This window comes from Acinonyx jubatus, chromosome D1, assembly GCF_027475565.1.
Source record: "Acinonyx jubatus isolate Ajub_Pintada_27869175 chromosome D1, VMU_Ajub_asm_v1.0, whole genome shotgun sequence".
NCBI classification, from domain to species: Eukaryota; Metazoa; Chordata; class Mammalia; order Carnivora; family Felidae; genus Acinonyx; species Acinonyx jubatus.
In genome coordinates, this window is record NC_069390.1 from 94,089,982 (window position 1) to 94,162,070 (window position 72,089).

Here is a 72,089-nt window from a genome sequence, read left to right on the forward strand (position 1 = left end):
ACCTAAGCTAGCTGGCTTTGGTGCCGGTGCCTTTGCACCGCATACTAGAGAGCCGCTCCCACGCCGGGTCTGGTGTCCTGGTGGCAGTATCGCAGGTGGATGGAGCGTGGTGTGACGCGTGGCACCAGTGAATTACTCTTGGGGCAGCAGTTGCTGGATGCGCCTTTTTTGTTGTTGTTGAGGTGATTGGATCCTTCCTACAGAAAACGAGGGCTGCAGAGGGTGAGAGAAAAGACATCAGGAAAACAGAAAACCCATAGGGAGACCAAAGACTAGCTGTCGCCCCTGCCTCATGACGAATGCCAAAGGGTAGATTTGAGTCTTTTTTTGTTCTTTTTTGTCTTTTCATTTCTCCCATCCTCTCTCTCTCTCTCTCTCTTTCCTCTCTCACTTTCTCTGTTTCATTCTCTTCTCTTTCTTTCTTGTTCTGTTTCTCTTTTTCTTTCGCTTTCTGCCTCCGTTTCTTTCTTTCTTTCTTTCTTTCTTTCTTTCTTTCTTTCTTTCTTTCTTTTCTTTCTTTCTTGTCTTTTCCTTTCTTTCTCTTTCTCTCTTACTCTTTTTCTCATCTTTCTCGTCTTTTTCTTTCTTGTCTTTTTCTTTCTTTCTCTTTCTCATCTCTTTTTCTTTTTTTCCTCATCTTTCCTTCTCGTCATTTTCTTTCTTTCCTTCCTTCTTTTCTTTCTTTCTTTCTCTTTGTCTCTTTCTCATCTTTTTCTCTTTCCTTTTTCTCACCTCTTTCTCATCTTTTTCTTTCTTTCTTTCTCTCTTTCCTTCCTTCTTTTCTCTTTCCTTCCTTCTTTTCTTTCTTTCTTTCTTTCTTTCTTTCTTTCTTTCTTTCTTTCTTTCTTTCTTTCTTTCTTTCCTTTTTAAAAAGTTCAGTTGAATTTTTCTGTCCCCTCAGGACAAAGGAGGTCTGCAGAGAGTCTGTACAAGACGTACATCTTTAAAAAAAAAAAAAAAAAGAAAAAGGAGGGTGGAGGGCAGGGAGTCTTTCTGTTGGTGTCGTTCTGCTGACATCACCATGGATTTGGTGTTCAAGTCCACAGGCAGGCAAAACTCAAATACATTTTCCCTTTTGCAAGCAGCTGCACAGTGAGTTTGCCTTCCATTAGTAAAGGAACAATGAAGGAAAAGCAAACCCAGCGTCTAAAACATGACCAATGAAAGAACGTGGGAAAGGAAGCCAAGAATCCTGCTGTGGTGGAAGAGGGGATAGACTCATGAATTCTCCACAATAAGATATTTTACTTCTTTTTAACAGCCCCATCAGCAGAGAGAAATAATGACTCCCGAAACAGTTCACAATCAAAAGTTAAAACGATGTTTCAGTGATGCTACATCATGCCAGGTAATGATCGCCCAACTTGATTGTACCTTGACCATTCTTAATTATTGATAGCCTGTCTCTTAATCATGTGTAGCAAACGAGCGGTTTGGTATAAAACATGGGAATTTGTGAGTATTTTAAGACCTCACATTCCTGTTTAATCTTTTTTTTCTGGTAGAATCGTTCTCAGGGTTTGTCGATAGCCAGGGAAATTCCAGGAAAAATGTGAAAGTGACTTATATGCAGAACCTTTGTGTCCTGTATAGTTCTGGAAATGAAGTAAAAATTAGGCTGCCCAGTGTTTTTCTCGGATTATTTTTATGTCAAGGTTTGGGTGCCCTTTTACTCTTATTCTGGTGTTCATTCTGATTTAGCTTTTAAACAAGATTTGGGTGGCAACAAGAAACGAACCAAAAAAACAAACAAAGAGCCTTGATCCAGTTAAAATAATTTTATTTTCCAGACACAGGGCTAATGGTTGGAAGATACTGGCCTAATAAGGTGGCAGCGAACTTAAAAAAATAGGATTTCTAAGGAGTTACTTTTTTCAGGTAATAGCGTTTTCCTAGAACTTTCCCAAACCTTCCATTTCCTCAAATACTGTCCATTTTTAGGGCATGCCCGAATGATTTAATTATGAAGCATAATTGCATTTTAGACTCGATTTTTAAAACTAGCAACCGTTTTTATAATATTCATGGCGAATGAGTAGAGCGGACATGGCATTCAACTGTATGGAATTCAGCGGAAAAAACGTAAAGTTATTACTTAACAGTGCTTACTTTCTTTTGACAATGATTTAGGCAGAACTCATTTGAAACCATCAGGCACTGTCCTTAAACTCCATGGCTATCTTGGGTAATTGAATATAAAAATGTAAATATTAGAAGATTGTCTCTAAAAAGCCTACCGTGCGCTCTGAATTCCTGGAAGATAGAGCTTCTGTAAATTGCATCATAACAATATTGACATTTCAACTTCAGTCCTAGATTGGTAATACTGTATGGCGTGTAATGGAACTCTCCCTGTACATGTCTAGTGGCTAAGATTTGAGCTCGGCTCTCATGATATAGGTAGTTTCCTTATAGTGTTATTGCAGGACTTTGTGCCACTTAAAAAGGTTTAATAACATAAATGATATATCGCTTAATAAATTACCTTACCCTGATTTGCCATTGTTCATAAGCATCAGCCTACATTTTCCAACTTAATTACGAGTATTAATATGTAAGAGAGCCCCACAAAACCTTGCTTAATAAAGCAAGCCAAAATTTCTTCTGAAAAGAACATTTCTTTTCCTCCTTAGCACAGAGAAGCTTCTTGAAGGAGGTATTCAATTCATATTTTGGAGAAGCTTTCTACCTCCAAACAAACCACACTGCTAGGAGGTCAGTATTTGACTTAATTCTTTTCCCCCTGCAATCTAGGCATCTTCTGATTTGTTTTTTGTTTTTGTTTTTTCTGAAATTAAAACTGTGGATTGTTTGGAAGCTAACAATACAAACCGTTTGGAAGGAATAGCTTCTCTCTGTCCTATATTTATCAAAGAGAGAGAGAGAGAGAGACAGAGAGAGAGAGATGCCCCCAGTGAAAACATAGCATTGTGCTCCTTTCTGTGGGCTTTGAAGGTGCAAGTTTATGGAGACGGCTCTAATTGAATGACTAAGTATAACACTTTGACAGATCGTCTTTCATTCATTGCTAACAAGTACTGCATTACATCTTTGTAATGAACATGAAAATGACAGTTAGCCCTCATCACTCGGGAAGCCTGGGCCGATTCCTTCCTATCTGAGCGAGAGCTCCTATGTCACCCGTGTTGCAGTAATCCTGAACAGTGTGCAGGGCACCCATCCTCAAATGCCTCTGGTCATTTGTGCCTTTGTCAGAGAGAGATCAAAGGAAGAGCAGAGGCTTAGAGTTTATTTTAAAATCTTTCATTTTAGAAAGGAAAGGAGCATTTTAAGATAATAAAATAAAGCAAAGACCCCTCGGAGGTGATTGGTTTGGATCCTACTTCTTTCCACTTGCTACCCTGTTGTTTCTTTGGATCTCAAAGTCAAGCCATGAAACTGCAACTAAATTCTCAGTCTGGGTAACCTTCACGGCACCAGTGGGCTGCAAGTGGTCATACCCACGGCTCAGTCCTGATGAAACCGACGATGAGGTATCTGTGAATGGTCGCATCTCAGTCCCTGTTGGCTCTGCCATTGGTTTTATGTTCTCTTGTTTTCACCTTGCAGGTCATGTACATAAGGGCCTGCTCTTTTCTCCAAATAGTCCCCAAATCCAACTCTGTCTTTTCCCAGATTCTTGAGAAAGGCCAGAATGCTCACATGTCGAGGCAAAGGAGAGAGTTTTTTTTTATGAGATCCAGAATCTATAGACACTGCTAACAAAAATTAAAAAGGCGTCGTTTTAGGTCATGCCAAGGACGGTGGCGTGTGTTTTTCCCAGTTATCTAGGGAGGGGGATTATTTTGCTTTCCATCATGTGTCCTAGAAGTGCTTATGATTAAGACCGTGTCTTCCGTAAAATTCACAAAAGAAGCCATTAATGAAGCTTCGTTGCCTTGGATTCCCATTCTTACATGTGGAACATTGGTTTGGGAGAAGGAATGTTATATTGACAAATGAAATCATTTCTATTTGTAAGAAGGCCTCAGAAACAGGTCCGTTGTCACATCCTTGAAAAGTTTTGCAGGGGTCGGGGGGGGGGTACAATTAGCGATTTCTTTTCCACTTCAAATTTTATAAAATAAGCCCAAACTTGCTCTGTGTTCATGTTTGTACCAATAGTGGGGGTGGGGTGGAAACAAAACCATAAACTTTTCCTAAAGATGAGTCTTTCAATTCAACGTAGCTAGAAATCTCTTCCAGAAGACTTTTCAGAAAATACTTAGAAGCCCGTTCGTGGTGCTTGCCAGTTTATTCTACCTGTTTTACAGAATGCAAATAGAAAAGAAAAAAACTCAGCATCCTTGTTCATGTAATTACAGGCATTTAAGAGGAAGAACTTCCATTGGGGATTTCATGTGTTTCTCTCTTTCTCTCCCTCTCTCTCCTGCTTATAATTTGGTACCACTTTGCCCAGATTTTGTGTTAAGGTCTGAATAAATGAGTCTTCCATAATATTAAACAGTAACCTAATGAAATTTACATAAAGCCTAGTGTATCTGTGGAATAAGTAAAAACAGAAGGACCTGCGTGAGGGATAACACTGAGGATGCCGCTTAGCCTTCGCAGCAAAGTTTCTTTCTTTCTTTCTTTCTTTCTTTCTTTCTTTCTTTCTTTCTTTCTTTCTTTCTTCCTTCCTTCCTTCCTTCCTTCCTTCCTTCCTTCCTTCCTAAGTTTATTTATTTTGAGAGAGAGAAAGCACATGTGTGATCAGGGGAGGGGCAGAGAGAGAGGGAGAGAGACAATCCCAAGCAGACTCTGTACTGTCAGTGTGGAGCCCAGTGTGGGGCTCAATCTCATGAACTGTGAGATCGTGACCTGAGCCAAAATCAAGAGCGAACGTTTAACCGACTGAGCCACCCAGGTGCCCCTAAACTTTGCCCTTCTTTTTTCTATTATTTAAAAAAAAAAAAAACATTTATTGATTTGGGGAGAGTGAAAGCAGGGGAGAGGCAGAGAGAGGAGGACAGAGGATCCGAAGGGGGCTCTGCGCTGACAGGCTGACAGCAGCGAGCCTGATGCGGGGCTTGAACCCATGGACCGTGAGATCATGACCTGAGCCGAAGTTGGACGCTCAACCAATTGAGCCACCCAGGCGCCCCTGACCTTTGCCCTTCTAAGAGCAGGATGAATTCTTCCAATTTGGGGCATCAAGTATTAGAATGGCAGAATCTCTGGTTGGATTAATGGCTTTAACATTTTATTTTCAGACATCTCAGACCCCCAAACGAGAGAAGATACTGAGGCCTGTTGCCACAAACCCGTAGATCCGAACTTGTGGTGATAGTCCACACAAGCTTGTGTCTATAGGTATGTGTCTGTTAGGCAACCTCACAGACCGCGCGTGGGCTTTGCCTGTATGCCACTCGATTCCCCTTCCGATCCCTTTAATCCCCCCTCTTCTCCTTAGGGTCCTTTAAGAGTGGTAGAAATGGAAAGAAGGGCTGATACGGAGGAAAGAGACCTTTTGTTCTGAGATGGATGGGACTCTTCACTGGTGAACTTATAAGCTTGCGCTCAATTCCCTTAGCTCTTGTAACTCTCCTCAGCTATCACATTAAGAGACCAGGCTTGCCGGTGAGACAGCAAGAATTTGGGTGACTCAGACAGCTTACCGTTGAGTGGTGAGTAAATAGACATATAAAGGAGGGTCTCTTATTTTCTGGAGGCCTAATTGTTTTGAAAGTCACTATTACCTTGTGGGGAAACTGACAGAAGCTCGTGTACAAGACCCATCGCACCCCGGTTGGACTTGTACCTTGTGGCAATTCTTTCTTCCCCATTGTTCTCGAATCAGTCCTTATCGTTAAAAATGAAATTAATGGGGGGGGGGGCACAATGGATTGCTTAAGTATTTATACTTCTGTAAATAGCCTGCACTGTAAGAAAAAGAACTTTTTATAAAAAAAGAAATCGCCTGTTTAGGTCTAACTTCATATTTGGCCAGAGTTGTATTGTAAGTCTTCACATGTTTTAAGAGGCTGGAATGAAAATAATTTTATCCCCTTGCCTCTTAAATGTCACCATTGTGCCAGGATTGGAAAGCCAAACTGACCACAGATCAAAGCAAAAGTGGCTATATTTGTCTCATTCCAACAATGTGAGCTGAAGAGTCTGTAAACAGAACCCAGGGTGAAAAGTTGATCAGATTTGGATGACTCTTAAACTTTTGCATTCCCTTTTTGTCAAACATGGTGCCGAGAATTCCCTTAAGACTTGTGTGTGTGTATGTGTGTGTGTGCAGACTCTTCTATCCAACGAGTCAATATAAAGCAGTTATTGATTTACCATCAACAAGAAGCTTGAAATTCAAATGGTAACATTTCATTTCAGTAAACACTCTTTCCACTTCAGATCCACACTCTTCCGGGGTAGTAGAACTCGTTCTTCTATTAAGTATATAAAAATGAAATTTTGTATGTTGGAATTGGGAAGATCTCGATATAGATCACATATGTTTAAAGGGGAGAATAAACAGTTTGCCAGTGCTGTACCCAGAGGATATGGCGGACATGCATTTCCTTTGTGTTTGCTTGGCATTGCATCGAGGAGGGTTGTAGACCTCAACTTTCAGCTTGCCAAGAAACCATTACTTTATTATGGAATGATAGACCATTATAGCCCGAAGAGAAAGATTGTCCCCATTGGTGTGTATCATGTCTAACTGTTTGCCCAAGGCCTTTATCCACTCATTAAGCAAACAATCTACTTGGTTGGTTTTACCTACTTCTTTGAAGTGGTTGACTTAGAACGGATAAGCTGCCAGCAAATTAAGCTTGTACCTTCCCTGGATAAATATGTATTTAATAAAGGCAAAATCACATCTCTACACATCATCCCTTTAACCTGCCATTAAAGTGTGTTACCAGGGGGCCAATGGAGTTCATGAACCCAAGGAGACATTAGCTGCCTATAGTCTCTCTAGAGAGACAACAGAAGGACCACAGGATGGCCGCTAGGTGACTGCCAGGTTGTTTGCTTTTTCTTTCTTTCTTTTTTTAATTTGTTTTTTTTTTTTTTTACTGCTTATTTATTTTTGAGAAAGGGAGAGAGACACAGAATCGGAAGCAGGCTCCTGGCTCTTGGAGCAGGCTCAGCACAGAGCCCGACACGAGGCCTAAACTCACAAACTGTGAGATCATGACCTGAGCTGAAGTTGGAGGCTTAACCAGCTGAGCCCTGTAGGTGCCCCCGCCCCGGGTTGTTTCTTTTAAGGAGGCTTTTAAAACCCATTACCCCAAGTAAAAAGAGTACACAGAGAAGTCAGTCTATTCAAAGTTTCTAAAAGACTGACGATATTATTATTTGATTCATCGGACTAGAAAATATTCTAGTGGAAAGCCCAAAGCCCCTGGACAGTGGCCACAAGAAACAGGATATTAAATATTTTACATGATGATGCAATTCAGTGTTTTTCCCTCCTTCCATGTTCATGAATGAATGGCCCTGTAGATATTAATTATTCCTTTGGGTCTCCCTCAGAGTGGACCAAATATTGTACAGGAAGCTGCAGAAAGTAAAATGATTTCAAGTTTTCCCCAGAAAGACTCTAAAAATATATTTCAGTAGTCATTATTGCGTGGAGATATAGAGACAATGAGTACAGAAGAAAGTAGATTTATTAAAATCTTCAAATCATCAGGATCCAGATATATTTCTTAAGCTATCTAACCCCAGGATATAGTTTAGTTTTTAAAGAAAAACACAGAAAATTATAATTCTTATTACAAGAATTGCTTTTGAGAAAGCAACTCAACCCTCACTACCAGAGACTGGGGAGAGAGGGGGGAGCTAATATTTAGTTTTAAAAGAGTTTCTTGTTTTTATTCCAAAGTTAATAAATGAATTTTTCTACATAGGAAGAAAATGGTATGTCTGGGATAGAATTAACTTTGAATTTTAAGTTAATATGATTTCTTATTTTTCAATGTGCTTACCAATAATTCCCTACTATTTCTTAGGTCCTGTGGATCTTTGTCTGCTGACTATGGTATTTAAATACCTCATCTGATGTCCCCTAGCCTCTCCAACGAAGATTTTTTTTAAGTTTTATTTACTTAAGTAATCTCTACACCTAATGTGGGGCTCGAACTCACGACCCTGAGATCAGGAGTCACATGCTCTTCTGACTGACCCAGCCAGGCACCCCTCTAATTTAGGTTTTTAAAGCTTCTCACGCCTGTCATAGTGCTGAAATTTTTACAGAGAAGTCAATACGAATGACTCTTAAAACATTCCAAAGATTTATTAACACCTAACATGGTGCTCAATAAAGCATAAGTTAGAATAAGGCACCTTGTTTATTTCGGTAGAGCCCAAAATTGGGAGATTCATTCACTCCTTCATTCAACAATCTTTTGTGCATGCTTACTATATTCAGTGTTCTGTGAAACGGTGAGGATGTGACTCTGACTTCACAAAAATGTTTATTTGGTCAGGAGCCCCTTTGTGGTACTGCATGTCAGTTATACTGATGCATATTTAATGAATCACATGGTTTAATCACGATAGCTGTCCAGCTTCCCAATACCTAATCGATGCAGAGTATGTTTACTAATGAGGGGCCCCTCCTTTTCCATCATCTCAGACACTTGTAACATTGTTCCAAGTTCATCCTCACTGTCATTTGAGGGGATTGCAGTGTTCAACAGACCGAGAGTCTGTTGGCGTGTATTCAGAATACCTTTGGAATATATTTTTTAAAGTTATAGAGTACTGTCGATTCTCTGTACCTAAAGATCTATAACTACTGTCCTTCTATAAATGCCACTTTATTTTATGTTTTACTTCCTCCTTTCAATGAGACTTTTATGACATCATTCCATATCATAATTGCATGTTGTTATTGCACGCCTACAAATATTTACACTAATTATGTAATGAGCCATAATTGCACTAATACATGATAATGGGCTAAAATCAGTGTAAATAAACAAGGAAATTCACACAACCAAAAGAGCAGGGTATTGAAAACCATTAGTATTCTAGCAGCAACATCTTTTTGTCTTTGACCTCTAGAAAAATATGAATTTTTCTATCTCCAGATATTTAAAAGCTCTATCAGCTATACATTTAGGCCAGTATACTAGCATTCTGGTACATTGAATCTTACCCTGTCTTTGTTCTATCACCTCTGGCTAACTGTTACTGGTTCCTCCATTGCCTTGCTTCCAACTCATGAGGTTATATCTTGACAGTGTTTACGGAATCAGGCAAACAGTCAGTGCAAGGAAAATGAAAGAAATTCAAATGTAAACAAAAGAAAATGACTTACATTTTTTTACAGTGTCCCAGTGAAGATGATATCATACACATAATTGAATATCTAGAGAGAGGACTCTCAGATACTCCTTGAATTTCCATATGAGATCCAGGACTTAAGGCAGACTGGCCAAATTGAATTCAGCCATTCTGTGATTTTATTTTATTTTTTAACCTTACTATGAAGTTACAATAGAAGTAGAAGGACAAGAGACATGACATAAAAATAAAAATCACCTGGCCGTTATCTTTAGGTTCATTCATACTCCCAACTTTACCCATTCACTCATATACTTCAGCTTATAAACATATTTTTAGGTCTCTACTAAGTGCCAGGTAATAGGTGTGCAGTTAGGATTAAATTTGCAGGGGTGAGTAGAACAGCCCGTCTTCAAATAGCTCAAGGTATCGTAAAGGAGACAGATAGGTAAATGATAATGCAATAGTGTCAGGGTTAAATTAGAAATGTGTATATGGAATTATGAATGACCCAACAAGAACGCTTTGAATTGAGGCTAAGGATGAGTGGGAGTTTGCTGGGTAAGACCAACTTCCCGGTCTTTCCTCCAAACCAGGTAGCACTGATCTAAGAGAGGCAGCCTCCTCCAAAAAGGCAGCCCCACTCCCTGATACCAGCATCAGGGAATGGGGCTGGAAAAATTGAGAAAACGGTCTCTCTCCAGGTCAGTGCAGCAGCATGATGAAACATGAACTGTACATCATTTGGATCTTTGTTTTTTTTTTTTTTTGAATCAGCACCCTAGAATTATTACTCTTTTATTCCCCATGTGCTTAGACACTCCTCCATCTCAAAATGCCTGGGCCCAGCTCCTGTGTGGAACAACCTTTACCAGGCAAACACCAGAGTCTAGCTAAGCTATAAGGAGAGGTGGCCATCTACAGACCAGAGAGCAGCCTTCATGGGGTTGTACAAACCTGATCAAAGGGGAGTTCACATGGAAATGGGAAGCCATCGAGCTTGTAAGAGTCTTTCTTGCTGCTCTTAGCATCAAACTGGCATAAAGGATATAGATAAAAGATAAAGGAAAGACCCAGTTTAAAAATTAAAAGCAAGCAGGGAAATTCACTGTGTTCCTTTATAAAGAAAAAAATTCAGTCTATACATTGCTAAGTAAACTGTTGGGGACAAAATTTCTTGAAAAAAAAAGTGCTGAGACAGTCAACTCTGGAAGGAGGGGGGCTTTCTCAGATATGCGAATTATGTAATATGATGAATACTGTTGAGTGAATATTCCCCGTAGCTTCTATATTATTTTCCCATCGCTGCTTTGCTCACAAACCTGTTTCCTGTAACTTTTCACCATGTTTTGGCTTAAGCTCTTTCCCCTTGTATACCTTTAGAGATCCCAGTTGTCCAGTTTCACAATAGAAACATTTGTTTTCCTAACTCTTTTTCCGGTCGTTCAAGTTTAAATATTGGTCTACTTTTATATTCTGTTAACAGATACTGGAGGACATTAGCTTGAGCAGAACAAATGCCGTTATGTAACATTGCCCTAATTTTCAGGCACAAATTACAACAAGAACACCAATCCTGAGTATTTCCTCCCTTCTTGTATGCACAGTAAATCTCAAGCCAAGATTCTTGTGTTATTTTCTCTAGCGTCAGACCCTTTGAGGTGTTGTCTCTTGTACATGGCCCAGAGGGATGACAACACGAAGAATAATTATAAGACTAACTTCTAACTTCATTGCTTAAGAGATGGTAGCTTTCCAGCCATTGTGACTGCATGTGCCCAGGTTGAGGTAGTAGGTTGTATAGTTTAGAATTACATCAAGGGAGATAACTGTACAGCCTCCTAGCTTTCCTTGGGTCTTGCACAAAACAACATGCCGAGAACGATCATGATTCCTCCGGGCCTTTTTTTTTTTTTCTAGGAGAGCCTATGAAAGGTAAGATTGGGTACAGTTATCTGATTGGCATTTTAGGATTGAGGTTTGGTTTAATTTGCGTACCCCTGCTGTATTTTCATGTTCTGTTTCTTTGGGTTGGATTTTGTTTTACCAAAAACGTGAGACTTTGAGGGATTCAGAAGATCAGTTCTCCATCGCCACAATCATGCTGCATAAATAAACAACACAAAACCTCAGGGACACACAACAATAAACATGTTTAGCTCGTGAGTCTGGGGGTCAGTGATTTAGAATGGGCAGTTTTTCTGGTCTTGGCTGATCTCATTCATTCTGCCAGCCGTAGGACGGGGTCTGTAGGATGACTGAGGTAGTTCAGTTCTGTTCCCTATGACCCGTCTTCCAACAGGTTATTCCTAGCATGTTCTCCTGGTAAAGGCAGAGGAGCAAGAACAAGAAGGAGCCAAAAGGCTTAGGTATTTTGTGAACTTCTGCTTGCTTTATGTTTGGTAATATCTCATTGGGCAAAGGAAGTCACATGACCAAGCCTGGAGCCAGAGGAGGAGGCACTACAAAATTTCTTGGCAAAGGGCAAGAACTCAGACACACACAGCGAATTGGGACCATTTTTGCAATCACATTGCACTTTCTTGGATTCAACCAAACTGAAAGTAATTGTGCACCCTGCATTCTTGGAAGCTCCAAAGATCGAGGGCCATGTTTGTGAATTTCCATTTTGGATTGGGGGCTAAGCTGGTCTTGGTCTGAATGTTATGTACATCTCTGTTAATGAGATGTGCTCCAACCAACTTCTGTGGGCAATTGCCAAGACACTGGAATTGTAATGATGTGGGGATCGACTAAGCTGGAAACAAGCTCGCAGTCATTTCATGGTGATAACCAGTGTCACGAAAGATGGACATTTTGCTTGACCTAGGGCGAACTCACACAATCTACACAGACTGCATGGGTGGCAAAGCAGCACTAGAATCCAAGTCTGTTGACCAGGATGGGGTTGCTCCAAGCCTAGACACTTTTAACACAACATGCAAAGATGTAGTCAGAAGTGCTTAATGGGTTATTTCATCCATGTTATTACTTTCTGGTGTTTTAATCTACAACATCTGTAAAAGAGAATGTTTTTTGCACATTTTAGCTCTCTCTCCCTACTTCTCAGCTACACTAAAAAAGAGGCGAGACCCCTGTGTCACCATTTTGATTCCATGCTCAGATATTTTCATGGTGATTTACGGTGATTGTTACGTTACTAAGAGGTTCAAGGATAAGTAGCTCCAATTTGATGATAAAGCGCAGCTAGCAACGTTCGTTTTAGGCCACCCTGAAAGTCTATACTAGAACTGGGAGCGATTCGAAGCCTCCAGTACAGTCTTCATTCCTTCGTTCACTCATTCATCCTTTAGAAAGTCCTTTAGAATGTCTAGAAGACATTGCCATGACTTTGTTACACTTATAATGAGTTTGACACGAAACACAGGTATTACCTGTATCTGTATTGGCTAAGAGTTTGCGTATTAAATATCTGCAGCCACTTGACATATGAAGACCTACTTAGTGCTGTTCATACGTTTATAAAGCTTTTTTTTTAAAAAATCAAGTTATCTTCCTGTATAAGGCAATAAGATCCTCTCTTTGAAGTGGTCGATAAACTTGAGTGGTTTCACACAGCCATGGTTACCCAAGGGCCACATAGTATTTGGGATCATGCTTTGAAAACAAGCTGACTTTCATATGATTGAATTTCTACTGACTTATTAATAAGGTGCTATCCACATGAATTTACATGATATCCTCTTTGCTTTCAGAATAGCTGTGGTGTCTAGGAGGGCATAGTGTTGCGTGTTTTCAGCCAGTAGCCCCATTGTAGGACAGGCTTTGGGAACTGCAAGGAAGATAAATTATGTTGGAAGACACTTTAGACACATGTCAGTGTCAGTTTCAGCGTTAAGAAATGGGTAAAATATTCTTCAAAATGAATCCTTTCTTATCTTCATTTTTGGTGAGTGTGTGTGTTCTCTTCCCCCAGGGGAACTCTTTACTGACTTTTATGTCTGATAATCATTCTTAGTCCCAGAAGCCCTAAATACACTGTGATAGAATACAAATAACCGTGGTATCTTCTGAGAATTAATTTTAGGATCCAAAAGGAAAAAGTAAAGAGGTGCAACATGCTACATTTTTAAATATCATCAACCACCTATAATATTTCTATGGGTGGTGTAAATGTTACTCTAATTTTTTCATAATCTGGTAATTGAAGCCAGCTGTTTTCCGGCACGCTGATAAACTTCAAAACATAAATGTGTTGCTGGCACCTTGACCTTCTTCGTCAATCAAGGAACATTTTGCTGACACAATTTAAGGAGACTCTGGCCAGTCAGAATAGTGAGTTTATAAACTTTTCTGAAGACAGGTCTTTTGTACTTCTTTATTTGCAGGCGTCAAATCCTTTTTGACTTGGTGGAGTAGTAGAGGCATTTAACTAGTATGAAACGATGGCATTGGTCCCCCTCCTTGTGCTGGGTAAGTGTATACTTCCAAAGATGTTTTTGGAAGGACAAGCCCTAGACTTCTCCAAGCTGGCTTTGGCTCAGTGTCTTTCCTGAGCTTTCTTGAGACCCAGGGAAAATGAATAAACCAATGTTTTCTTGTTCAACTAAATATGTATATTTTCTAGATGCTTCATACAAGTTTGGACTGCAATACCTACCTCATTGCCATTCTGGTCCCACTGGACAATTTTCCCTTCACCTCTTGCCCTCCAAATTCTAACCCCACTGTAATGCTTGTTTTTCCATTCTGAGTAGAACCAATCTCTGGTGGTCTTCATAGCCTATTTCTCTAACAGTTATACTTCCAAGTTCTATTGAAAACTTCCTTTAAATAGTATTTATCAAACTCTAATTAATGTGAATCCCCTGAGATCTTGTTAAAATACCAATTCTAATTCAGTAGGTCTGGACAAGGCCTGACATTCTGCATTTCTAACCAACTCTTATGTGAAGCTGATGCTTTTGGTGTATAGGACACACTCCTGGGTAGCAAAGTTCTACATAATCCAGTGCTTCCGAATCCCAGGATGTCCAGGCTTTTAAGCTAAGGGTAAGAGATTGGGAGACAGCTTTCCATCTTAGGTAAATACAGCAGTTTCTCCTTTAATTGTAGCCACACAGCTTTCTCTTAAAAATATCTTAGCTCCTTGGGGCACCTGGGTGGCTCAGTCAGTTAAGCGTCCGACTTCAGCTCAGGTCATGATCTCACGGTTCGTGGGTTCGAGCCCCGCATCGGGCTCTGTGTGCTGACAGCTCAGAGCCTGGGGCCCGTTTCAGATTCCGTGTCTCCATCTCTCTCTGTCCCTCCCCCACCCATGCTCTGTCTCCCTCTGTCTCAAAAATAAACATTAAAAAATATATATATCTTAGTCCCTTTCACCAACACAGAACCCAAGATGCAGCCCTATGACGGTTGCATCTTGGAAATAGGGACTCTACGACATTGAGCCATAGTCCTAAAGATTTTTGCATTGCAGTGATCATTCACTCAGCAGAAACATCTCTGAATAGCACGTGTAAAAAGAATTCAACCAGGGACATGAGTGCAGGTATCAAACCTGGTTCTGCCATACTCCCATCATTTAAACTTTCCAACTTTCAGTGTCCAAACACCTACGTCCATGGGGTAGAACCAGGTAATTTCTGAGATACCTCTGTGATCGAATAGACTGCAGTTCTGGGACTGTCATTCAGGGATCTTAGATGGCAGTGACTAGACTCTTCTTCGCCTCCATATCCTTCTGTTTTATAACGTGGCAGGAGATATTCCCAGTTCTGTCTCTGTGCTGTCAAAGGGACATGAGCACCATGGTAATGGCTGGAAAGTATGGTCACCACAACAAGCTGTCAACGCTGAAGGCCACATTAAAGCGATGGTGAAAGTAGCCTAAGAAAACAGTCACTATTAATCCTCTTGGTCCTTCCATGTTTGTAGATCACTGGGGTAAGAAAGAGAAGTAAATTAATTTCTGCCTAGTTAATGTCTACAAAGGGGGTATGTTAAACCACTGACTATCATTTTCCAGTAGAAGTGATCTCAGTGGTGAACAGAAGGGGGGATGGCGGACTATGCGAAATTCACGACCTCCTTCCCTGGTTCCTGTTTGTGCTCTTTCTAAACAAAAATTATGTGCTTCGTGCTCCACCACCAACTGCGGTATGGAGCACACGAGAGCTTCTGTGGCCCTTCTCAACCCTTTTACATCAGTCACAGAACTCCCACTGTTCTGTGCTAATGCAAAATGCAATAACGTTTAGCATCAGGACATCTCTGAGTCAAGAGGTTAACGGAAAACACATCTCCCATTGTGTTCCTGCGGCTCTGATACTGTTAATGGCGAAAACACCATGGAGACAAATAGATCTCTCTTCATTCAGGAAGCTTTGAGTGAAGAGAAAATATATATGACACCTTTACAACATGAGAGCCCTCTCTATATGGTGCATTAAGGAAGGGGGGGGGGAAGTCCACACAACATCATGTTTGATGTGGCTTGAGACTCCTCTAGATGGAAAATTCTGTCTCCTCCATTTTCTTTCTGTTGCTTTAGTAAATAGTTACTGTTCTGGGAGGGGGAAGTGAGATTTAACCTTTCAAGAAACAAATTCAGGGTAAGAGGCTTTATGGGGTACTTTCTAACATGTGACCAAAGAGACATGGCTGCCTCTTTCTTTCCTATCCTACTTTTGTGCATCTTGCCTTTATCTGTCGTATGCTTAGGATAGACTGTGGACCAATATGTGTATGGAAGGGATCAAAAGCAGTAACCAGCACATTGTAATTATGCTGAGATTTCACTTGAAAATTACCTGAAAGTAGATTGTTTTGGATGGCCATATAAAGATCATATGTAAACATATTTTTATGGTCTTGTTTTCCATTCACTTGAGAATGTCTCTCATGAAATCTTAGTCAAGGTCACTTCTTGTTCCTGTAGAACATTTTATCCCCAGTTTTATTGAGATATAATTAACATACACCACTGTGTACGTTGAAGGTGTTCAGCATAATGGTTTGGCTTACACATACATTTTTTAATTTTTTTTTTTTTTTGAGAAAGAGAGAAAGCATGAGTGGGTGGAGGGGCAGAGAGAGAGAGAGAATCCCAAGCAGGCTCCACGCTGTCAGCACAGAGCCCAACGTGGAGCTCAGTCTTGTGAACTGTGAGATCATGACCTGATCCGAAATCAAGAGTCAGACGCTTAACCAACTGAGCCACCCAGGAGCCATATAACATATGTTATAAAAGTGATTACATTGGTAAGTTTAATTGGCATTTATTGTCTCATACAGGTATAATAAAAAGAAAAGCAAAAAACAAAAAAAAAAAAAGAAAGAAAATTTCCTTGCAATGAGAATCCTATAGAACTTCAGAAAGAAATTTGTTCTGTAATTTATGAATTGTCATCGGATGCTAAAATTAGGATGTTCCATTTCTTGAGTATTTAAAGACTTCATTCCCTGGTAAAAATATTCTGGTTCAGGAATCCATTTAAGGGGTTATCCGCACAGTTTAGGTGCCCCAAATAATTATCAAATTTTCTGTGTTATGTGTAGTCTGAAACGTTTGGAGGGTATACGTTATTGATTACCACCCGATCCTGTCAGATGACTACACTGGCTTTGGTAGGGGGGTAGAAAGAGCGGCATGAGCTTTCAGCTTTTACACTGAACTGGAAATTTTTAGACCTGTTTCCCAACCAGGCTGATACATTGCAATACTAGTACTCTAATTGTTGATTCAGTCACATCAAGGGCAGCCAAACTTCATGTATAAAAGTTCACCAAGTCCAGGAAGGAGGGGAAGGCATTCCAGAATGACTCATTGTTTAATGAATAAGGCCCCAAGTGTTCTGTGGTTGCCATTTTTAAACTTGAATAAAATGTATAGAATTCAAATCATAGCTTGAATTCTGAATTGGGGCAGATTGGGGCTACAGTGTTATAGTGATATGCTGCTTCTAGTCAACTGCTAATAAGCAACTTCAAAACATAAATGGGCACTCGTGATCTGTGCTCTGAATCCTCTGAAGGTTTAAAAGTCTTTTAATCTATTTGTAGCTTTTTATTATTGAGTAATGAAGTGCTGCTAAAATACTGGAACCAATATGCAAAACACATATTAAATCAAGCATCATTCAAGGAGAACAGATCCCCAAAGACTGAACAGAAAGGTACAAAATGAATTTATGGGAAGTAAACTTTTGTGGGTGGGGGGAGAGAAAACTTTATTACCTTTCATGACCAAGAAGCAGAGTTTTCTGGTTCATCAACGGGGTTTTTAACCAAATTGTCATATATAAGGGACACGAATGACCAGTTTAAGAAAGTAAAGGTTATGTTCTGCTTAAAGCTAAAACGGTTTTAAATCCAATGTCATATTTCTTTTAAGATTTATGAGTTATTTCGTGTCTCAGCTCACATTCTACCTATGATTTATCTTTAATCTCAATTACTCTCATAGCTCATGCTTTGAAATTACCTTGTGCTTCAAGACCAGCACTGCAAAGCTAAATTTATGTTGTATCGTTAGGTGACAGAAGTGCCAATTATAGACCGGTTTGGCAGAATACTGGTTAAACTAGAGTTTACCATTTACATTCTGTGGCTTACGTTGGAAACTCAAGTTAATATCGACTGTGATCTCATCTAATGGAAAAGTGCCAAAAAAATCTGTTGCAAATTAAACCCTACTCTTTTTTTTTTTTACCATTGTATTTAATTTATTTTTTAAATTTATATCCAAGTTAGTTAGCATATAGCGCAACAATGATTTCAGGAGTAGATTCCTTAATGCCCCTGACCCATTTAGCCCATCCCCCCTCCCACAACCCCTCGAGCAACCCTCCGTTTGTTCTGCATATTTAAGAGTCTCTTATGTTTTGTCCCCCTCCCTGTTTTTATATTATTTTTGCTTCCCTTCTCTTATGTTCATCTGTTTTTTATCTTAAAGTCCTCATATGAGTGAATTCATATGATATTTGTCTTTCTCTGACTAATTTCGCTTAGCAAAATGCCCTCTAGTTCCATCCCCGTAGTTGCAAATGGCAAGATTTCATTCTTTGGGATTCCTGGGTAATACTCCATTATATATATACCACGTCTTCTTTATCCATTCATCCACCAATGAACATTTGGGCTGTTTCCATACTTTGGCTATTGTTGACAGTGCTGCTATAAACATTGGGGTGCATGTGTCCCTTCAAAACAGCACACCTGTATCCCTTGGATAAATACCTAGTAGTGCAATTGCGGGGTCGTGGGGTAGTTCTATTTTAAACTTTTTGAGGAACCTCCATACTGTTTTCCAGAGTGGCTGCACCAGTTTACGTTCCCACCAGCAGCGCAAAAGGGATCCTCTTTCTCCGCATCTTCGCCAACATCTGTGGTTGCCTGAGTTGTTCATGTTAGCCATTCTGACAGGTGTGAGGTGGTATCTCATTGTGGTTTTGATTTGTATTTCCCGGATGATGAGTGATGTTGAGCATTTTTTTCATGTGTCAGTCGGCCATCTGGATGTCTTCTTTGGAGGAGTGTCTATTCATGTCTTTTGCCCATTTCTTCACTGGATTATTTGTTTTTTGGGTGTTGAGTTTGGTAAGTTCTTTGTAGATTTTGGATGCCAAACCTTTATCTGACATGTCATTTGCAAATATCTTCTCCCATTCTGTCAATTGCCTTTTAGTTTTGCTGATTGTTTCCTTCGCTGGGCAGAAGGTTTTTGTTTTGATGAGGCTCCAATAGTTCATTTTTGCTTTGGCTTCCCTTGCTTCCGGAGACGTGTTGAGTAAGAAGTTTCTGCGGCCAAGGTCAAAGAGGTTTTGCCTGCTTTCTCCTCGAGGATTTTGATGGCTTCCTGTCTTACATTTAGGTCTTTCATCTATTTTGAGTTTCTTTTTGTGTGTTGTGTAAGAAAGTGGTTCAGGTTCATTTTTTTGCATGTCACTGTCCAGTTTTCCCAGCACCCCTTGCTGAAGAGACTGTCTTTATTCCATTGGGTATCCTTTACTGCTTTGTCAAAGATTAGTTGGCCATACGTTTCTGGGTCCACTTCTGGGTTCTGTATTCTGTTCCATTGATCTAAGTGTCTGTTCTTGTGCCAGTACCATACTGTCTTGATGATTATAGCTTTGTAATACAGCTTGAAGTCTGGGATTGTGATGCCTCCAGCTTTGGTTTACTTTTTCAAGATTGCTTTGACTATTCAAAGTCTTTTCTGGTTCCATACAAATTTTAAGATTGTTTGTTCTAGCTCTGTGAAGAATGCTGGTGTTATTTTAATAGGTGTTGCATTGAATATATAGATTGCTTTGGGTGGTATTGACATTTTAACAGTATTTGTTCTTCCAATCCAGAGCATGGAATATTTTTTCCATTTTTTTGTGTCTCCTTCAGTTTCTTTCATAAGTTTTCTATAGTTTTCAGTGTATAGATTTTTCGCCTCTTTGGTTAGATGCATTCCTAGATATTTTATGGGTTTTGGTGCACTTGTAAATGGGATAGATTCCTTGATTTCTCTTTCTGTTGCTTCATTGTTGGTGTATAGGAATGCAACTGATTTCTGTGCATTGATTTTACATCCTGCAATTTTGCTGAATTCATAAATCAATTCTAGCACTTTTTTGGTGGAATCTTTTGGGTTTTCCATATAAAGTATCATGTCATCTGTGAAGAGTGAAAGTTTGACCTCCTCCTGGAAATTAGACCCTACTCTTAACCAATCTCCCAAAATATTTAGTTCTGAATACAGCATGTACATTATCCTGTGAAATTGTGTGGTTCTAAATTTACCCACCTCTGATGGCTGTTTTCTGCCTTGTCAGATCTTCTCTCAACCTTTTTTTCATCCTGTTCTCTACACTCAGAGATCGATCTTCAGGGGCTGCCTCAACAGTCCCTTTGGCCCTCTGGCTTCTGGATGTGTTTGGCCAATAGGGAGGCACCAAACAGGAGACAGAAGGGAAAGTGGAGAGAGAGGTACTTAATCCCCCTGCCTTCCTGCAGGCCTTGGGGTTGACCTGGCTTCATTCCTTACCAAGAATGGGGGCCGCTCTGACTGACATCTCTAGTTCTCAGTCTTTCGCTCACTTGCTCTCCCTCTTCTGATAACCACTCCCCCTCCACGTCCCCTCGGGCTGAAGCTTGGTACTGACTTTCTCCTGCTGTTAGTACTTGGACACTTACACATCTTCAGTGTCTTTCTTAACTCTGCCCAATCTTTGCAAATAATCCTTTCACTAAACCTCCCCCAGTTTCCCCATCTGAGTGTGCTACTTTCTTGTGTGGACTCTGATTTTCTAGCTAAAGTTAACATAAGCTAGGTAACAGAAATTAGTCACTCCTGTGTGGGAGATGAGGGATGGGAGAGTAGATACTTATCTTTTCCATAATACTGTAAGCTCTGGAAGGGCAGGGACCATATCTAAGACCTCCTTTATAATTCTTTACAACACCTGCAAAGGGCTTAGCTCACAGTGCATGCTCAGAGCATGTGGAGAATCTTACTGAGTTCCACGGAAATCCTCAAATTTGTTATAGGCTTAAATGGAACGTAAGTCCTTGGCTTAGGATGTAGACTTCAAGAAGTCAAGGACCACACTATTTTTTTAAACGGCATTTATAATATAATATATTATGACACAAATATCAAACCCACTCTGGAAATTCTAACTCCATAAAAATAGAAGATGTACATCATGGGTTGTTGTATTGGTTTGTGTTTAGTAGATGAGAAATAACTCTAGTTAAAGCATTTGGATCTAATTTTCCCTTTACAGCACCAACTCACCCTTTACTCTTTGTTAGTTTTCCTATTTGTGCTATTTTTTATGTGTTTATTTATATGGCTTCCACCATGGTGTCGATACTACAGAGTAGCATTAGCAATATTCTGAATATGGTCTGGGTGGAGGGAACATTTGGATGTGTCTGAAATAGGATTTGAGAACTTCAGGATAAAGGGAATATTTACCAGAATAGGTATCTTCACTATTTCTTTGGGGTTCATTTTACCGATTTGCTCTTTGACTTTTACCATAATTCCAAATCTCTCCATACTTTAAATTTCAAAATGACTCCCAGTTTCATGAAATGTAGCCACTGGGAATGGAAAACACTTTGATCTTTAATGTAGTAAGTTTTTACTGGTATGGGAGTCTATTGTTTTTATTTTCTACTTTGAGCAAATCCATGCTTTAATATCTATCTACTTGCTCTGAAACTTGTGAAAATAGATTAGGAAAAAGTTAAGAAGAACTTGCCTTCGGACTTTCTTTACTGAAAGGAAACTCCCCAGCCAGTTCAAAGAGCAGATCCCTTACTGTTCATATTTTGCAAACAAGAGCATTTCTTCAACAAATGGAGGCAGTTGGAACATTGTCAGCTCAGATAAGTTAAGCTTTGTGCCTCCCTGGTAAGTGAAACTGTTTAATGATAATTTTACTAGTCCACTTGGGAAGTGACCGAAGCACTATTAGATAAGTTAAGATTTTTAAAAAGCCTGGAAAATACTTTTGCCAACTGTTTCTTCTTGGCCTCTTGGCAAAGATCAACAGTTACGTTCCCTATCTAGGGACTATCTCTTATGGGCCAGACCGGATGATCTAATAGGTCTTTATAATCTCTAAATACTGTGACTTTTATCCCCAAGTGAACTACACAGTTTATTTACATAGAAACACATTCACAGGCTTAAGGAAATGCAGTATGACTAATGCTAAGGAAAGTGAGCCAGAATGACTCAAGTGGCTTTTTTTTTCTAAATAGGATAAGTAAATTAAAATCGTAGACATCCTCTCTAGTTCCCTTCCAGCATCTCAATATGTAGATTTTAGATGTCAGAATTCCCCAGTAGTGAATTATTTTTCTGCCACCAGCAAATTATAAACATGTTGTCCTGTTAAATCAGTAAACCTTTGCCGTACTTCTCAAGAAAGCTCTTCAATGGAGATTTGGTTTAATTGTTGTTTTAATTTTACATTCTATCTCAGGCACATGGGAAATTAAAAATGTTGGGAAGGATAGAAAAATAAAAATTGCTAGAGAAATACAAGCATGATAAATAAAGCATAATCATTGTGCATTTCAACTTTATTAAGAATGTGTTTTTGTGCCTTGAGCTACATTTATCAAGACAAATGAAGCATTGGGAGGAATCTCAATTTTTTAATAAAAAAGTCATTTCCTCGGGATTGTGTTGGCAAAGACCATGCTTTTAAGGAGTCTCCCCCCCCCCCCCAACCCCACCTCTGGGGTTGGGTTGTACAAACTTTTTATGCCTTCTCCATCAGGTGATACTTTGAATTGTCTATCTGGGACTAAAAATCAAACAGTTTTATTGTTGTTGTTGATTTTTTTTTAAATCAAATCTCCATAGATGACACTGGACACCCTCAATAAATATAGGGACAGTCAAGAGGTCTTACTTCCAGAGGACTTCGAGCTTCTCAGCTGATTACTTGCCCAACTTACTCTGGCATACACAGGTGAAAAGAATGTGGACATGAGATACCGAATAAGAAGGCAGATGACGAGACCCTGGTATTACCCATGAATTGTGTTCCTAAGCCAACTGGGTAAGCTTCAGGCCATTCTTTACTTTCCGGGGAAGTGTCTGGATGTTGATCCTTTCTGATAAAAACAGGTAGTAGTGAGGAATTCTGTCCGGGGGCTGGATGATCAGTCCCTTCCATTGTGCTTTCTGCTTCCCCAGTCCTGATTTATCATTTGGAAGTCAGTTCTAGTTCAGCACTGAGGAGAAAGGCCATATAAACACAATGCATTACTCTCCGACAGCCTGTAACTGACTACACAATTGATTAGGTTGCTTATCCTTAAACGAAAGCATTTCTTAAGAGGTGATCATTTTTCTACGGGTTCTCTTATATAGTATATGCTACAAGTTCCAGTAAGTCACTCCCAGCCCCCCACTGCGTCAAGCGAAGATATCTCTTAGGTCACTCCCACAATAAATTCAACATGAAATGTGGTGTATATTCCTCATCCCTCAGTCTTATGGTTTAAGGGAGAGTATCACTCTCCTGAACATAGCTCATTTTACTAACTTATCTCTGTTTGGTGTCTCATCACATTCTACCATGATTTATCTTTCCTCTCCATTACTTTCATAGCGCATGCTTTGAAATTACCCTAAAACTTAGATCCCCGCTGAGGGCCGTGTTCATGGTCGAAGATGTGTTTGTTTGGACTGTTGGTGTCCTCCGAAGTCTAGCTCAAAGGTCACCTTCTCTCTTTCTGTTTCCCACTCACCTCCCTCAGGCAACCCTTCCTTTTATGCTCAACTAACACTTTGTTCAAACAGTTAGCATACCATTATATGAGTGTTACACACGTCTGTTTTACTGAGAGCTTTAGTGAATCCTTTGATGGGACAGACACCATTTCAATCACCCTTTTATTCCCAAGCAGACACATAATAGTTGCTTAATAAGTGTTGGCTCACTTGAACCAGATTTTCTTTTAGTAAACAATGTTGATAGGCCCGTGATTTAGGGAGTGGTAAACTCAGCTGACATTGGCACCCCACGTTTCCGTTCTGTTTTGCATTCTGGAGCATCTAGGGATTTTTTTTTCCTTTCATTCTGCTATTGTTTCAGTGCACAAGATTGACCCTGAAATACGTTTAATAGCCAAGTGAAAGTAGGATGCGGTTGAGGCTTGGCTTTTGAAAAGTTTCCTCAGAATATTGGGAGTTCTCAGAAATGTAAGTGTTCAGTAAACTGTGGCTGCATAGAATCAAGCCCAATGCGAAACATTAATGCTTATCAGAACGCGATTGACCAAATTTTATTACTTAATTTTTATTTCTGAGGAATCACATGCGATTTCCCTGCAATGGGATGAAACTTCCAGGGGAGGATATCTTCCTTGATGAAATCTACCCTTTTCTGCATTGTTTATTGAGTGCAAATAAAACCATCATGGTCATGAAGATGATGAATGGCTTTGCTTTGATGTTACTAACCTTCCACAGTTGTTGTAGCTTCCTACTGAGCCACATTTCTACTATAGTTTTTGAAGTTTTTTAAACTGAGGAATAGATTTTATGATGGTGGTGGTAGTGATAGTGGTGACGGTTATTTGTTTTGTTAGCATTCATTGTCCAAATGGAATAGACAGTAAATACTGAGTTACCTTTTTCACTTACAAAATTAAAAAGTCTTTCCAATCAAGTGACATACTATTACGATGCCAACTGCGTCTAGCAATGTCTATTCAATTTAAGAATTCAGTGAATACATTTTAATACATCTCTCTGTCTGAAAGGATTTCAGTACAGCCCTGCCCAGAGAGTTGTGACGATAGTTAACCACTCATTGGTTTTCCCAACCAATTTCATTTCACTTTATCAAATAATTGTTAATCTACTGATCTTCTGTTCTCTTTTCTTTTATGTCTGTTTCAAGTTTTAATTTATCAATAGTTAATCCGTAATTAGCACCAATAATAATGGGCCATTCACAATGTGTTGTATGTGCTCAATCTTCTCTGTTATACATAAATTATATATATGTATATATATGTGTGTGTGTGTGTGTGTATATATATATATCTCACATTCACTCATTCAGTTATTAAATAGTGCTTTATACTGAGCATTTATGCTAGGTGCTGTGGTAAATGCAAGGTAGATATGATATTTCCTGCCCTCAAAGATCTTGAAATGTAGTGAAGGGAATAATGTAATTACAAAATAATTACTTCACAAATATAAATGCATTACATACAATTCCAAAATGCTGCAGTGAGTCAGAGGAAGAGGATATTTCCAACTGTAGAATCAGTAGGAGGCTGCATGAAAGATACGTATTTTGTGCTGGGCTTGAAGAAGGCGTCAGATTTTGAGGAACAGAAATTAGGGACAAAATATTCCTGATGGAAAAAAATGTGAAGAAGGGGCTTAATTCGCAAGAAGTGGGACCTATTTGGGAATGGAAAGAGTCCATTTGGGCTTAGACGTAGTAGAAAGAAGAAAAGACTTTACAAGCAATCTGAAATCAGTTCATGGGAGGAGTTGAGTGCCATGTAAAGGTGTTTGGAATTTTGCCAGGTAGCTATAGGGAGCAGGTAGGTTGATTAACTGTCCACTTTAAGATGATTAATTAGCGTATAAAGTGGACAGGACAGGAAGTGGGGAGACTAGTTAAGAGGTTATTACCATAGACTCAGGTGATCCCTGTATCAGTCTGAACTAGAGTGTTGGCAACGTGTACAGAGAGGAGGGAATATTTGGCATATCCTGTCCATGCAATGGGGATTCAACAGTAGATGAGTAAGAATAAGGATGACAAATACTTGCCGAAGGTTGATTAAGTAAATTAATTTATTTTGGATTTAAACAGTATGGTGTTGTGCATTTTTACAGCAGTATTTGGCAGGCCGGGATAGACGCAGAGGAAACAAATGGCGATACTCAAGATCAGAGTTTGGAAAATGAAAAGGTATAAAAGATCAGAAGATTAAGATCCTGGGGTTCTAGTGAAAGCATCACTGAAATGTCTTCACAAATGTTACTGACTAAATAGAGATAGTTTAAGTACAGCTAGAAGACAGTGATTAACTGAGGGGATCAGAAGGAATTTTGAGGTTTCTTCTATCACAAATAGAAATTAAATACATCCAACACAAGTGAGGAGTGGATGTGCAGCAAGTAAGAGATTTCCTGAGGGTGGGGCCATTCCAGATGATGATGAAGTTCAGGTTATCGCCATGTGTACTGTTGACTGTAGTCATGGAAATGAAAGGGGATAAATATCGTTAGACTTACTGAGGCCAGGGTACTAGAAAGGCCCTCAGACAGCAAGGAGGAAAAGGTAGTAAGCTGAAATAGAACTGAATTATAGAATTAAAACACCCCCAGACAGAATGGAAGTTCAGAGAGAAATCTCACGAACTGTCTCCATCTCTAAGAAAATTGTGATGCTCAAACTGGGCAAGTCTTAGTGAAGAAGCCCCATTCTTTCTGCTGGGCTCTGATGATTGGAGAATCCTTAGTTGCTTTCTAATTTTTCAAGAATTCAATTTGTCATTTCAAATGCAACTGTTATACTCATTCTCTTATTCACTTAAGGCAGAGGTACGTAAGTTCACAATCACTCGATATGTTTTCGGGTACAGTCGATGCTCATTTATGAATTCCATATTTTCAAGTTTGCCAACTCACTAAAATGTAGTTATTTGTAAACCCAAATTAATACTAGCAATGCTTCTGTGGTCATTTGCAGGCACACACAGAGCATTGAAAATTTATGTCGCCCCATTCACATGTTCCAAGCTGAGGTCAAACAAGGTGACCTCCTTCTGCCTTCGTGTTTCGGCTCTCATAGTGTGTCCTTTTTGAGATCTATTTAGTGCCACGTTTTCCCCATTTGTGCACTTTTTGTTGATGATTTCAATGTTTAAAATGGCCCCCCGGCCGCTGTGTAGGTCCTAAGCACAGAAAAGCTGTCACGTGCCTTTTGGAGAAAATACACGTGTTAGATAAGCTTCATTCAGTCATGAGTTATAGCTGTTGGCTGGGAGTTCAATGTTAATGAATCAACAATATATATTAAATAAGGTGTCTTTAAACAGAAACACACATAAATCAAGGTTATGTATTGATCGGCTGATGAAACCATGACCAGAAGCTTGCAGGAAACGCTCCTCGTACTTCCACTGGGAGCAGTTCTTCAGTATTCGCTAATTCAGTGTTTGTGGCACCTCTACAGACATAACTACCGCAAATAGCGAGAATCAACTGTACCTTGTTTGTGTTAAAGGTAGCGGTTTTAATTGTTTGGATCCCCACTCAAATTCTTTACCACGAATGACCATTTCCTCTTCAAAGTGTATAAGCTTTTCATAGACGCTATTCTCTGGTTAATGGGTTGAAGAAAACCAAAATGTGATTTGCTTAAATGTTTTATTTTGAAGGAATTTTAGACTTACTAGACAACTTACAAAATAGTACAGCGTTTAACCTAAATTTCCCTAACGTTAACATTTTTTATAACCATCGTATAATTGTCAAAACTTGGAAATCAACATTGTTTTAATAGTACTAACTAATCCATAGACTTTATTCGAATTTCTCAACTTTGCCCTTTAATGCCCTTTTCCTGGTCCAGGGACTACACTGCATTTAGTGTCACATGTCCTCAGTGTCTTTCATGTTGTGAGGGGGGTTCAGTCTTTTCTTTGTCTTCTATGACCCGGATATTTTTAATGGTTACTACTGGTCAGGTATTTTGTAGACTGTCCCTCAGTTTGGATGTTTTCTGATGAGTAGATTGTGGTTACTTCTTTTTGGCAAGAAGTCCGCAGGAGAGATGATGACATCATATCAGAGCCAATGATGCCTTCCTAGTCTTTCTAGTGATGTTAATTTTGATCACTTGGTTAAGGGAGTGTCTGCCATGTTTCTCCACTATAAAGTTACTATTTTTCTCTTTGTTACTGTGTTTCTCTTTGTAATAAGACTTTTTTTCTTAATGTTAAAATTTTCTAGAGTACGTTTCACTCAACCAGCAAGCACATTATCACTCATCAGTTCAGTGCCGAGCACAGTGATGAGTGGGTGGCTTAATTTTTAAACGGTATCCTTTTGTTCACTGGGACTGACGTCTAGTTGGGGAGATAGGTATGGCGCTCATTAAACACACACAATACAAGGAAAGAAATGGAGAACTATATTCTGGCAAATAGTATGGCACAGAATAGAAAGCTGTAGGAGTAGGGGAGGTATCTTGTGGAAAGTGGGAACTCATGCCGGACTTTGAAGGGAGGATTTTCCTCGGTAGAAACTTACAATTGTTAATTCAGTGAAATATATTGAGTACCTTAGTTCCCTGGGAACTGTGCTAGAATCTGAACTATATAGAACTTCGAGGAGTTCCCAGTCTAGTGAGAAGGACAAGGCAGAGAGAGGTCTGAGCGGAAAGCGTATATGATCAGTGTTGTATAGAGGTGGTGAGCACAGTTCAATTTGTTACCGGGGCTAGGGGGGAGCAATACTGCACCTCAGGGGTAAAAATCGACAAACTTCAGGTTGTCTAGATTCTCCACACTCTAAGAATGTAAAAAAAAAAAAAAAAAAAAAAAGTTCCTGCCTTGATGTCACTGTCTACTACTTGAACACCTTTAGTCATAGAAGTTAACTTCCGAATACATCTTATTCCACCAGTGGGTCCAATTCGTCCCTCTGTTGCTGCAGGGAATAATTCAATTCCCTTTTTTAAAAATGTTTATTCCTTTTTGAGAGAGAGAGAGAGAGAGAGAGAGAGAGAGAGAGAGAGAGACCGAGCACCAGCAGGGGAGGGGCGGAAAGAGAGGGAGACACAGAATCTGAAGCAGGCTCCAGGCTCTGAGCTGTCAGCACAGAGCCCGACGCGGGGCTCAAACTCACAGACTTGAGAGATCATGACCTGAGCCGAAGTCGGACGCTTAACCGACTGAGCCACCCAGGTGCCCCCTATCCCCTGTTTTTTTAAGGATAGTCCTAAAAGAAAAGACATTACATCTTTTCTTAATGTCCTCTTTTCAAGAGAAACATGGATAAATCTACATACTCTATGCGATTTCTAGATCCTTCACAACTCAGTGTGTTGGCTGGGTTCGTATTTAAACCAAACCTTAAAAATAATCCATTCTCTTGTACCCTGTTCCTCACGTTCTCACCCTTATGCTGGTCTCCTCCCCTGGAAATATTTTAAAAGAATTGTTATGTGAGGTCTCCCCCACCCAGTTCAGTTGGAGTTTTGAATCTAGCATTCAGAACTTATTTATTTCTGTCACATTCGGTGCTCTTCATTTTGACCTCTTGCCGAAGTTCTCTTTGAACTTTGATCTTGTTGGCTGGCATAGCTTTTATTTCCCCTCACCTTTCATATCGGAAGATTTGATAAGAATATAATCTTTTTTTTCCTTCAAGGATTTAATAAAATAAACAAGACAGGGTCAAGAACAGAGCTCATGGGCAAACCATGTATGTCTGGTCATTTCACCATATAAAAAGCTCCCACCTTCACTGTCAGGAAGCTTCCAGGTCTCCCTCTGCAGGGAACACGTGATAAAGGTCATGCTTGTTGGCAGCGTGGAGCCTGACCCAACTAGAGCCCAAGGTAATGTGTTGGCCAGCAGTTTCAAATCAGGTTGCACTTAAGGAAGATGGGTTACATTATGTCATGTCCTAAAAGCCAGGAAGAGTCATTATTGCTAATGACAGTGATTCTCTCGTGCTATCCTGCTTGTGAGGTTTTCTTAGATGCATGGTCTTACAGATACGAGATGGCATAAGTTGCCAATGAAGACTTTGGGTTAGAGAATGACACAATGAAAGCAGAACTTAAATGGAGCTCCAGGTGGACTGGAGAGGGAAGAAACTGGAGAGAGGGAGGCCAGTAGGGAAACGGCTGGAGTTACCCAGGAGGTGAGGAGGCGAAGAACTTGGTCAAAGACAATAGTGCGAAGTGGAGAGGAAGGAACAAATAAAAGACCCGGGTTCACAGAAGAGCGACAGACTTTGTAACTTTTGTAAAAAGCGATTTGGGGAGGGGGGGTGGGAGGTGGGGCGGGGGCCAATCGAAGATAACTTTCACATTTTAAATCTGGAGAATGATGGCTGGAACCAATAAGGAGAATCCTGTTTAGGGGAAAGTTGGGTTTCCTGTTTTTGTGTGACTCAGTGGTGATGAGAGGCAAGAGTATCTCAGACGGGAGCCTAAGACTATAGAGTCATCATCCACTAGCATGGAGAGAAGGGTTTCTGTGGAATGCTTCCTTTGTGGTATGGCAGAATCATAGGACCACAGTAGCTGTCAACTCCCCTTGGTTTTCTGGCTCATCGGTGGATGGTTGCGAAAGCACCAAATACCGTTTCTGATTAAAACAAGGATCCCTTAATTTTGCAGATCCTCTTAATATGTTGCAAATGGTAAATGCGGTTATGAACATCTTGGAAATGGAAGTGTGCGATGATAGATTATGTCCACGTCATAGAATGAGTCCTGGGAATAAAATCTTGGAAATCCTATTCTTTAACCATCAGCAAATATTCTAACAAAGCAATCCACATACTTCCAAATCGAACATTCTGCTTTCTTCTTTCAATGAATGTTCAATTTGTCATCTCTCTACACCCACTGAAGTACGAGTGCCAAGAGAGAATGAAATCATATTAACTTGAAGCCCCATTAATCAGCCTTTAGAGAAGACCCTGTTATTAAGTTCTTGCTCATCATCGTCACCAGACATTCATTAAGCACCTGACTGTGCTTATGCACGGGGCCAAAGTCACATAGGCTTGCCCTCCCTGGAGACCCTACACGCAAGAGCAAGGGAGAAAAAAAGGTAAGCTGGCCCCATAAAAGGGCTAAATGAGCCCTTCGTCAATTATATCAGCAATTCCTCAGCTACCTGATTTTATCAAGGAACAAGGTCTGCCGCGGAAGTAAATTTTTATAAGACTAAAAGCTTACCTACCTGGGCATCACAACACTCTTGCCTGCTTAGCCTTTTAAAGCAGTTTTCTGCCCCTAACCCACTTGGTGGCTAAGGGTCACCCCTTAGCAGAATGGGCCATTGTTGAATTCCACACTCTCATCAGGTCTTTCTTCGCTTTTTGCTTTTTAGTCGTCTTAGTATTGACGGTTGGCAGTTGCCCCTCCTGCTCTCTTGTGCTTGCCTTTCAACTGCTTCCCCATGCCACCTGCAGCTCGTTTCTCTGAAACATAGTTGGGCCTGGCGAAACAGTTAACCAAAATGGCGGTACACTATATGTGAAATGAGTCACCACGCGGTTACAAGGGGGGCTCTAAAATCAAGGCGTAGTGTATTGTGGAGACATTCAGCTTGCCACGCTGAGTGTCCAAAAGTGGGTGATTGGCTCACTGCTGTCTCCCAGGGTGGGCGCCAGGAGGTCGAGGTTGACAACATACTGACCGACTCAGAACTGGTGGGCGGGGTGCGTTGCTCTAGGTACAGTATAGATTATTAGGTCACGAGTTAGTATGTGTTTTAGGGATGGAAAGCAAAGTCTCATGTCTGCAAAGTGAAGAAAGGATAAACTTTTCTGTAATCAAGCAGCGGCAAGAAAAATTTAGCTTACCGTGGGATTATAAAAATAAAAATAAATATTACGCTGCCGTATTGGGTGTCTTCTTCCACGTATACGCGTATACACACACCATTTTGTCAATTTCACTGGTGGCCATTTTATTAAACCAGTTAAGTGGTGTTCGTTCACTAATGGGAATGCCGTTGTTTTCAATGCTTCTGAAGAGTATTGTCCCCGGTAACCATGGAACAGCGCTCTGAGCGCCAAGCACTGAAGAGTACGCTAGACACACAGCCCTGGGGCAGAGACAGAAAAGGGAAACAATCACTTTGAAGATCACAACTATATTTTATTATTGAAAGGTTACGAAACAGCACGATTAGCTCAGAGCTTCAGGTTTTGTGTTAAGCTCTTGAGGATTATTTGTGCGTCTTCCTAAGTACCTAGGTGGGGGGCACCTGGGGGGCTCAGCTGGTTCAGCGTCTGACTCCAGCTCAAGTCATGATCTCACAGTCTGTGAGTTTGAGCCCTGCATCAGGCTTCGTGCCCGCAGCCTGGAGCCTGCTTCGGATTCTGTCTCGTTGCTTTCTGCCCCTCCCCCACGCGTGCTCTCTCTCTCTCTCTCTCTCTCTCTCTCTCTCTTTCTCAAAAATAAGTAAACATTAAGAAAAAAATTTAAGTACCAAGGTGGGCTTTGCATATGTCAGGTGATATGTAGCATTCTTTTCTTTCTTTACTATTTTTAGCTTTTTCTAAAAATGAACATGTGGCCATACTCTTCTCTCTTGTACTATTTTAGAGGAAAAGTATTTTAAGTTTCAAATTTATGATAATTTCTAGATTGGCTATTTAAAAAAAATTTTTTTAATGGTTATTTATTTTTTAGAGAGAGAGAGAGACAGAATGCGAGTGGGTTAGGGGCAGAGAGAGAGGGAGACACAGGATCAGAAGCAGGCTCCAGGCTCGGAGCTGTCAGCACAGAGCCCGACGCGGGGCTTGAACCCTCGATCCGTGAGATCATGACCTGAGCCGAAGTCGGACGTTCAACCGAATGAGCCACCGAGGCGCCCCAAGATTGGCTATTTTTTTAAGTTTATTTATTTTTGAGAGAGAAAGAGAACTCACAAGGCAGGGAGGAGCAAAAAGAGGAGGAGAGAGAGAATCTCAAGCAGGTTCTGCACCGTCAGTGCAGAGCCTGAAGCGGGGCTCAAACCCACACACTGTGAGATCATGACGTGAGCCAAAACCGAGAGTCAGACAGACCCTTAACTGACTGAGCCACCTGGGCACCCCTAGATTGGCCATTTTAAACTGATGCAGAAATAGTTTGATTACAACCGTCATTTAGATTGCCTTTAGTAATATCAATATTAAGATAATCTGGGGGTGCCTGGGTGGCTCAGTCAGTTAAGCATCCAACTCTTGATTTTGGGTCAGGTCATGATATGACAGTTCCTGAGATTGAGCCCCACGTCTCTCTAACCCTCCCCCGTTCATGCTCTGTCTCTCTCTGTCTCAAAAATAAATAAACGTTAAAAAAATTTTTTTGAAATAAAAAGAGAATCTGTTATGCTTGCAACTTAGTGTTCATATCTCCATTAGTGACCTTTCCACTTGTCTTTAGTAGATCTGTGCAGAGAACCTGAAAACATAGCATTCCCATTTTATACATGGTTGAACTGGAACCCAGAGAGGACTAAAGACCCAGGCTCACCCTGGGATATGGATAACATGAGACCAGTGCTGTCTGGAAGGAACCGGAGAAGAAGTTCAAAGAAGCAGGAAGGGTTTTCTGACAGCAGACTAAGGTTCAAGTACAGAGGAGTAATTCACAAAAGACGAACAAGTGGGAGCCAATAGAGTCTCAGGTTCTAAAGGTCAGGTGATAAACGAGGAGAAGTTAAGCAAAAATGAACATCAGTCTGAGGAATGGAAGGTGTCCTCTCTGTCCAGTTTTATGTTGTTTGCTGGCACAGGTGGTTCTAGGGCCTCAGAATTTAGTCATGGCCAGATAGAAGTCCGAGGATAAATCCTGCCCCTCAATGAGACAACAGAGAAACTCACATTGCCTCCTAGTTGGTTCTATGTAAGTGGCACCCTGAAACTGAACTTCTCTTTCTGAGTCCATTGCACAATTCCGTCCATAAACTTACGAGATGGGTGGCAATATTTGAAAAGCCTTTCTCTCATCTTAGCAAAATGGTTTCAGGCGAGAGGGGGGAATTCAGTTTTAAAGAGGATCCCACTAACACCGTGAGAAGACAAGACTTTCTAGAGATCCTTTTAGAACAGCTCCCCTATTCTTGATATAACATCGATGCAGATGGTCCAGTATCCAGATCTAACGTTGCATTAGAACAGGAGGCCATCAGACTTTATCTAGAAAGGGCCGGAGAGTAAATACTTTGGGTTTTGTCGGCCATAGGGTCTGTGTTGCAACTACTCAATCCCACCATGGCGGAATCCCGCCATTTTTCATTGTAGTGAAAAACAGCCATATCAAGAGTAACCAACGGGAGCAAGAAGATTCTAGTGCAACACGAAGCAGGATGGATTTGGCTCAAAGCCTCTAGTTTGCTCACCCCTAAACTAAAAGAACAAAATTTGTGGGGCACCTGGGTGGCTCAGTCGGCTTAGCGTCCAACTTTGGCTCAAGTCGTGATCTTGAGGTTCATGAGTTCGAGCCCCGTGTGGGGCTCTGTGCTGACAGCTCGGAGCCTGGAGCCTGCTTCGCATTCTGCGTCTCCCTGTCTCTCTGCCCCTCGCCCGCTCGCACTCTGGCTTGCTCTCAAAAATAAATAAACACATAAAGAAAATCTTTTTAAAGAATGAAATTTGCTTACCAACAAAAATGTATTAAAAAGCAACCCACACCTCCCTGTATGTCACGAAGAGTGTACAACAGAACGTGGAGAAATAAAGCTCATCGGAGGTTTTCAATCTCAGAATTTCTCAACGAGTATGACTGCTCTCATCTATAATTTGCCATTTCTATCAAACGGTCCTATGAATCAACCAGCCTTTGACAGTGTGATTATATTATCCATTTTATTTTGGGGACAAGGGATGCCTGTATGCTCCTTACTAAAAGAGTCTGGTTACTTCTTAAAGACAATCTCCTAACAGTTTACCTCTTCTAAGCAACTGGGTTAAGGAGCCTCCTTCTGCCTTAATTTTCTTTAATCATATGCCCTCACTGTATCTATTATTCTAGTTTCTCCTTGAAACCTTCACACTGGGACCACATTTACCCATGACTTGTTTATCTTTTGTGTGTTTGGTTTTTGTTTAGACAATAGTTTGCTCTCCATGGACTGCAGTACTCAAAGCAGTGGCATAGAAAATCTAGAAACAATGCATAATCCCCAGTCACCTCTATTGTGGAATGCTTTATGTGATTTTTTTTTTTTTTTAAGGAACACATTTACTTTGGTAATTGTATCCTGCCCAATCTAATATTAAAATCAACTCTAGGGGCGCCTGGGTGGCTCCGTCGGTTAAGCATCCGACTTAAGCTCAGGTCATGATCTCATGGTTCGTGAGTTCAAGCCCTGCATGGGGTGATCTTGAACCCTGCTCCATCCAGGTGAGCCCTGCTTCTCTCTCCCTCTCTCTTTCCCCCTTTCTCTCTGCCCCTCGTGGGATTCTCTCTCTCTTCTCTCTCTCTGCCCCTCGCTCGCTTGCACCCTCTCTCTCCCATAAATCAATAGATAGATAGAGAGGTAGAGAGAGAAAATCAAGTCTAATTTCTGGAGCACTTCATTGACCAAAGTGACGTAAAAGTACGTCTCTGACTGGGAGAATCGTTTGACATAGAAAACACGTATGCAGATAATAAGAGATTTGAGTATGTGAACAAGCAAATAACAGTCGGGATGTCAATCAACAAATATGTTTGGAAGCCCCACTGTTTCATGCATATGTAGCATGTACTGGAATATTCCTGGGGACTCTCGTAGGTATTATTTTAATCTTTACAACAACTGCATTGTGGGGATATTGTTACGTTCATTACGCAGGTTTGGCTTTGAGAGGTGAAATGACTTCCGCGGGTCTCAGCAGGATAAAGGACTGGGATTTCTACCTAGTCTTCTGGTAGTCGACCTGTAGCACTCTCAAAACAGCTGCCTGTGGGCATATACTGAATAATTCCATGCAACTCAGATGCATCGTTACCCTCCTTATTTCTGGACACCGAGAGGACCGTAGATAAAATACAAGACAGGGTTGCTGCCTGGAGGGAATGTGTAAACTATTTTCCGAGATAAGGCGTAGATGTCTTCTATGTGCCTTGTTCCTATGCTTCTCTCTGCATGCCCTGTCTTCCCCCCCTGTCCAGCTGCTATCTTTCTACTCCGTATGTGTAGCAAATTTATTGAGATATAATTTACACGCAGCAAATTGTATCCATTTAAAATATACAGTCAATGAGTTTTGACAGACTCACATCCACAACACAGTCATGACAATCAAAATCCAGAACATCTTCATCACTTCCAAAAGTTTCTGTGTGTCCCTTTGCGGTCTTTCTCTCACCCTGGCCCTAGGCAAACTCTGATCTGCTTTTTGTCTCTATAGATTAGTTGGCAATGTCTACAATTTTACAGAAATGGAATCAATATAGTATATACTCTTTTGTTTCTGGTTTCTTCCATTCAGTATAAAGGTTTTGAGACACACCCATACTGTTACATGTGTAAGTCATTTGTTCCTTCTTATCAGTGAATTAATTAATTTCCACACAGAGCCCGATGCAGGGCTCGAACTCACGAACCACAGAGCCCGATGCAGGGCTCGAACTCACGAACCACAGAGCCCGATGCAGGGCTCGAACTCACGAACCGTGAGATCGTGACCTGAGCCAAAGTCAGATGCTTAACCAACTGAGCCACCCGGGTGCCCCCTTTCTGGACTCTTGAAGGGAGAGTCTGTCCTATGCCTAGCTTCTGGAGTCTCCTAGGTGTTCCTCAGCCAATCTTCCTGCCTATGTCTTCACATGGCCTTCTCCTTCTAGGTCTCAGTGCTGTCTCCTTTTCCGTCTCTTATAAGGATTCTGTCATTGGACTTAGGGGACAGCCTGTTGCAGGATGACCTCATCTCAAGATCTTTACCGTAATTACATCTTTAAAGGCCCCTTTTCCAAACTAGGTCACATTCTGAGGTTCCAGGTTGACATCTCTTTTGGAAGTCACAATTGAACTCACTCTACGCATATTTTAGAAAATTTCCTCCTAAATACTGTGTTTTATGATGCTGTTATAAATGGTTTAAAATTCTTCGTTTCTAATGATTTGCTGCTAGTGCCTAAAAATATAATTGACTTGGATATGTTAATCTTGTATTTGCTAGATAATAATTTGCCAAATGCAATTATTCTGGCCATTGTTACAGAGATTATTTTAGGATTTTCTACTTAAACAAGCACACCAATTACAAAAAGTTACATCAGTTACAAGAAAAAAGAAAGCCATGTTGGTTTTTCTAGTTATGCCTTTTCTTTTTCTTGCTTTATTACAATTAGTAAGATAGATGTCCAGTGAAATGGTGACTAGAAGTAATTTGAGCAGGCCTTTTCCCAATATTATGGGGAGATGATTTTATAATTAAGCATTAGGGATTTTGTTTATAATAAGTTTTTGTAGGATGTGTGTTATCAGATTGAAAAAATTCCTTTTTTATTCCTAATATGAGAGGTTTTTTAATAAAAAAAAGAATAAGAATTTTTTTCAAATGATTTTTCTGCACCTATGGAAATAATGGTGCTTTTTCCCATATATCCTACTAATAGGATGAATTACTTTGATTATTAGATATAAATCCCTTATGTTTCTGGAATAAATCCTAATGGGAGACAATGCTGTTTAATATGTTGCAAGATTTGATTTGTTACAATTTTGTTAAGGATTTTTGCGTTTATGTTGATCAGGTATATTGGTCTGTGATTGCCTTATAATTTGTTTGCCCAATTTTGATTAAAAAAAAAAATCAGTGAGGGAAGTATTCCCTGTTCTTCTATTTTCTGGAAGAGTTTTGTAAGATTAGCGTTATTTCTTACTTGGATATTTGATAGGAATCACCAGTCATACCATGTGGACCCGGAATTTTCTCTGTGGGAAAGTTTAGATAATGAATTTAATTGCTCTTAGAGATACGAGGCCATTTAGATTTTCTGTTTCATCGGTGTCCATTTGAGTAAGTTGTATTTTTTAAGGCATTTGTCCATTTTATCGAAGTTCTGACCTCGTTATTTTTAATATGTCTACCGTAGATATCTTCTCCTCTTGAAACTTCCCCTGACCCTTCCAACAGAAGTGATTTCACATTCTTCATGCCATTACTTTACCTAGTAGCCCTTGTATTCCCCACTTTCCTATGCGGCTGTGTGCCCATATGTCTCTTCTTATGCTAAGTGAAGGGCCTTAAAGTTTCACGATTGCATCCTCTTTATCTCTGAGTCTCTGCCACCTTGTATGGTGCTTGGCACATGATAGATACCATCTACCGCCAATGTTTCGTCAACCTGTTCCACTTATCCTGGTCTGATTTGTAGCTACACGTGCATGTTTCTGACTTCCTCAGTAGATTAGGAGCATCTTTTGCAAAAATGGCAAGCACCAGTCCATGTTCATATTCCTTCCATGTGTTAGATTTAGAATAATTTAACCTCTAAAATAACACTAATCTTACAAAACCCTTCCAGAAAATAGAAGAACAAGGAACACTGCCCCACTCACTTAAAAAAAAAATGTTTATTTATTTTTGAAGGAGAGAGAGACAGAGCATGAACTGAGGAGGGGCAGAGAGAGAGGGAGACACAGAATCTGAAGCGGGCTCCAGGCTCTGAGCCGTCAACCCAGAGCCCGATGAAGGCCTTGAACTCATGAACCCCAAGATCATGACCTGAGCCAAAGTTGGACGCTTAACTGACTGAGCCACCCCAGGGTTTCTTCCCTCACTCATTTCTAATCAAAATTGGACTATTAAATCAATCAAACTGTATAGAAAGTCAGTGTTCTATAAATGCACAAAATAGGTTAAATGGAAATCAGGAAAGCATGCATCAAAAAAGAGAGAGAAATAAGGAAACTGACATTGTTGAGTGCTTACTATAAGCTGGACATTGTGATAAACAATTTATATTCCTTATCTCATTTAACCTCAAAATAAATAGGCATAGAAAATCCAATCATCCCCAATTTTGCACATCAGGAATCTGAGTTTCCAAAAAGTGAAGTACTTTGCCCAAGTCCACAGAGTTATTAAGTGGCAGATCTGGGCTTCAGATCCAAGCCTGAATGATTCCATTATCCATCTTATTGGTTTCAATTATGCTTTTGCCCGTTTGATTTTCTACAAGGCACTTGATGGATTTTTTTCCAGGTTACCTCTAAATTTTGCCAGAGTAGAATATTATGTGCCCCCCACTTCCAACTGAGTGTTGGAATTACTGTAAGTTTAGAAAAACACCCAAGTATTCCCTGAATACTTGTTCATATATATATATATATATATATATATATATATATATATAATTTGTTTAATGTGTATTTATTTTGAGAGAGAGAGACAGACAGCGTGCAAGCCGAGGAGGGGCAGAGAGAGAGAAGGAAACACAGAATCAGAAGCAGGCTCCAGGCTCTGAGCTGTCAGCACAGAGCCCGACGTGGGGCTCGAACTCACAAACCGTGAGATCGTGACCTGGGCCGAAGTCAGACGCTCAGGAGCCACCCCGGCGCCCCTCTTGTTCAATATATCTTGATAGTAGATATATGAAACACCAGATCCAATCGCATAACCTCTCTGCTATTGCTAACTAAGATGCTTCTACCTTAAGTCTCTTGGCTCTCAACACAATAGTACTCTACAAATCACCTAACCAGGGTTCTCATGATAATCAGGCTTTTCCCAATTAGAAATAATGACTAATGCACCATTTTCCCGATACACTTTAGCCAAAGAACTAGGAAGGGGAGGCAAGTTTTTCAACGATTCCAGCCTATCAGTTGAAGCAAGATGTTCTGAGGTCTTCCCAGTGTGGAAAACAACAACAGCATAATGGCATTTGTTTATTTACTATTTGTGTACAATACCATGGTCAGGAACTTGCCGTTTCAGCAGGGAAATTATTGCAATACATCTTTGAGGAGATGACTTACTTCACACTGATCATTCCCTGTAGTCTGCCATGGGGAGGTTGATACTTTCATGCATTATAAGCACCAGACAAGGTAGCTGGATAAATTTTCTCTCTTGAAATTCTAGTCTCGGTTGGAATGACTCCCTCAGGCATCCACAGCTCTAGGTTCTTGCTGACTAAGAAATGAAGCAAATACTCCCAGGGCTGTTCACATTTGGGAAAAAAAAATCTAAAAAAAAGTATCCCTGCTGTTTAGATGTCAGAGATCAACATGGGGAGATTTCTTACCTTTAGGTAGAAGACAGAGCTTCTTTGTAGTCTGAGCATCAAACTTGAGAGGACATCATCAAGACTTCGTATTAATTAGTAATGTTTATTCACACAAACCTAGATCAAATGATATTCTAGGTGGAGGCAGGTTAGAAGAGGTTGGAATGAATACGTGAACCCTTGGAAGCTATTATCGGCTGAGGATTTTTGATGAGTTGCCACTTGAAATCAAGGAAAATACCAAGGATAGTAGGAGTTGAGAAGAAGAGAAGGGCAGGATGTAATCTTTCTTCTTCCACTTAACATTGTGCATAAGGAGAGCCCAGTCTATATGAGCTGCCCTATAGAAACTTGCTGAATGAATGAATGAATGAATGAATGAGTGTTTGATTCTGAACTTTCTTACACTGTAACTTAAAATTATGGTGGATGCGTTGTGTTCCATTTGGGTGTTGCAGGAAGCCAGGAGGGACCTTTCTATTTGATCTTGGAAACTGAGAGTGACTTTGTACTGCCTGGTTAGAACAAGCTTCTGGCCATTATTCCATTTATCCAGAGGCAGAAGGGACCCTCTTGCCTGTCACTAGAACACAGTTGCCAGTTTCAACAAAAAGCCTATATTGTATTGCCTAAGGAAACAGTGTTTCCTCTTACAAGGTACAATCTTGGCTCCTCTGCCACGAGGGGGGGTGTTCTTGAAAATGTGCTCCAGAGACCTTCCTATTTAACCAGGATGCAAATTGCATTGCTACATAATTCCCCCTGCTGAGGCCCTATGAAAGGAGGAAGTTGGGACAGATACAGCAAGATATTAGGGCAGATTTTCCCCCATTCTTCCTGCTCTACTACACAGAAGTGAACTTGATTTCAACAAGATGACCCAATTCTTAGCATGCTTTTCTACCCACTTTTACCCATAACGCTTCCAAATCACTGTCTGATTCACATTGTGCAGAGAAACCAAATGGAAAAGAAAAGATAAACTGGCCACTAAAAAGTAAAATGGCATTTAATTAAAACTAAGCTTCCAAGTTAATGAGGGGGGGGGGAGTGGGAAATGGTATTTTGTTAAAAAACACACACCCACAAAACAAAACAAAAGCTCTGTGATTAAACCTCAGGACAGCATAGCACATCACTACCCTTTTGTGGTTTTGAGCGCCTTTTATTTGTGCACTGGAGGCAGATATTTGTCATGTTGTTAATAATTGCTCTACTAAATTGTACCCAACAGTGTACATCACTGTAACCTTGTTTATTCACAGACCTTTCATTTTCTTCCTGTACTTTCCTTAAGCTTGTTTCTGACGGGTGATGCGTTCACATGCGTTTTCAATTTTAAAGAACACAATCCGTTCATTTCACTAGGCATCTTTATTTGCTTAAAGTGGGGGAGGAATCAGATCGCAGTTATGTTGTAAATAAGTCCATCCGCTTCCTCCCCTTTGCAGGAAAAGCTGGGGGTGACAGCAAAGAGAGCCCAAAGAAATAGAAATTCTACTAGGTTTTTATGAACTCAGGCCTTAGAGCAAATAGAACTAAATCTGTGGAGTTGGTGGAGGGAGGTGACAAAAATGCAAATGGTGTTTTGTTAGAGCTTTTACTCTAAGGCATTCCAGTATTTCCCTTCTCTTCCTTCCACTACCCTGACCCCACTCCAGCCCCATGGTCAGAATCGAGGGCACGGGGCGCTTCCGAAGCCAGAAGGAGAACAAGAATGAGGCTCTGGGTTCATCTGTCCGGGTCATCGTGAGAGGTGCAAGCAGAAAGGTAGCCGAGAGGGCCTCGTTTTTTGACCTCTCTAAAGCTGCCATCAGAGAAACTCCTAAAGAAATTTCTGATTTTTAAGATACTGAATCCTCAAAAAAATTTTTTTAATTAAATAAGATACTTAATCTTGTTGCGAATCTTTTGAGGTAGGAAAATCTGATGAGAAATAAACGTTCGCTATATTCCTATGCACTGGGTAGGCTCCTGGAAACATTGGAGGGATTGTTCGCCAGAAAGCCTTGGCAGTTTTCAGAGCTGGCTGGCCAAGTCATGAGAGACGAGGAGAAGTGGTTTGTGTAGCATTGAGTCCAGCATTGTGTGCAAAACACAGGTTTCGATGTAAAGAAATCTGTTGCACAAAAACCTTGGAGAACCTAATCCTCCCTTGTCTTTACAAGTACTCTCTCCTTCTTCAAAAAAAATCTTTTTTAGAAAATCTGAAAAAAATATAAGAGAATCAACGTGGTCCTAAAGGAAGCGTATCTCTTTGTTTTAATTTTCTTTTCTTTTTGCTTTTACATTTAAGAGTTAAGACAACATTTCAGCAGAGAAATGTGGAGAAGGGTAAAGGGAAATCAATAAAGTTATTCTGTGACTTTTCCCAGGAGGCGGCTGTGTTAATCGAGAAAGGCCTGCTTGGCTATATATCAAGTCCGAGGGGAGAGCAGGAGTTGATTTTGAAACAGATTTTCCCAGCTAGACTGAAGGAGATACATATGTAATATACATATATGTACATACATACATGTGTGATGTTTACAAGAATGGTATGTATCTGCATTACACTATTCTATACATTCTAACATATATGAAAAGTAGATTTAAAATTTAATTTAAAAAGTAGATAAAAATAATTGCTTTAGGTAATGAGTGATACCGATACCAAAAATTCCTCTAACCGTCGTTTCTGCATGGTGATCTAGGATCGTTTTACACTTTATGAGTTTCTCTAGTAAGTTCTTCGACTCCCAAAGAAGGAACGTGATGTACAAAAGCCTAAGGTGACAGATGGAAGGGATGGAAACCGGATAGATTTCCTGACGCAAGGCCAGTGGAAGTGTCGTTGACCGTAGGGAAACTTCTAAAGAGTCTCTCTGGGTTATTCATGTGGTCACTTTCTCTAGTGATCGGTGCTATAGCAGGTGTGATTTCAGCAGAGCTTTTGAAAGCCAAGTTGGCCAGGACACTACCCAGTTACGCTGGATCACAGCACCACATTCTCGCGGTCACTGGAAGCAATGGTGGGTTCTTTCGGAACAGATTTGGGCAACATAATTGGGTGGGAGGCAGGATACCTGAGTGTCAGGCCTGACTTCATCTTCACAGTGATCTTGAGTGAATTACCTCTCCTTTCTGGATGTCAGTTTCCCTTTGTATGAAATGGGATGGATAATTCTTGCCTCTTCTGGACAACTTCCTTATTGCCTAAGAATCTTGTCAAAACTTCTTTGATCCAGGCAATGCTCAGGAGATTTGGGAGACCGTTAAATGGGGATCTCCTTTTCATGACCCGATCTGCTGTGATCAATTCCTCCATTCTGAGACTCTTCACGTTTTTCTTCTTTCATTTTGGATGTTCGGATTCTATATTGTTTTTAACATCAGCTGAGATGCTCTATTTATTTTCGAAAGACAAATCCCGTCTGTATCATAACTGTTAAGAAAATAGTTTTGTAAGAAAATGGAATCTAGACAGAGAGAGGGACTGTGCAGTTCTAGAATTTTCCTGGAGGGGACTTAAAAGTTCATCTAGTCTCATCCTCTCATTTTATATTCAAGGAGGAAGCTAATGATCCGAAAGGAAAAATGTCTTGTCCAAGGTTGCTATGACAACATTTTTTTTAACTTTTTAAAAAAATTAATTATTTTTTAATTTACATCTAAATTGGTTAGCATCTAGTGAAACAATGATTTCAGGGGTAGATTCCTTAGCGCCCCTTCCCCATTTAGCCCATCCCCCCACCCACAACCCCTCCCGTAACCCTCTGTTTGTTCTCCATATTTAAGAGTCTCTTATGTTTTGTCCCCCTCCCTGTTTTTATATTATTTTTGTTTCCCTTCCCTTATGTTCCTCTGTTTTCTCTCTTAAAGTCCTCATATGAGTGCAGTCATATGATATTTGTCTTTCTCTGACTGACTAATTTCACTTCGCATCATACCCTCCAGTTCCATCCACGTAGTTGCAAATGGCAAGATTTCATTCTTTTGGATTGCTGAGTAATACTCCATTGTATAAACATACCACATCTTTACCTGTTCATCCATGCTGTGACAGAATTAAGCGGAGAACCCACGTCTCTTTAACTTTCAGTTCTATATTGTTTCCATTGGTTCATGTGCCTTGAGACCACTATAATTAGAAACAGTACCTGAAGTTCAAATAAGCAGTCCGGACCAAGATTTGTCAACCTTTGGCTTTCCCCAGGGCCATATTCTAATTCTCTGTGCATAACCTGACCAACATGGCATTAGCATCCTCATGGAGGATGGATTCATGGTTGCCAGAGCCTCTTCTTTGTCCCCTCCTGTCCCATAAGACCCAGCCTAGACTCTGGATCTAATTGAACTCCTACTTTTCCAAGCTTACTGTGGACATGGTTGCATTTGCACTTTATCTGACCGCTCTTAAATTTTATCTTTAAGTTGACTTTACATATTTTTTTAAGTTTTTATGTTTATTTATTTTTGAGAGAGAGAAACAGAGCATGAGCGGGGGAGGGTCAGAGAGAGAGGGAGACACAGAATCTGAAGCAGGATCCAGGCTCTGAGCTCAACTGTCAGCACAGAGCCCCAGGCAGGGCTCAAACCCACAGACCGTGAGATCATGACCTGAGCCGGAGTCGAATGCTTAATCTACGGAGTCACTCTTGTGCCCCAACTTTACACATTTTTTATTTGACATTTACTGAGAGTTTACTGTGTGCCAGTCATGGGCAGTGGGCCGGAGATACAGAGCTGGATCCCACAGTCTCTTAAGTACAATCACGGTGTAATAGGTCCTGCATGAGATATGCTCATACGAGATGTGCTGTGTGGCGGCGGGAAGCGATGAAGAAGGAGAGCCTGGGGTCATCTGAAGAAGTCCAAGAAGATGTTAGATCTGGTGATAATTGCCTTTACTCTCTCCTCTCCTTCTTTATCAGAGCCAAGAAGTTAATTTTAGACAATAGTGTTTTCCAGAGCCATCTCTGCCTTGTGTTCAGCAAAAGAGAAGTAGCATGTAGGATTTTTCTTTTACTTCCTGTCTTAGATATTCTCACCTTCCTCCATAAATTCTCTGAACAAAGCAGGTTTCCTGATACTTCAGTCAATTCCTCCTGTGCTACAGAAAGCAAGTCCTCTGGGCCCAGGGATGCACACATATGTAGATTCGTTGGGGGAAGATGTTATTCACCAATCATTTCCTCTCCAACTTTAATTTTTAAATCAGTTTTCTTTATTTACTTTGTTTTTAAAAAGACCTTGACAGGTTGACACCTAGGTGCTTACTAGAAACACCCAACAGCTCTGTTAACGTTTTATAACAGAGCCCTAGCCAGATTTTGTTTGTTTTATTTTCAAAGTGCGTCTCCTCCTTCCTTACCTTAGAGCTGGTCTCATTTTCCCATCAATTTGAAGACGTGGATTTGGAGTAATTGAGCACATGGAAGGAGAGGAAAATCTTCAATTGAAGATTGCTTGCCTATGCGTAATCCGTTGATTGGTCTGTGTTCATAACACTGTGACCCTAGATTATATTAAATTCCCAGCAGAGGACAGAAAGAACAATAATTTGTAAAGCACCTATCATGCGGCAGGCACAGCGCTAACCATAGTAAAATCATAATCAGCACACTTCACGCAGGAGGTATTAAGTATCACGCAGAGCTAAGAGACCCACGGGCCCATGACCTGAACAATTTTCCAGACTTGCGGTAGGTCGTCATAATATCACGGTGAATCTTTGAAGACTTAACAATGCCAGAAAGTTCACTTAACCTCCCTTCATTTGGGGGTGCAGGTTGGTTGCAAACTCCAGTTGGTTTACTCTGTACCTGCCTGGATTGGAGAGTGTGCAGTCCAACATTCCTGAAGGGCAAAGCATCGGACCCCGGAAGGCTAGCGTGGCTCCCTGTGACGGAGTTCCCTGTGGTCTTCCTGTCATTGCTGTTTGCAGCATGGAGAGACTCTTTGATGAGGGTTGAGTGCGCCACATTTAAAATCTCTGAGTTAGCAGTTTCCACCTTGAGAATATTCCTGGGTTTCTCCCCAGAGTGCTCCCCATGCATCTATCTCCGTTTGAATCTTAGCAGGAAGTCCGGGGCTGCCTCGGCACCTCAGTCCCCAAAATGTGTCTCAAACAGTGTTTCTGTGTTCTTTGAAGTTTATTAATTCTACACACTCAGTGCTTTTGAAACTCCTCTATTTCACAAACACTCAAGTAAATGTAATCGTATCTTTTTGAAGCTCTTCCTTACTGTGCTGTCATTAGTAAATAATGGGGGAAACCAGGGGGCATAGGGTATGATTATTAGTAACAATACTTTGGATTTGCACAAACTCACTCTCAATGAACCCTAGGCGGTTCCTACACATTAGCTCATTTTTCCTCACCACAGCTGGGCCGGGAGACCTAGATTCTATTCTTGGTGCTTCAACAACCTTCTTGGGAAAAGTATTTAGCCACTAATTGCCTCAGTTCCCAACTATGAAAAGGGAATAATGATATTAGGATATTTGCCTCTCCCTGTCTTTATCCTAGACCTTTAGAACCTAACTAGTAAAAAAAAAAAAATGTTTTTAATCTGAAGAGCCTAAAAAGTCTAAAAGAGAAGGAGTGTGGCTTGATTTTATTTCCATTAATGAAAAGGTGAGATACAGTGTTAGGAGTTTGACTGGAAACCTTGAAATCTGAATTGTAATCCAGTATCTGCTTCATGATAGACCATTGCCTTGGATACCTCTCTCCTTTATATTGGAAAGCACTTAGCGATCCAGCAATGGTGAATACTATAAAAGGGGACTGATCTTCTAAGGAGCATTAATTTGGTCAGCAAAGATGTCTCTATGAACCATGGCATCAATAAGACTGAATTTAAGATGAGAACACTCTTGGCTTCCAAAGCCTTCCCCTCCCCCCACCTCTCTCCTTCTCCTCACAACCTCCTGGCTATGTAGCTGTTTCAAATATATAGACAAATAACTCCAGCCCAAGTCCCTGGCCTATATCTTTGGTCTCCTATCATCTCTAGACTCTTGGCCTGGCAATCTCCATCTTCAAAAGTTCCAGGGGCAGAAATAAGCCTTTTTGCTTGCCAGCCTAAACCTAATGACTGAATGGCAGGGAACCTAGACCAAAATAGAACTTGGCTCTTAGATGATATGCGTCAGCCAAGAATAATGCTTCTTTTTTAATGTCAGGCTCCATTCTATTAGTGCACAGGTAATAGGGATCTCATCCTTTAGGAGGGCCTTGATTTTCTCTATTTTTCACTCTCAGTTTACCCACTTATTGTATAGGAGTGAAAGCTTCTCTCTTTTACCTGCCTACATCCAAAAGGCTATTGAAATGTACTACTTACAAATTGGTCAAGTCAGACCCCAAGGCAGTGGGCCATAGAGTACCTTCCAGAGGGCTTCATAGACAACATGGGCTCGTCAGATAAGTGACAGTCCTTGTATGGAGTTAATCTAGAAGCCAAGAAAAGTCCTCTGAAGCTCACCCAATGAAGCATAAGGAGGCAACAGAATTAGTATACATATTCATATCAAAAAATATTATTAAATAATATGCTGAAGACTTCTCTCACCATTGATTTCCCCTACTATCCTAAAAGGCTAAGGAAAGCGAAATAATTTTTTTTTCTTTTTTACTAGGCAAAAATTCAAGTCTTTAGCCTGACATTACTTAACCTGACACTTGGAACTCTTACAGATTTGGGGTATAAAATCTGCCAGATGACTCCTTTGGAGACCACTGGAGCTTCAGACTGCTTGCACCAAACGCTGCTCCCTACTGGCTCAAAGTCTCGTTGCTTCAGGAAAATGGTTTTGCTGATCAATGCAGAAGGAAGCTTCGTCTTCCTCCCCTTCCTGGGAATATCTTTTTGTCAGTTAATGAGGGACTCTTGCTGAGGGAATTTAGGTCGTTCCCATCTAAAGTATGTTTAGAGTTTGGGGGCTGGAGTCAGGGGGACTGTGGTTATGCATCCAGCTGTCCCTTGAGAGTCACGGTCAGCCACCAAGGATGCATCTTTAGAAACTTGAGTGGTGTCAAAACTCTGAATGTGCATCAATGCCTGTCAAAGGACGGATTGAGCGCCATCATATTCTCCCTGCCCGCCCCTATTGCCCGGATGAGGTCTCGGATGGAAGCTAGCCTGCCAAGGATACCACTTGTACACGCTTCAGTACTCTTTCCTTAGGCAAATAAGGACTTGTGTAACCTTTTTTCAGAATACATATTATGAAACTCTGGAGCCTTTCGGTCATATGGTCACGAACGATTTCTAGCTTCTCAACCTCTTTTTTTCTGAAATGAGGGCATCTGAGCTCGGTTGCTTATCTCAGATCTGGACTTACCCACACACTTTAAAGTGCAAGAGATCTCCCTCCCTCCCTGCGTGTAGCCCAGAATAGGCCTTTACAGCCACGTCATCCTGGACACTTTATCACTTGATATTACCTCCTAATCCACAGATCAGTGAGATTTCAGACAGAATCTGTCTGGCTCTCAAACAGAAACAGCATGACTTCAGAACATTTAGAATGAATTAAGCAGACCAATTTGTTATTTTTCAGAAACACAAAGGTGGCTATAAGTGGGACCTCAGCCAGAGTATGGTCTTAGAAAATAAGGTTGCAGTTCATCCTTTATTAAATGTTATTTTATGTGGCATCGTACTAAGCGTTCTTCCAAGGGTTATTTAGACATGAGCTCTGATCACTCAAAAAGTTACAATCAAAGCCACATCAGCATAAAGGTTTATTAAAAACTTTTGCTATGGGGGTACCTGGGTGGCTCAGTCCATTCGTTAGGCATCCAACTTCGGCTCGGGTCATGATCTCATGGTTTGGTTTGTGGGGTCATGCCCCACGTAGGGCTCTGTGCTGATGGCTCAGAGCCTGGAACCTGCTTCGGATTCTGTGTCTTCTTCTCTCTCTGCCCCTCTCCCGCTCGCACTCTGTCTCTCTCTGCCTCTCAAAAATAAATAAATGTTAAAAAAAAAAACTTTTGCTATATACCAGGTGCTGAGCTATATACCAGAAACACAATAGCAATCATGTGACAACCACCCTCCGCGTTCATCTTGGAATTTGGAGCTAGAGACAACATAGTCTATGGATAGTGCCAACACCAGAACATCGAGTTCTTTCCTCTAGCTAACGGACTTATACTGCCGAGCACAGTGCCTGACATACAGTCAAGTACTCAATAAATATTCCTTGGCTAAAATGAGCTAATGAAAAGAATGAATACATGTTAAAGTGGAGTAAGTATAGACTGCTATGGAAACCACATCGGAGGAGAAACCAGGCTCGTGGGAGGGGATGAACTGTGTGGAAAGTGTCATTTACACAGAGACAAGAGTCAACACAATGATATAAAGGAAAGACCGGGCTCATGGAGTTCGACCTGGTTCGGATCCTAGCGCTGCGCTCAGAGCTGGGCAGTTCCAACTATCCCAAACCTTTGAAAACACTGATGATGGCTTTGGAAGACAAAATGAGATATTATTTGCCTTCGATATTATTCACATCGAAGAACTCAAGAGCAGCTAGTAAAGGAGTAACAGAGAACAGAACTGCAACGTTAAAGCAATAAAGACCTGAGGAGTAAGGTTAAGAGCACAAATACTTTGAGGGATGGATGGCAATGACGAGCTTAATTTAAAGTCACGGTGGCAGCAGGGAGAGGTGCTCCCGAAGTTCTTAGCTTCTAAGCCCAGACAAGGCTGGGGGGAGGGTAGGTGTCTTACGGGATTTATCTTCCTCTTCCAATCCGTCTGAAGGCTTTCAAATTCAGCTTTTAGCTGCAAAACCACGTGGGCCCTGCCCGTCACTGTTTACGGTATGGTAAATGCCCTTTTCAGATCATCAGATCCTCTTAAAATATTGTGACGTGTCGAAGCTCGAGACAGACCATATATGTGTATATGTTTATATACAGAGACATGGAAATACACACATAAAAATATAACCTTTTTCTCTAGAAGGCCTTGCAACAATTAGCTTCTGTTGCTTTTATCTTAAATACCCACAAATATACCAGACCCCTTTCTTCTGTGCTTCCTTCCCTCCATGTCCATCAGGCCCTTTCCCACTGCATTCATATAGTTAGATCAGCACGCGCGCGCATACACACACACACACACACACACACACACACACACCTGTTATCTACCAGCTTTAGCTTTTTTTAGGTGAGCCTTTGGGAAGTGCCCTGATCTGAACTGGATTGTCAAATATGTTAATATGGGGGCGGGGAGGGGGGAGGGGGAGGAGAAGATGCTGGCAGCGGACTTTGGGTTTGGGTTTTGGGTCCATAACAGGAGATAGAACTATAGTTTGACATGCCCCCCCCCCAAAAAAAATGTCAGACAAGAGAATGTGAGAGGCCAAAGAAAGGGAAAGGTGGGGGCCAAAAATGAAAAAAGCTGCTGGACAGGAGAACATTCTAGACATAAAAATTGGAGGAGGGGAGAACTAGAGGTGTTTCGAATGACAATGGGGGAGGGAAAGCAGTTGGTTGGGCCTTTGAAAAGGTGCCAGGAACCAAGAGCCAGGGGCAGTGGCAGAGGGGAAGGCCAGGTAGGACAATTAAAACGGAAATCTGGCTCCTCACAGCGCAGCTTGAAGCGGGGCTACAGAATTTGCTGCAGTGGGAGGTGGGGCCAGTCTGGCACAGTCTGTGGGTTTGAAAGGAGCTGGGCGGGTTGGGGAATGCCAGTCAGCCTTTGTAGTTCTGGGCTTGGGGAGGGGGTGCTGAATCCTGGGCTTCAGGTCAGAAGCCTGGCTAGGGTGGCTTTGGAGAAATTTTCCCTCTGCTCCCAAACTCTTAAAATGCGCTCATCACTTCACTGGCCTCCAATCACAGCATAAACACGTGTCCTGGAGGCTGTCCTCCAGGAGAGGTTCCAGCTCTGGTACCTGTTGGCTCACTGATGGGGTCCCTCTCCTTTCCGATTTCCCTAGATACCCTAAACGGGGCTGAATACAATATCTCTACATATGTCCCTTCATCCTGCCCAAATGCTTCACATCTCCCAGACTCCTAGGGTTAATCCCAGGGACAACCTTGCTTTGAAAGAAAAAAATGTGGTGAGCCTACTAGAAGATGTGGAACTCAGAGGCCTCTGTCTGTCCCTGCTTCAGCCAGACCCCAGACAGCCGGCTCAAGGAGATGGACATTTACAGAGAAAGAAGCAGTAAGTTTATGTTTGTTGCTGTTTGTTTTCAAGGCTTGGTCTCTCTCCCCAGAATTAAGATCCCTGAAAGCATGAAGCTTTCTTTTTTCTTTTCTTTTCTTTCCTTTCCTTTCCTTTCCTTTCCTTTCCTTTCCTTTCCTTTCCTCTTCTTTTCTTTTCTTTTTTCTTTTTTCACCCCTCTCCTTTCGTTTCTTTTTCTTTTCTTTCTTTCTCAGCAGAAGTAAATGATATCCCCTTCCCATCTTGGGGGATGATTCAGAAAAGCAATCGAATTAGAAAGGGTTTCTTCACTGGTGTTCCTGTCTTGGGTTAAAAATATCTGAAGCTGATTTGTGTGTGCTTATTCTCAACACTGTAATATTTTAATGTATATCTGCATTTGTTCAAGTAATTTGTAGTGATTGTTCTTCTCCAGAATAAATACTATATATCTGGCTGATTGGTTGTAATTAGGATGAATTTGTCCCGGCACTTGCACGGATGTCTTCTTTGAGGATTTTTGCGCATATTTGCTGCTCATCAAAGGGAAGGCTAGAAGGACTTTGGAGGGAGGGTGTGGTCGGGCTGATTCAGCTTCCTTCCAGGCCCATCCCTGACTTCTCTCTGCTCCTCCCTCTCCCCATCTCCTACCCGGGCTCCACGCATCCTTCCTGAGCCAGCTGTCAAGGAAATGGCATATACCTTTCTTTTCTATCACCGCCTGTGTTAGACGGCTAGGTAGGCGACCGGTCCCTGCAAACAAACTCACTGCATTTGTTATCTGAGCGTATTTTTCCAAAGCAAGACAGATACCGGGCTATTGAATCTACTCCCTAAGCTCCTCTCACCCTGGGATTCTTAGCCAACACAGTAATAACAATAATAATACTGTCTTTAGAAACTCTCCAGCACATTTCCTCTCTGAGAGTCTTACAGATGTTAACTAATTAATTTTCACAACGCTCCGTACGAGAGAGGTAAATATTATTAACCAGGATGGAATATACATATGTATATACGCGAAGGACAGCAAAACAGTTCACTTGCTTATCATGGTTCACTTGATATAGTAACTGGTATTTTTAAAACACCCATCACAGATACAATAATTAGAGATGTGCTTTTGTTAACAAAGCCACTACCCACTTCTAGCGTACCCTTGGGTACTAAATAATTACCCACTTTGTGTGGTTATCTAGCTCACTAATTACCCACAGAAATTGGGGTCAGGCGTTAACTGCTTGAAGTAAGGATCCTCCAAAGACATCGCTGAGTTGTGTAGAGAACACGATGTGTTCGTAGCAAAACTTTCGTAACTCATACATTTGTATATCTTTGTAAGCAGAGTGAATACAGACAGGGGCGGATTCGCTGGGCGTGTGACAAACCGCGCTGAACTGCGGCTGCACACAGAGAGAGGTTTAGGGGAGTCTCAGAATTCCATTCTCTGCTTACCTTTCCTTTCGGAAGATGGGGGCACTGACGTGATTCCCATAATCTGGCCTTCGTGTGCAAGCACACTGAGACAATTGACGACTCTGGTTAGGAATGATTCATCTTGGCGTTACAGGGAGGCACCCAGTGAGTCAAAGATTTTTTTCTTTGACAGCTCCACCCTTTATGATTATTCTAGCATGTCTTTTTTTCTCATCAGTCTAGTGCAAACACACTATTAGCCAAATCTGAAAAAGATTCTAACCCAGTCCCCAAGCCTGCCAACCATGTCTTTCTCCTTCCCAATAACGACACACACACACACACAAAGTATTAAAGGGAATCCAATGCTATGATTGTAAGTCTGTCTGGTTTTTTTTTTTTTTGGGTTTTTTTTTGCCTCTGTTCTCCCCCTGCCCCTCACCTCTCCCCTCCCCTCCCTTCCCCTCCTCTCCTCTCTTCTTCTTTCCCTTCTTCCTCTCTCTGGGTCTCCTCATGTGTGCTTTTTCTTCTCCTTTTCCTTGGCATCCAGCTGCGTTTCTGCAGGTCTCCCAGTGAGAGACAAAGCACAATGTCTGAGTTGAGCACAAAGAAGCCACCTTTAAAAAACATCGACTTAGAGGAAACCTGTGTCCTCAGATATCTCCCTCCCTTCCCTGCTATTTACGGAACCCAGCGTTATACTTAACACAGCACTGCCTGTTGTCTGCATGATTCCGGCCAGCAAACTCGGGTGGAGATGGCAATATACCCACTGTGTGTGTAGATAGGTAGAGACCCCGATTTTCAGGAGCTACCTGCTTTCCAGGATCGATGTGTAGCCGAGCTCCGAAAACGCGTGCCACCAGAAATGATGGGAGACACTCCCCTACTCAACTCAGGGTGTCTTTCATTTTTATCTTCTGCCACTTTTTTGTCATCTGAATTATTACTTATCATTACCAAGGGGCTGTAGGCTGATCAGTGGAGTGTGCGTGGATCTGATGGACATTGGAGGAGAAATACTTCAGAAAGAAGGAAAATGTCTGCAGTAGAAGTAAAGGGGTAGGAGAAGCCGCAGTGAGTGATGAGTCCATTGCAGAAGCCAAGTGGTAAATCAGTGCATATGGCAAAGATAGTCAAGGAGCAAAGCCTGCCGCTGGAAGGGAAGAGATTTTTAGCGTTGTCGTCATCTCATGCCTGAATAGAGTGCGTATTTTAAATAGGGCTTGGAATCTCTGCTCTTCGTGCCTCTAAATGCCGATTGCAAGGAAGTATTTGGGGGCTGTTGACTTTCTGTCCGTAAAGAAAACCCAGCAAGGCTCACAGAATTCTCCACCTGCACGCATACAGGCATAGGTGCCCTAAATGCCCGGTGGGATGCAGAACCATTAGGCAGAGGACTGTGCCCTGGTCTCCTCTTCTTCACTCCTTTCTCTCCCCCCCCCCCCACTCCTCCCCTTTCTTTTACCCCTTCTAGAAAACGTGATACCTGATCTCTGGGTCTAGCAGGCTGAGGGTTGTTTTGTTGTTGTTGTTGTTGTTGGGTTTTTTTTTTTTTTCTGTATTCGTATAATACAATGTCTGGCCTTCCCCCTGACCTGCTGGTGTATTTTTGGTCTCATTAGCAGTCAGGGAGATGCCTTAGTGCATCCGGGGCTGCGAGTCAGGGATGAGACACTACAACGGAGAGAGCGAGCGAGCGCGAGAGGATATTAGAAGGGAGGCTTGTCTCCAAGAAATGGAAGGAAGTGAGAAATGACAGGACCACAAGCTTTGTATGTAGGAGCCTGGCAGGGCGGGGGAGCGGCGGGGAAAGCCAAGTGGTTTCTCAGAAAAGGAGGGAAGCCGTAGATAGAGCTAACGGTGATTAGAGGGGGGATATTGATTCCTTATTCTGCCAGAGATTTAAGCAGGCATGCGAGGAATCTGCACCATGGTTGGCAAAAGGAGCCTCTGTAACCAGACACTCGGGCTTTCCAGGAGCCCAGGGAGAGAGCTGAGAAGAAAGGGGGCAGTGTGGTCTAGGAAAATTCAACTTGTCGCTGATTTGTGCCTGATGCTTGCTGTCCGTCAGCAGCCTCCCTTACAATCTTTTTTTCTCTCTCTCTCCCTTTTTTTCTTGCCTTCTCCTTCTTCACTGAAGCCTAGGGGAGCCAGCAAAGATTAAATGTGCTTTCTCAAAGGCGGCCACTTCACGCTGCTATGTCGAAAAGGCCATTATTATTATTATTTTTAATAGTAAAAGAAAAAGGGAGAGAGAGGTTGAGACAGGGAGAGAGAAGCAAGGTAGGTTGATGACGGACTAGCCTTTCTGAGAGGAAAAGGAAAGTGAGAGAGAAAGGAGAGACCCTGAACTGAACGGAGGATTGTGCCTGAGAAGAACCTACAGAGGTGAGAAAAAAAAAAAGTTGTCTTGGAGATGGGGGGGTGGGGGATGCTGAGTAGACCCTGTACAGAGGGGAAAGAGGCATCATTTAGCTGTCTTGCTGTTATGATTCTATTTTGGAAGAGTGGGGGAGAAGAGGGGAGAGCCTGGAGTTTTAACGGTTTCTAGTTGCATATGGAAACATCTACCGAATATTTAGCATTTTTACTAAATGCCCGGGGCCCCTCCAGTGTCTTCCTTGGAGGGGGCTGCTTTGTCATTCTCTTTGACTAGCCAGCCATCTACCTTGCTTAGGCTGGAATAAAGGAAAAAAAAAAAAGAGGAAGGAAGGAAGGAAGGGAGGGAGGGAGGAAGGGAGGAAGGAGAGAAAAAGAGAGAAAGAAAGAAAGAAAGAAAGAAAGAAAGAAAGAAAGAAAGAAAGAAAGAAAGAGAAACACAAGGAGGAAGAAGAATTTTAAGAGTCTTTCCACCCACTTCCCCTCCCTTTCCTTTCGGTTTTGGAGGCAGCACAAGAACCCCTGGCTTGGGGAAAACTCAGCTTCCAGGCAGATGGGAACAAGCGACTATCTCTCAGGTACAGAACCGGTAGCTTCTGCGACAAGAGAAGGCAATTATGCTTCTGATTCCTCTGAAATATTGGCAAGAGGCTCCAAAGGTTCGGCGGCGGCGGGAGTGGGGCGGGGGAGACGGATCTCCCCAGCCTGCACCCACCCCTTCCCCACCTCGCCTCCCAAATGACAGCCTGGTGCTGGCTCTGGGTGATTTGGCCTTGGCCTCAGCCAAGCAGCTGATGAAGACGAGGCCCCCGTTTGCAGGACTGGCAAAGTGCACGCTAAAGAAAGAAGCAAGGAATTTTTTAAAAGCAGCTCTTGGGAGGTTTCTCATTCTTAAAAAAAAAAAAAGAGAGAGAGAGAGAGAGAGGGAATTAAAAACGTTTTTTTTCACTGAATATTTTCAAAATTTGATCAGTCCCAGTCCCTCCCTCCACTTGCACCAAATTGCCTTTTTTTTCTCCCTCGTCAAAGCATGAGCTACAGAGTTACAGTCTCGAGATTTGGTGTATCGCTTCCTGCCCCCGCCTCCCTCCCCGCCCCGATGTCGGTCCTCTGTTGAAACACCTCGCCCAGGCTAGCGCACTGCGAGCTCCCATTTCCCCCCCTTGCTCGGAATGGTGTTGCACGAGGGCTGCAGCCCTGCTCCGCTTCCAATGGGTGAGTTTAAAACGCTATTCGTATTTGTACTTCCACGGCCTCCAAGCCCTGTGCCTTGGGTCTTCTCCCTCCGAAAACCTGATTTTCTATGATTTTGCATGCGGCATGCTTGCCCAGGGGGAAAGAGATGCCTCCTATTTTCTTTACCGTCATTTGTGCTAGTTGTAAGTTAAAGCTCCAAAAGGACATTTGATCCTTCTTTTAGACCTTGGTTTTGAAGACAGGGGCGTTCCTGGGTCTATGCATATGATTTTCCTTGTAAAACTGGATGGCCCAAAGCGTCAAAGAGTTTTTTGTTTTGTGTTTTTTTTCTCTGATATGCTCGCGATCGTATGTTCAGGTACGTATATGTGTCCACAGAGAGTGCGTGTGTGCATATGAATGTATTGTATTTACGTGGGCTCTAAATTTTGTGACCTGAGGAAGCTTCGAGAGTGAGGGAATACCCTGCCACCTGTTTGTGGCCTTTTTGGTCATGAACCTGGAACAGAACCTGGCTGTGGTTCTTGCTTTGCCTTTGCTTTGTCTCAAGAAAGAACAATTTTCCTGCGCTCCTCTCAATCCCTGAGACCCTAACTTGTGATGTTTACCGTTTAAATCCACGGGTTAGGCTCTTGGGAGCTGTGAGTCGTGCTTGTGCATCCTGGAAATTGGGTGGAACTTCTTTCTTTAAAGCAAAAACAAAAGAAAAGAAAGTTTGTCTGAACTGACGGAGCACAGCTCAGAGGTTTTCATTGTTAGATGGGGTCAGGTGAGCAGAAAGTGGCCGCTCTCCTGGATTTCTGGTGAAGGAGGTATAGGAGCGTGTTGGCTGCTGTGCGTACGAATGTGTATCACTGATGCCCAAGGCTTGGGGAACTCATCTACCGTGGTCTGTTTCTTGAGAGCAACACGCAGTACTATCCGAGCGTAACAAGAACAGCTCAGTACCTGGTGCTTGACCTCAGAACATAGCAGCTGAAGTCCCAGCATGCCCCGTGCCTCCAACTTTGAAACTCAACAGTTAATCTGAAAATCACGTCCAATTAAAACGGGCATGTGGACATGTTACACACTCAGTCCTCACACGTATGTGTCACATATACGGCCGGACAGTGAGCACACAGACGCAGATGGGGGCAAACCAGGAGTTTGGGCTAAAATAGTAGTAGGCTAAAAATTCGACTCTTGCTACGCTACAGGGAGGATGAAATTGATGGTGTTCATGAAGATTACATCTGTGGTACTTTGCGAGATTTTAAAAATAAGAGAGACAGAGCCTGCGTGCTTGGCGTCCGTTTTAAAATGTTACACGCTGTGAGTTCAAGGGTAATAGGCATTGGAAATATATTTTCTGAATAGATGAAAGCAAAGAAATAGCAGCATGCACACAATATGCAATTATTGTATCTTTTAGGAGTAATCAAGGGGTGGAAAAATTTATCAGGATTTAAATGTAATCCAACAAAGTTACTTATAACACCAAACTGTACCTTTAAAATAACCTTAAGGTAATTTGTTAGCATTACCTCGTCTGCAGTTTTCAGAAAAACGGAACTTTCTGTGACAGAATAATTTTAGTGATTTAGATCTATCTCCTAGTTGAAGAAGAGAGACATTAACTTACCTTTTCTTTGTTGTGAAAAACTCCCATATACAATTTTATTTAGACAGTTTTGGTATTCGTGGGCCAACACTTGTCTTGTATTTTTGGGAAACACCTAAATCACCCCTGACTTCAAATGCTTTCTTCTTTTAAAGACTTTGTATTGGCTGTAACCTCATTTTATACGTGTAGTCGAAGATTAAGGAAACTGTTCTTTTCCTGTGTGTGTGTGTGTGTGTGTGAGTGTGTGTGTGTGTATGTATGGGTTTTTTTTTTTTTTTGAGTGTTTATTGCAATTTCAGTCATTGACTCCAAACCGTAGTCAAGAAACCATTTTGTATCAGAAAACTGAATCGAGAAAATGAAGCGTGCAACAATTGCACTACGTCTTTTGTTGCGACCTCTCGTGCAGTTGTACTATTTAAATATTACTTTCCAGCCTTGGGAAGCCTGAATGGGCTTCAGAGAAAAGAGTTATTTGATTTTCAAGTCACCTTCGGTTTCTCCACAATGGATTAATGATTTTTTCCCCATCGTAAGCTGGTGTGTATGCATAGGTATTTGGAAATTATGGAAAGGGATCTATTTAACTTATGGGTCTATATTACCACATGATGCATAGCAAATATTTGCAAAACATTTGGTGCTTTACTAAGGCAAAATCTATCTGCAGTCAGTTCTATAAAGATAGACTCATGGGCCAATAAAAACATGCTGGATATCATTCTTCTATGATTTTAAATGGGAACAGGATAGTAATTTAATACAAGTGATACAGTTTGTATTCCAAGGCTCTCTTTTGATTTTTGGTTTTTTTTTTTTTTTTAACATGTTTTCAAGTGGATTGCTCATGCCCTGAGGTTGCCATCACAACTGATCACACGGGCATTTAGCAATGCACAACGACGCACAGGATTTTGAATTTCAGCAGGGGACTGCTCGAGTGTAAGGGCAGGTTTCTCAACACCCCTTCTTCCTCACCGAGCCCATCAGCGAAGTTCAGCGAAATGAATAACATAATTGGTGGTTGGTTCAATCACTACCAGTCCAGACTAGCCCAGACGCATCAATTAGAGAGAGCTGTCTTTTAAAGGGGGAGTGCAACCGAAACAAGCCGGGCATTATTGATACCGATCTTTAAAAGTGCAAATCCAGCTTGGCAGATAAAAAAAAAAAAATGAGGCGGGGAATGGGGGGGGGCGGTTTGCGTTGCAGGAAGAAAAGAAAAAGACATGAAGTGGAGCTTTCGGACACAGAAGGACAGGAAGCTTGAGAGAAAAGGAGCGGATAATGAGTGAAATGCAATGCAACACCTCGTTGGAACACACAGTTACAATTCAGTTCACAGGGCATCCTGGTTCACCATATTTTTAACTAGATTCTCCCCCTCCTCCTTTTTTTATTCCTTTTTTTTTTTTTTTTTTTTTTGCCTCTGTTTCCAAAGAAATGCCAGCTCTACACCAAGGCAGTTGGAAATTTAACAGCTTTAGGAAGCTCTGCTGAGAAGAAGGCCAAGTAATACGAACCAGCCAAAACTCCTTTTGCAACATTTTTCCCCAAAAGAAAAACACACAAGATGTTTATTTTTGAGTCTCTAATTCTACCTTTTAAAAAAAAAGAAAAATCAACTGTACTAACGACCAGGACTCATTTTAAATCCTGCACCTGGGAACTAATTTTATGGGCAAGACACCTTTAGGTAAACAGCTCATAGTTTTCTGTTGAATACAGTAAAATGATGAAGAATGTAACAAAAGGCTTTGGTAATTTGGTGGGGGGGGGGGGGTTGATGGATAAATACCAGATGATTTAGAAAGCGTTAGGAACACATCAAGCCCCAGGGAAAGAAAATGTTTGATTGGTATTAATTAAAACACTGCTAATATATTCTAATAAAATCAAATTTAACATTCTAAACTAATCCGCTTGGTATGTCAAAGGAAAAGAAAAGTATTATCTTATTTGCATCTCTGCCATCCAAACGCATTTGCTCATTCAGCAGAATTAATTTTTATCACCAGCCTGTTTAATCTCCTCGCAGATTTAGTCAAACTTATTCTTTCAAACTAAAAGGGATCAGGGGAGGGAATCCATGGAAGGCATTGGGAAGACTAGCGACTGTATTTAGTACTGGCTTTATATTTTACCACGTCCTTTCCTCTTCATTCCCTGTACTGGGGTGTGGAGGAACCCACCATGCTGCAGGGTGGGGAGGGGGGGTGAGGGATGGTTAATTTTCCTCCCTTTCTCTTCTACCTACTGGGTTATTGGGGAATTTCAGTTGCCAGATTATTTGAGTGGCATTTATTTCCACGACCGATGTTGCTCCGTTGATTAAGATCTCATTTATTTCTAATTTCAGAATCTATTTTGTTACAAATTCGTGATGCGTTGGGGGGGGGGGGGTGAGGAGAAAAGGCTTTTGCACTACATGCCAATTTCCTCTTCTCAATTCTTTGCAACTGTAGTCCTCCTAGGAGAAAGTGGGGAGGTGGATGTAAAATTCTATTTACTAAGAGCTGAGTTCTTTGTTTCCTTTTTAAGTCGGAATGTCTGCAGCAAAATGTATATTTTCCGAAACGGCGAGTTTTGGGCTCTTGATTGTTAAACTCTCACAATGGATAAAACTGTCCCCAAATGACATCACGGCCAAAATGTTTCTCCTCTCATTAGCCTCTCATGACTACGATATCCTATGGAAAGATGTGCCCAACACAAAAAAATGAATGGGCCGTAAATATGGAGGGCCGCGTTGGCGTCTTTCAAAAGTGGGGGATTTTGCCCACTTATCAAGGGGATGGAAACTACCAGACGACAGTCCTGATGATGCTGCCTTTTTTGCTCCATTGCCTTTTTCAGTTCTTCAACGCAAAAGAGCAGTCGCAGTTCGGTTTCACATGTATTGTTCTATAATCCAGGCAATAAATGCTAATTAGTAATGCTCAAGGATCCGACCATTCAGAGTAATTATCATAATTTACTTCTTCCTTGTTAAAGACATTCCTTGCTGATTAAAAAAAAAAAAAAAGATTAAATCGTTTTACCATTGCATTGCAGTGGAAATGCAGTGGGGAGAGGTCCAAGGTATAGTAATACCATCCTGGCTGCGTTTGAAGTCGCCAACATGTGCCTTTTAACTTATTCCAAATGGAATTGCAACTTAATTGCTAAAAAGAGATTCATGTAAATGCATAAAGTTTTGCATGGGCACCAGGAATGTATGATTTTATTTTACAAACCCCAGGCTCCTCCTTCCCGGCCCACCCCCTTTCTAAAACCACTTACTGAGTAGAACAAAGGAAACTGGTAGCTATAGAGGCATCATTAAGTGTGAACAGCAGTAGCATGATAAAGTATGTGATATGACAACATATTTCATTGCACAAAAGTGCAGATAATTAAATAATTCAATAGTAACCCTGACTAATTAGCAGAAAGATCTTCAAGGAGGAATCAAGAAAATGGATCCAATCAACTCGAATAATACGCTCCACTCTCCAAGATCACAAATATATATTTGGTTATTCGATAACTGATTGATTCATACAGAAAGATGAGGACAAAAGCCTGTTCCTCAAAATGGAGCTTTGATCTGGCTTCCTTTTTCGGACAGATTAATCGTATGTTCTATAAGAGCGGAATTTAACGGAGGGCCCTCTGTTTTCAATCAAAGATATAATCCGCCATTCAGTTGCGTATTTCTCTTTTATCAGGTGTTCTAAAAAATCGTCAGCCCCTTAGCTTTTTATATCATTGCCTCAGACTCTACATGGGAAGCCTCCCCCACGTTTTGTAATGAGGATTGTGTTTAAGTTTGTTTCTTCTTGCTGGAAGCAAATAAGGATCCTATGCACAGAAGGCAGAGGATAAATAACCATGCTGAATATTATATTTGGTGGAATCTCCCCCCTCCCTTGCCTAATCTATCAAGGTAATATTCCCAGTTTCATTGTTCATTGGTCCTTTCAGGGAGAGCTTCAGCTTTTACTTGAGGGTTGTAAGCACATTAGAGGAATAATTCTCTCTGGATACTATGGAGAAGGAGCCACCTGCAAGATGTTGATGCTGTTTTTGAAATCTCAAGTGGAGTCAGCTTTCAAAAAATTAGATATTAGATACATCCGATATAATTTGCAATGTGTAATTATACTAATGTGCATATAGTTGTGTGTGGCTTTACATGTTGCCTACTTGAGATTCCCGCCTCCCCCCCCCCCTTGGGTATTGCTCATCATTTGAAATGGCTCCTGACTAGAATGTTCTTAAAATCAGCTTTAAAAAAAAATTCCTCGCTAATTGATCTAAGAGAAAAAGGGCTCCACGGTCTGTGTTCCCATGCAAGAATGAATGGATGTGTGTGACCTTGATGTTGGAAAGTAATGGTCTCTAAGAGGGTTATCATTGTGGACATTGGGACTAGTTGTAAAATATTTGCTACTCTTTACTGATTTACTCTTCATCCAGACTGTGGACAATTTGTGAAGTGAATGGAAAATATTAGAATGGTAAATCTTACTCGTAGGAAATCCATTTCCTTTGCTGGGATGAGATAAAATGCCAGGGAAATGGCTTTAGGCAGAGATAATAATTTGTTGATTTAATCAGAGTAACCAAAATCATAACGATAATAACTTCTTTTCCATTTTTCCTCCATTTTGCATGGCACACGATGAATAACTAAAACTCTGCCTTCGGTCATTTATGCACTAACCTCAACTTCCCTTTTGGTGTCTCGACGTGGTCTTCCGTTGGACTGAAGACCCCCTCCCCACCAAGGAGCTGACCCCCGAAGATCTAGCCATTAAGGAAAAAGCCAGACAGTGCAACAGTGAGTTTGGTCAGCCTGGTGCAAGGCACTTGCTCTACGCTCCATAGGTGAAGGTGCTCTTGATGCAAATTTGGAGAATCATTACCATCAGATCACGGAGGGACCCTGAGCGAGGCTACGCAAACGTCCCGATTTATGCTTATATGTTCGGGAGACAAAAAGGAGTCCGAGGGAGGCTCATGTTGAGATGATACAAGCGATTACTCATTCCAATTAAGTAGGCAGAGGCCCCAAAGAAGGCTGATTTGTTAAACATTTGACTCATACTGGACACCAAAATACGGTGGCTCATATTTTTATACCATTTGTTCTCAACAGTCATTTTAATAATGGGGCCCATATCATGAAGGAGGCACTCTGCATGGGCCATATCTATACAACACCAAAGCGATGCGTTGTTTTACTTCTCGTTTGCTCACATATACAAGGACTTGCCCTTATTAGCTACCCCCAAAACTGTGCCAAGTGTCCTTCTTGGCTCTAATAGCGTTTTAATGTATTCACAAGTGAGTCCTGCACACGTGTGTCAGGGGCTTTGTGACCCCCGTCCCCAACGATGTTCACAAAACACTGAGTTCTAAAATACAGACCTCTGTAAGATACATTTTTAATTACTCTTCCGGGATCAGTTGCTGCATGCTTGCTCAGCACAGAAAAATACCTGTTAGCAATATTTCATACAGGGTTATATTTCAGGTTTTAGGGAAAAAAAATATCGTCCCTGCTATCTAGAGACCCATCGTCAACATATCCAAAGTGTTTAGGGCAGATATGTGGCAGTATATCAGTGATACGTGTTAGTGTATCTCTTTTGCCGTGCCTAACTCATTATGCACTTTCATTGTGCTGGCATAATGAAAAGGCTGACAGTAAGGGCTTTCGTTACATCAAAATCCACCTGCAAAGTATATTTCATTCATAATAACTTTTGCAGAATAAGAGAAACACGAATACAGCTCTTCCCGAATATCCTTATCTGCAAAATGAGTGGGTTGGATGAGTTGGTCTCTAAATGTTTTTGCAGCCTTAAGGATTTTTGAAGTTGCTCTAAAGTATAGAAATAGAAGAACCATTCCAGGACCCTGGAATCCGGAGTCTGTTTTTACCAACAGTTGTCCTTTAAAGTTATATTTGATTCCACCTCCAGGTACTTTATTTACTAACATCTTTTGCCTTGCTGCTAAAACAGTAAAGTCTGAAGTTCATTTTCAGGAAGGGCAGAGACAAAAAAGAGGAACAGCTGAAGAATGAAAAAAGCTACACAGTGGGAGAAGGAAATTCTTGGTCTGACTTCTAAGCCCATGTCCTTCAGCATTAACACAGAAGAAACCCAGACAAGCACCTGTCTTTCTATTTTAAGACCATAGTCTTTGGTCCTTCTGCCTTCATTTAATTTCTTGCAGCATGGTTTTGTTTTACCCCATTGGGTTGACGGCTTTGAGTTTCACATTTCCCTTTCCATTCGATTTATCTGAATCATGTTAATATTCCCTTCAAAACCCACAAAGTCACATTAACACGCCACGTTTCCCAAATTAAATCTTAACATGTTCAGGACCTCCTGAAAATTGCCCTGCCCTATTTTCTAAAGCCACTCCGAATGTATAATCTCTCCTTGAATTAAGCAAGCCTGCTCTTCCTGGCTTCCTGGTCTTTGAATGAGCTCGCACACTGCTATTCCTCCCCGCACACTCTGCTCTCCACCACTGGTACCTTTCAGCAACCTTTCTCTTCTTTCTTTCTTTCTTTCTTTCTTTCTTTCTTTCTTTCTTTCTTTCTCTTTCCCTCCCTCCCTCCACCCTTTTTCTCTCTCTCTCCCTTCCTTCCTTCCCTCCTTCCTTCCTTCTTTTCTTCCTCCCTCCCTCCCTTCCTTCCTCCTTCCCTTCCTTCCTCCCTCCCTCCCTCCCTTCCTTCTTCAGTCTCTCCCTTCCTCCCTCCCTTTTGTTCTTCCTTTCCTCCTTTCTTTCAGTGGGCACCGTATGTCGTGCTCTGAGCCAGGCACTAGAAATACAACCACAAGAAACTGACATTAACTCCTAACAATTTTCAGTGACTTCATTCACCCCTGCGTTGCTAAGCACTTCTGTATCCACAATTATTTTATTTTGCCTTTGGTCTTTAGATTTATTTGAATTTGTCCTTAACGTCCTGTGTTCTTTTGTTGTTTTCCTACGTGTCCTATTTCAGTAAGTTGCCTGTTGGATAACCCTGAAGCTTTTCTGACGGAGCTTTTTCTCCCAGAGTGATTAGCGTGGGGTGCTCACACGCTCAAGCAATGCTGTTACTTGACTGGTCCTTGAGCGACGTGAAGAGCGAGAAAGTGCTACGTCTTTCTGGTGATGCAGCATTTCACGTGGAGTTAGAAATAGCACGGCCCCCAAAGTATCGTTACGTTTACTTATTTTTATCGAAGAGTCAATGTGATAACTTTCTGTGACATGTTCTGTTATTTTTTTAGTTGTGTCGATGTTCCTTTCAGCTGGTCCTATAGCCCCCCTCCTCAGGAAGGTCTCCCCAGGGAAAGGACAAAAACTTCAGAGACACAGCTGCACTGATGGACGCTCAAGCCAACAATGGAGTTGAAACAAAGAAAGAGATCACCTGAAGACACCTTCCCTGCTAAGCAGCACACCCCAAATGGCGCAGTTGCAGGCAATAGAACTCTCAGAACAGGAGACCATGTTTTCAAGAACCAGACAAAATTTAACAGTGACATCTAGATTTCTAAAGAGCCAAGGACTTTCCCTTCCTTGTGTGTATTCCTCTGTTTGTATTTAAATTCAGTGTGACATTCATTTCTAAAATATTTTCCCGGGATGAGTATGCTCGTGAAGGCATTGATGTTTTTACAACAGAAAATTGCACACAGGTGTTCATGGGGTAAGGAACAAAATTAGTGCTATAAGAACATCGATTTTTAGCCACACACCGTTTGATCTTAAGAGTGACCTGAAGGAACATAAAGTACTTTCGAAATACCAAAGTAGTCAGAGGCAATCCGAAGGATAACATAGTGGACATTATCCCACCTGACACAGACCAGTCAACCATTCTTTTAATCCAGCAAAATAGGTTCGCTGAGACATGATCCCTGCCTCTAAAGAGTTTAAATTTAATGAGACCGAGAAACACAAACTTTTGAAAAGATAGTAACCAATCAGGTGCATGGATGTTAAGACCACAGTAAAACTCAAGAGGTAATAAGCAAAGAGTTCAGAGGAGGTCACCATAATCTGGGCAAACCTGGCCTGTTTAGGGAAGAAAGTTTCCAAAGGAGGAAAACACAAGATGAATCTTAAAGGATAGTAAGATTTAGGGGCACCTGGTTGGCTCCGTTGGTAGAGCATGCGACTCTTAATCTCAGGGTTGTGAGTTCAAGCCCCACATTGGGTGTGGAGCCTACTTACAAAAAAAGGGGGGGAGAGGTATTAAATATTTAGATGAATGGAAAGGAAAGAGAGAATAGATTGCTTTAAATGAATGCAATGTGAGCAAAGCCATGGAGGAAGGAATCTATGTGGTGAATATTGGGAATTATGAGTATACGTGTCTAGTTGACATTGAATGCCAGCATACATAGACATATACGGTAAGGACTTCGCACACACACGTCCCCTCTCCCACCTTGGGTGTCACCTGGAAATACCATCTTATTGTCCACAAAAGCAAGTGGGAGTGATTGGTGGTAATATGAGAACTTACGATTTTTCTTTTCACTTAATAACAATTAGTATTTATCGAGGTCTTAATGTATGTTAAGCATTTGACGTATGAACGCGCTTAAGCCTACAGCTCAGAACAGCCCTGCAAGATAGGTACGATTATCCCTGTTTGGAAGCTAACAGTTAATGAGATTAAGTAACTTGCCAAACTGCCACGCACAGGGTCCGCACTCAGAATTGTGACCGTAAATCTCATGATCTGAAGCACGAAGTCCCAATATTGTGGTCAGTGTTGCAGTGTTACCACTTCCGTATTCCCCGATAGTTCTTTATGGTGAACAAATAGCTATGACATTCAGTTATCCCCTCAAATTTTTCAGTTTTCTGCCTAAATGACATTAGAACGATCGAAAGACTTTTCATAGGAGAAAACTGACAGAATTGGGGAAGAGAGCTTCTCAGCATTTTAAGCTTTTGTTTGTTTTTTTGCCAGACGTTGAGGAAACGGTTCGCCTTGTTCTGCACAAAATCTAAAATTCCTGAGGATTAATAAAGGAGGGGGGAAACTCAAAGGTCATCTGTTGCAACGTGCTTTTCTACAGACGGCAAATCAAAGTGTGAGTGGCTTACAGGAAGCTCACACATTTGAGTGTGGCAGAGCTAGGTCCAGAAACCAGGCTGCCCAGTCTCCTCTCTGAGGCTCTTGAACTACCCCACCCTGCCTACATGAAGTATGAACTTGAATTTGATCAAGGAAAGTGTTGTGTCTGGGTGATCGGGGGCGGGGGGGGACTGCGCCTAGCAGGTTGTTTCCACTTTGCACCTGTTTTGCTTCCCACCTCAACGTGAAAACTAGCCAGTTATGAACTGACATCTGATGTAGACATTGTCAATGGTCCACCCCCAAAGAACACATAATGGCTCAAATTATGTGCACCATATCTCCAATGCTATTCTTAAGTTATTTGGAATTCTTAGTTCACCTAAACCAATCGGGTCTTCTAATGAGCATTTCCTTACCCGATTTTATGCGCAGTATGTATTTGTCAGTGCTTCTGCATGAATATTTATACACGACTGTTTCAATAGTCCTTATGTTTTTGAAAATATCAATGGTTATTTGCTATTTTAATCCTCACTTATCCATGTAACTAACTCAAGAATACTTCAGCCATAAAAAGCTAGAAGTGAGGAAATCTCACTCTTTTTCACCGGATCCTTCGCATTTAATTGGCATTTAGTAATGATTAATAAAGTGGTCAGCTGGATGACACAGTTCCCAAATGCAATTCTGTCTCGAAGGAGTCAGTTAAGCTGCATCTACTTAAGGACACACATCTAGACATTTGGAAGCACCTGAATATTTGTTGTAAATTTCCACTTCAAAATCTGGCATTGTCAGACCTAGACCTCCTTGTGGCTCAGGCCGTCCTGTTTTCAAAATGATGATTATTGGCCATATCTCACACAGTTCTCATTAAGTGAGTAGCCAAGCACAAAATGTGACTTTGTTGCCATTTTCTGAGACTTTGTCGTATGTCCCTTGAATCCCCAAATAAAAGCAACGTTGCATCAACTGTGAACTTGTGTTGATTTCTTGGAAGAGCGTGCTCTCATAATTTGTTTGTTTTCACTAGTGTTTGTCAAAGCTAGTTTCAGGATCCACGAGGAGCAATTAATCTGATGCGATGGGAAAACGTAAATTTAGAGACCGTTGCTAACAATCCCATATTGCCTTTCAATAAACAGCCCTGTCATCTACCCAGGTCAGAAAGCAAGGTGTGGTCCTTGTCTTTTCTCCTTTCAACTGTCATGGCTAATCAATCAAGAAAGACATGTACCTTTTCCCTTCTTCTGTTTCCAAGTCCGTCTGCTTCTCTTCATCTTCTGCGCAACTGTAGTTAAGACAGCTCTCGTGTTTCACCTGGACGATGGCGGCATGCCTCCAGTTTTTCCCTCCACACCGCCAAGCAGCCGCCAGGGAAATCTCTCTAAACCACAAATATGGTCATATCACGCCACGGTTTCAAACTTTTCACGGCCTTCCCATTGCCCTTGGAATAGCGTGATACCTAAAGCCCTTCATGTTCTAGATCCTGGCCCCAACGTTCCTCTCTGAACTCATTGAGTGACTGTCTCCCACTACTGTTCTAGGTTCTTGCCATACCTCTTTGCCATTTCTTAACATTCTCTTTACCTTCAGGGCTTCTCAAACACCTAAACCTTCTGCGTAGTACTTTTTCCGCTACACTTTCCAGATCCATCTCTTGTCCTGCTGGTCTCGTTCTGGAGGTCATTTCTTCTTGGAAATTTCCACCCCTGTCATCCACTCCCCTGACCTAGGATGAGTTTCCTCAGGTAGGAGATTTCATAGCATTCTGTGCTCACTTCACCCAGATTATGATCATTTATGTGCCAGTCTCCTCCCTTTGGATGTGAAATTCTAGACCTGCCTTGTTGGGTAGTTGGATACGGTAGCCGCTTGCCACATGTGGGCTACATCAATTTAAATGAACTAGCATTGAAGAAAATTAAAAATTAAAAATTCGGTTTCTCAGTTGCACTGGCCATATCTCAAGTGCTCGATAGTCAGATGTGGCCAGTGGCTACCCTGTTGAGCAGCACATATAGAACAGTTCAATCATTGATAAAGTTCTATTGGACAGTATGGTTCTGAAAGACAAGTGTTGGGTTTTGTTTGTCATTTCATCGCCTAGACTTGCAGCCTTTTTAAACTTGTATTTGTTTAGGGGCGCCTGGTTGGCTCAGTAGGTTGAGCGTCCAACCTAGGCTCAGGTCATGATCTCGCAGTTCATGAGTTCCAGCCCCGTGTTGGCTCTGTGCTGACAGCTCAGAGCCTGGAGCCTGCTTCGGATTCTGTGTCTCCCTTTCTCTCTGCCCTTCCCCCCTTGCCCCCCCACCCCGCCTCTGTCTCTATCTCTCTCTCTTTCTCAAAAATAAATAAACGTTAAAAAAAATAAACTTGAATTTGTTTAAAATTCATCTGAACCACAGAGCAAAAAATTGAAGGACTGTTTTTTCCCCAATTTTCCCAAGGATGATATGTAACTAAAATGATACTATATGCATAGGAGGGAAATTAATTCATGACATGTTAAGATGCCCAGGATATAGAGATTTAATTCTAGCATAAAATCCTCATCGAGAAAGTTGACGACGGGCTATCCTAGTGCGTGGCGCAATGTAAGTACTTCATAAATATCTGTTGAATGAATGCATGACACATTTGGATTTTTAGGCATCTCATCTTATTCATTTTCACCTAGCTGCATGGACTCATGTAAGAGACACGTCTTTAGATTCCGGAGGGCCACTTCTCAGGAGGATGTGGTGATAGATGAGGTCCTCACTTTCATCTCAAGGAGAGTTGAACTGTAGCAGGGCCATGGGATTGCCCGTTATTTGCTTTCCTTCATTGTTTACACTGGCGACCAGTAGTAAAGAATTGAGTTCCTAGTCAGTGAATAAGATCAAAGTGAAAATGCTCAAAGTAGATACCAGATTTGATAAGCCCTCTTTCTCTTAGGGATTGGCCAAAGGGCACTAAAAATGTTGATCCTTTCCTGAGCACCTACTATGTCTGAGACATTTTGTGAGGTCCTGAGGATACAGGAAGTGACAAGACAGACACCGTTCCTATGCTCAGAGTGAAGCATTAACGTTATTTCAGTTCCTCTCCCTGCCTTGTACCCAAAGCAGGAGTTCTCAACATTGACTGCGTATTGTTACCACCTGGGGGGTTTAAAAAATACCGATACCAGCGTCTTTCCCCAAAAGGCTCTGAAATAACTGGTGTGGGGATGGCCTGGGAACCGGGAATTTCGTAAAGCTTCCCGGGTGACTGTCATGTGCAACCAAAGTTGAGAACTATTGATTTATCGGGACATAATCTTGGAGTGAGCTCAGAGATTAAGAGCTTTTGGTATTGATAATTGAAAGCCTATTTGAATCAAAAAGGGAAACTGTAAAGTCTTCTGCCTAACATAGCTACATTCTACCTTTTATTCCTCAGAATATAAGCTGGTACTTAAGAGTCACTAAGTTGTCTGGGTCAAACAGCCAGTTTATGACTTAGGTAAGACCCGATCCCGTGCTCTTTGATAACACCATGCTCTTTCTGCTCCGCTGAGCTCTCTCAGGGAAACAGAAAATATCATCATCTCCAAGTCAAGAGACAACCAGCATCCACCACGGCCATAATTTTTTAAAGCAAGAATTGGAGTTGGACCAATTTGAATCCCATGGACTCACAGCTTTCTGCTAATCAAAAGTCAGCACCATAGATTCATTTTGTTAGAGTGCAACATCTTTTTGGGGGGAAAACATACAACATTCTATATATAATTGTAAAGAGAGAGTTCAGGTTCCCAGGGGCCATAACCACAGTCTCACAAATTCAGAAAATCAATATGCGTGCGTTCAACTCCACATGTAACCAGGAAAGACATTTTGCCTTTAAACTTGAACTACTTAATGGCACAAATGGTAGTAGGAGGAGAAAATAAGAGTGCATTGTGCTCCCACATTTTCTGTCTCCACCCACCTTGTCACAGGACATTCCACTGAGTTGAACGTTTCACAGCACAGGTAAAAACTTCCAGTCCGTCCCCATGAGAAAAGCTGACTTTAAGAAATAAGTACCATTAAAAAATTTTACCCCTCTTAGCTACCACCCGGTTTTAGATTCGGCTCCCAGATCAAGAGAATCCAGGAACCAGAGTCCCCTCTTCGTCCGTGGAAGACCACAGAGTGAAAAATGTGCCTTTCCATTTTTTAAGGTTGTCAAAATAAAACTCACGTTCCCATACATCCTTCGAAACATATTTCAGTGTTTGAGGGCCTACACAGTTGGGAAATTCTCTTTTATTTCGATCCCAAATCCCTCACGCTGTAGTTTAATCCCATTTTCTGTTGTTCCCTGTGGAGAGAAAGAACAGCTGGTCTCCGTTCTCTCTAAACTCAATTCCTTCAAGTCCTTAAAGACACCTACCACCCAGCCTTCTCTTCTCTGGAATAAATAATAACAGTTCCCATCAGGAAAATGTCTCTCTTGGATTGTGCATATTCGCTGCCATATCACATATATTCATGCTTCTCACATAATGTTCATAACCAAAACAAGCCAAGGCCAAGAGCAGAAACAAGCTAATGTATCATTGTTTTCATGAATGAAGTTACAGATCCAATAATAGATGCTGAATACATAGCTGTGAACGATAATCTTCCAATAATTATGTGCCCAAATTATCATAATTTCTTTTAGAAAGTATTGGCGATCTGTTGCTTTTGGAGAGGTGAATTAAAAATTCGGTGATTAGGTTTCAATTTCTTTCATGCAAGTTCTCCCCATGCCCTGCAATGGAATATTCCATTCAGCATTCCACAGCAGGAGCCACCATTGCTTTGACAAAAATAGATACAGTATTGGAACGTTCAGTCAATGGAGTAATCCAATTGTCTGAACATTCTTTTCTGCTTTGTCATTTACATTTTAATAAATCCCAGAATATGTCAAGCCGTGTCGAGTTGTACCAAGTGTAGCTAATAACATGCAGTTACCAGATGCAATGAGGAAATCGTAACACGCAAGTCCTGAAATGCATCAACATTTGGTTTGTGTATATTTTTAGGTTCCGACATTTAAATAGGGACACTCTTAAAAATAAAAATGGATATTTAGCAAAATCCTTGCTATTATCAACATTCTGTTAGTATATTCACTTTTCATAAAGGAAGCTATAGGGAGGGGATGCTGTACTTAATTGATCTCGGAATGTTGGCATCTGTTAATCACAAGGGTGACCCCATATCACCAGCAGAATCTGGAATGTTAAATCGTCATCTGATGCCTATTTTTCTCCATTCAGGAGGCTCTCCATTCACTGCCTCTCCATTCAGGAGGCTCAAATAATCACATTTTAAAGTCACTTGACATTCCACAAGGCCAAGATTTGAGGCAAACCAGTCCTGAGAAAGATTGTGTGTGGGGCGGGGGGGGGGGGGGGGCGATTAGTATTATTGTCGATCACACCTAACTTATCCCATACCTATATTGACCACTGACTATTTCAACACTTTGAGAGATTTATTATCCTGACAGAACCCCCTGAATTTTATAATAGGGCAGAGCTGTAACGATAGTGGAGTGGGTCTCAG

General features: G+C 41.4%; 1 protein-coding gene and 1 long non-coding RNA gene across 2 annotated transcripts; both read left to right on the forward strand.

Moving 5' to 3' along the window:
- Positions 1-14,745: 14,745 nt before the first annotated feature.
- Positions 14,746-41,508, forward strand: BLID (BH3-like motif containing, cell death inducer). The gene is given in 4 exon segments (XM_053202549.1): positions 14,746-14,842; positions 40,127-40,168; positions 40,171-40,283; positions 40,285-41,508. Coding segments are annotated over 4 exon segments (405 nt in total). The 3' UTR covers positions 40,438-41,508.
- Positions 41,509-45,911: 4,403 nt separating this feature from the next.
- On the forward strand, positions 45,912-67,495 carry LOC106976670 (uncharacterized). The gene is made up of 3 exons (XR_008290595.1): positions 45,912-50,845; positions 52,791-54,631; positions 55,652-67,495. It is a non-coding gene; the product is annotated as an uncharacterized LOC106976670 (long non-coding RNA).
- Positions 67,496-72,089: the final 4,594 nt, after the last annotated feature.